The following is a 72,089-nucleotide window of genomic DNA, read 5'->3' on the forward strand; positions in this document are numbered from 1 at the left end:
CCCTGTGGGCACAACATCATTTGGGGCACTGTGGGAGCTTCCAAGGAAAGGAGAAGACATGCTTTTAACCCATTAGCAGCTTCCAAGAAAGTGGCACAGATAAGAAGGCCCTAAATTATAATGCCTGGAAATATAAATACAGTGAGTGTGTATGGCAGCTGAGGACAGTTTTATTTTGGTAATAGGATTACAGGGACATGTAAGAAAGGAACTATAGGGTCTCGGTCTGTTCATCCAGTACTTCAATGCCCAACAGGTGTAACTGTCACCAATTCAAAGAGGTAGGCTCATGCACGCCTCCTGTAAATAAAGTGTTCGTCAATCTTTGTGCAGCAAAGCAAATAAATATAGACCAGGACATTCTCTGGGTGAAAGGAGTTAGAGCTGCTATTGTGTCACAGGAAGAACTCAAATTAAATGTTCACAATCCCCCTATAGGGAAGCCATTGGATATGGAATTAAAGCATTGAAACACGGTGACTGTTGGCTTTGAAAGTTTGCAAAGTTCGCACACGCACCCTCCCTTGCTTTGCAGCCACCTTACTCCCCGACATTTAGGAATCCACATGCGACGTTGAGTGAATGCTCTTCTCAACACTAAAGCCATCCCAGAGTCATTCCATGACACATGTAAATGCTCTGTTCTTTTAGATATAGTCATACTCTTTTAGATTTTAGGGTTAAAATATGGAGTTTGTCTCTAGTTTAAGTGAAGCCTCAACTTCAAACGTGAAAAGAAATTCAACTTAGTAATCTAGTTTTACCAGATTCTCGCTCCATCTGTTTGGCATCTTGGACTGGTCCTTCGTCAGGGTTTACTTAAAAAGTGAAATTGAATTAAAAATCCATTGCAATGTCAACCACCCTTAGCCACTATTTGCTGATATGTTATTAATCTCAAGAAAAACTCTAATTTAATTCCATTATATAATTGATATAATTATAAATCTAATTCTAATGCAATTATATAATCCCACTTTTCAAGCAAAAGTATGACCTAATAAAATCTTTTCAAGTTTGATGTTCAACAAGTTCATGAAACACGAAAAGTGCCAAACTTTGTCCATTACTAAAAAGAACAGTTGTTTTTAAAAATTCATTGTATACTTTACAATTATAATTTTAAGTAAGTTGATTTTTAAAAATTTTTTCCAAATTAGAATGTTGAACTCTGAAGTATCAATAAGTGTACTTTAAGAGGAATAAGTAAATTACTGTGGGAAAGAAGCAGAGACTATGTTCAAGGGAAACTTAATTATCCAAATATTTATTTTTAAAGATTTTGTTGGTCTGAATAGCAACCATCTTTTAATTAGTGTTTTACAAATCTGTTGCTTTGTATAACATTCTACTTGCGGCATGTTTTAATGCACTCTTTGGTCATGTTTTTGCACAGTTATAAAATAACAAATGCAATGTTATTATTACTCGGCAAACACATAACATAACTGATCTTATAAAAACAACGTCAAGGATGGGAGAGATGCATGCCTGTGCTATGACTGAGGGTAGCAGCTCATTAACCTCCAGGAGCAAGCAGATTTATGCATCCTCAGGTGCATTTGCAAGGTTGGACTTCAGAGCTTCGCAATGGGCTCTATCCAGAAGGAGGCAGAAGAGTGGGGGTGACCTGGGAAAAGAGCTCTCCAGGTTGGCTTTGGGTAGGCGGAGGCGTGGCCACTGTTTGGTTTCCACCTTCTTCCTCTTTCCTGTACTATATCTAAACAAACCTGTTGGCAAACAGTAAACTGGGAATTTTGACCATAGGATACACAGTTCTAAGACCTTAAAAATATTTTTTTGCAAGGAAAATTATTCAAATTTGAAAAATCTTCTAGTAGGTTGTTGATGGACCATGGCCTGCAGAATCTTACTGTTTTAGATGATGCTCTTTGAACTCTGAGGAACAGAGACTCACTTGCCTTCAGGGAAGAGGGGTGGGTATCTGAAAGTATTCACCCAAATCCGATTGGGTCAGTGGTCATAGGCCCCAGTTACTCAGTTTTAGGTACCTGTCTTGCTCCCTTGATCTTGCCCATGTTCCCTCGCATGGTTTCTCTCTGACTGTCTCTCTCAAGGACATTCTTTCCCACCCAGCTTTTCCTCTCTTTTCGATGCCACTTCATAACTCCATCTTGCACATGGCTTTGGCTTGCTCAAGCCTGTGGAAATTTGACAGCTCCAGCAAAATTGCTTCTTGGCAACTCATTCCTTGTTTCTTACTCCAAATTTCCAAGAGAAAGCATCCAGTTGGTCCAGCTTATCTCTGTCTGCCAACCCTTGAGTAGGTGATGGCAAGCCTAGGAATTGGCTGTCCTTGGGGCAGCCTTGTCCAGCCTCTTTGTCGAGACTTTAAGGAGCAAAGGCCAGGGATGGACCACATTCCTTAGAAAGGATTGCCACAGGGCTGACAGCCACCGGTATCTCTAGCACACTTCATTTTTAATATACTCTCAGCTCTTTATTAAAATATTCACTTCTTCATTCAACATTTTTATTAAGCAACCTCAGTGAGTCAGATATAGGGGAAAGACAACAGTGTGAAGTGGAAGGGAGGCGCTTGGAAGCCCTCGTTCCCCAGGGACTCCCTTGATGGACAGCCTCGTCCCCCACAGACCTGCAGAGGTTCAGGCGGTGGCGCTCATCACCAGGAGCCCATTTTTGGTTTGACAACTCTATGAGATTTATTTATTCTGTCATTATGAAGGAAAGATGTCTTTTCGTGTATAATCTCAACATTTGCATAAAAACAGGGCTTGTGTCTTCACAGCACAAAATTCAACATTGGAGTCTGCAAGTGGTTCTGGAGGGCCTGTGGCATTTCATTTCTGAAATGACATAAATATAAACATCTCACTAGGATAGAAATAAAAGTGAGTATAGGTGTCGAGGTAGGGAGGCCAGGGCAGGTGGGTGTGAGGGCAGGAGAGGAGGGGACTCCGTGTGAAGAGTGATCTTCTCTTATTTAATAAATTCTGGGAGTCACAGATTGCAGTTTTGCCATGTTCATTTGTTTATTTGTTTACGCAATTTTTTCTATGTTTGTTTTAACTCTTTTTTTCCTTGGCAGATACTCAAGTTGTGAAATGCTTTAAAAATGTCTTTCACTATCTCAGTCAGGCAGTCAAGGCTAACATCAACGACCTAAGTCAAGGTTGATAGTCTGTACCCTTGATTTGATGTGATGACAATGCTACTTTCTCTATGTGATCTTTCCCCAAAAAAACCCATAACCCCAGACTAATCATAAGAAAGGCATCAAATACATCAGCATTGGGAAGATTCTAGAAAATATCTGACCAATACTCCTCACCACAGCCTAGGTCATCAAAAACAAGAACGTGTGAAAACCTGTCACAGCGACAAGAGCAAGGAGACATGACAACTAAATGTAATGTGGTACCCTGAATGGGATCCTAGAGCAGAGAAAGGACCCTACGTGAAAAATAAGGAAATATGAATAAAGTATGAACTTCAATTAATAATAATGTATCAATAGTGGTTCAATAATTGTAACAAATATATCATGCTAATGTAAGATGTTAATAACCATGGAAATTGGTTTCAGAATTTATGGGAACTCTCTGTATTATTTTCCCAGTTATTCTGTAAAATGTGAAGCTGTTCTAAAAAAAAAATAACATTTATTTAAAAAATCAATATTATTTAGAGGAAGATAAAAAAGTTCTTTCTGTTTGTTTTAATGAGAAGTGTTAATATGGTAGCTCTGATCTGTTATGCTTGCACTTCAAAGATCCTCTTATAAATTCTCTGGAGTTATGATACGTCGTAAACTCGTGTTGCTCACAGGTTTTAGAGATTAAAATAAGAGAGACACAGGCAGGGTGAGGGGGTTATATTACTTAGGGCTCTTGCCCCTCTATCAAGTACATGGCTTTAAAATAATCAAGCATTTAATGATACAGTCACGGAAGACTAGGCTCAAAATCATTCACGACTAGGCTCCATTTTAAAAAGCAATGCAGTTGCACTATAACAGATATTACAAACACATGAAAAGGAAAAAAGAAAAAACGCCCAGTTTCACCCAGATAACAAATCATCAGTTTTCTGTTTTCTTTTTTTTTCCATACTCCTTCCCATTTTCTGCAACCATAGTGTTGGTGAAGCTGGGCATTCTGACTTTTATACTAAAATTTTATCATAAACATCCCCCAGGTTACTGCACAGTCTTCAAATTTTCACTTTAAAAGCCTGCATGATAGTCCATCAAGTGGATATGCCACAATTCGGTTGAACAACTCCCTTGCTGACATCTCGGAGAACCATTTCCACGAGGGAAGACTCAAACTGCCCTCCAGGCTCCCTGGTGACCCGGTGGGAAGGTGAGATGACAACTGTAGTGTGTTTATTCTGTGGAAAAACATCCAGTGTCTGACCTCGTGACAACCTGCCCCTCCCTCGAGGGCCCCGGGAGGTGAGCAGAGCCCTGCTCCCAGTGCTTGGGTCACAGAGCAGACACCGGGCGGTCCCCGGCACTCTACAGGGCTCCACTTTTTGCTTTCTAGCTCTCACGATGCCTCACTCTAAAATCAAAGTCATCCAGCCTTGGGCATTTAAATATCTCTATTCTGCTCATAAAAAAGAAAACGAAAGTTGCTGCTCTTAATTTTGTGCATCAACTGTCTTAAAAATGAAATCTCTGCATGGATAGGAACTCAAAAGAGGGCATAAGAACAGGTGAGAGGCAATGTGAGCTAATAAATCAGAAGGCGGCAGTGTCTTGGAAGGCAGAGGCAATGGGTTATTTGTAAGATGTTATCAAGCTGAGATCATCACCCAAGCCTGTCAAGTCCAGAGAGATAAATTCGAGAGACAGCGACCTTCTTTTCACGGTGTGTGTTTGGGTGCGTGTGTGTGTGTGTGTGCGCGCGCTTAAATCACAAGGGATTAAGTGAGAATTGTTATTCTTGCTAACTTCACTTCAAAAGTACAAGCTCAAGTTTGGTCTTGCCGCAGGTAGAGAAAGAAGGGGAAGTAGATTTATCACTAATTTAAAAAATGTTCTGTGGCAAAGGGCACAGGGGAGTAAGGGACTGGATCCAAAACGTGTAGGAGTGCTCAGGACCAACGCATAAAAAGGATCGCTAAATTGGCAGAATTTACGTCAGAAGATGAAAAGCGTGAGCAATGTTCTTGTCAAAAAAGGACATTCTGGACTATCCCATACAAACAGCAATAGAAGGACACTGGAGTCCTGCCAACTCAGCCCCATGAGTAAACGTTGTGAGGTCAGTCCCATGCGGAAACATAGGCGGGTCCTTTCTTTGTGAATTGGAACCAATACATAGAGCCCATTGGTCGTCCCAAGAGAGAATGGAAAAGCCCAGAAACCCAAGATGAAGCAGATAATGTTACATCAGTCAGCTCTGATCCACCTCAGCGACCATGAGCCAAGATGTACATGGGGGCAAGTGTGATGTGGAAAGGCAGATCGCTACCTGTGGTCTGGCTGCATTGGGTCAGCCTTGTACTCGTGAGGGGACCTAACGATATATCGGGGCTTTTTATAGTAAAACATGATGATTATCTTTTTCATTGTTGTTATTAAGTTGGCCTAGTTTACTTTGTATTCCTTTGCATGTCAATAGACTTCAATCCATCACAGGAGAATTTAAAGTCATGAAAATTCCATGTGTCCATTTTCCCCCAGTGATTTTTTGTCTTCCTCATATTTTCCTATTTCCAGATTATTTTTCCCTTTTCAAAATTCTGGTAACATTTTTCTATGTTTAAATGAACAAAAATCAGACAACTTATAATTTATTTTGTGGAGTTCAGTTGGCCTTGTAGTGACAAAACTTTTCTTTCTTCATAGGAAATCAATCTGGGTGTTCAAGAACCTACTGATTCACAGTCAACCTCAAACTCTAGTCCATTGTAACAAAGCAGCCTCCGCATCAGGTTTAGCAATGCGGAGAAAGATGCATTTTTGTTTAACTTTCCAGAAACATCAGTTAGTGAGTTCCTCAGGTGCTGTATCTGTCCATCTTTGTATTACTCATAGGGCCTAGTTGAGATCTTTGTCCATAATAGGAGTTCAGTAGTGTTGAATAAGGTAGAAAAAGAAAAGGAGACAAAGGCAGATTGTGAATATAGGCTAAAGATAGAAATCCAACACGAGTTCCTGGAGGTAGGTTGTCATGACACTGACACTGTTCTCTCCATGCTGTGGGGGGCTGGCTGTGATTATGGGGGAGTCTGGTGTTCCGACCATGGGCCTGCCTCCCTGTCTCTGGCTGCCTGGACTGACAGCAGGGCCCGGGGGAGGGCAGGCAGGCAGAGCAGAGGTAAAGGTGTGATCTGCATCCATCAAGAACGCCTGGCCAGGAAGCCTTTGGAAGGTGGTGATGTGGCCAGGGGAGCATCCTTGCCTGGGGAAGCCAGGGCTGGATATTAGCCTTTTTGCAGGGCCTCTTTACACAGTATTCAACAACACAGCCGTACGTGAGAGACCTGCTGGGTCTTGTGGTAGAACGTGCAAGAAGCAAGGAGACATTGCTCCAGGCTATGGAGTGGAAGGTCAGGCAATGATGGCAGACAGCACCAGCTGCTCAGACCGGGGATGCTGCTCAGCTCACCCAGGTGCTCTGAGTCTCATTTAATGGATGCATCTACCCAAAAGGGAGATATCACAAGAAGATACTCCTGAGCCTCCTGGACCAGGACTCTGTGTTCTAAACCACCAAATGCCCCCAAGATCGGGACTGGAAGCAGGGGCCCAGAGCCTCACCCAATGTGGGCCAGGAAAGAGGGACGTCAGGGGCTGCAGATAAGACACGCGTTTTCCCTCCTTCCCTGAAGGGCTGGGGGCTTCTCCAGCAGCACTTCTTCAGGCCGAAAACCTACCAGCTCCCCCAAGAGCAAGCATCGTGGATCTCTCTGGAGTGGGCTCGCTCTGCAGCATGCAGTAGGAAGGCAGTGGGGTGGATGACTCTGCAAGGACAGCTGAAGGAGGGGTGGAGTCTAGCATGAAATGTCCTGCGCAGAGCCTGACACCCGCCGTCAGCCTTCCACGTGTGTCGATTTGTTTGGGAAGTGGGAGGGCTTTGGATGATCACTCATCTCGCAGCAACCCCTCCAAGGACTCCTCTGCGCTGTGATGGCAGTGCTGAGCAAGAACTCCACGCCTTGGTGATGTACGGCCTGCCCAGAGCCAGCCGTTCTAGCCCAGGGCTCCGTGTTCAGACCTTGTTCTAAGCCCTTGGCTATGTCTGAGTCATCTGGCACAGGGTCCTTGACAGATGCTTCTGTTAGCTGTGTAGAGTGACACACAGATTCACCACTGGCTGTTTGACAGGGGAGAAAAAATATGGCCTACAGAAACGGACACATTCTCACATCACATCCGGATCGACAGTGTTAACAGCCATACCGCTGATTTGGGACTTTCAGGAGATTCTGGGTTTTTGAACTTTGGCTGGAAGGAGAGAAGTTAGAGAAGAGAAGTTAGCACACTCTCGTCTCCCAGCCTCACTGTGCCTGTCACACCTCTTGTGTGCGGGCATTTGTAAGGCTCCATTTTGCCAGAGTATCAATATCCATCCATGTAAACTATATTTGGGACTTTTCAAATAATTGTGCCAAAGGATCTGCACTCTGTTAATCACAGAAGGCGTCTTATTTCTTTGCATGTGGAATCCTAAAGCCAAGTATTGAAGATGAAGAAGTCTGCATTTTAGGAAAAATAAAGCTGAAATTAAGATGACAACACTTTATGGTGTAAGTACGTCTTTGGAGTAAGCCCCACACATTGCTATTGGGTTTTCATTTCTTGACTTTCTCTCTCCTGTGTGCACCATGATGGCACAGAAGAGGCGCTTGGTTGACCCTGGCTTCCCTTGAAGGCAGAGCCTCGGGCTCTGGTTGGCAGGTGGGCCGTTTGTGTGGACGAGACCAGCGACCGGGCATTTACCTTAGCACGTGGGTGCTCTGGCTTATGTGGTCGAAGTTAATTTCCACGACAGTCCCAAAAGGCAATAGCAATCACAGGTAAACTTTCAATGGCACTATTCCAAGCAGTTCACAGATACTCACTCAATAGTCACCACCAACAGTATTTTTATTTCCTTGTTTTATAAAGGAAGAAGCTGAGGCTCAGAGAAGCTAGGAAAGCGCCCAAGGTTTTGCAGCCAGTAAGTGGCACAGTCAAGGCCAGATCCAGACAACCTGGTATAGGACACTCTGCTAGTACCCATGAAGCTCCACTGCCTCTTGAAGAGTGGGATAGTACGTTTATTTATTTTTTTTCCTGATGTGCTTAGGGTAATTTTTTTTTTCTTAGACTTTATTTTTTAGAGCAGTTTTGGGTTCACAGCAAAGTTGAGCACCTCCCCATTAGCAACATCCCCCATAGAGTGGTACCTTTCTTGCAATCCATGGACTTACGCTGACACGTCCTCATCACCCAGAGTCCACAGCTGACATTACGGTTCCCCCTTGGTGCTGTACATTCTGTGGTGGTGTACAAGTGTTTGAGAATGACATTTACCCACTGTTATAGCATCAAACAGAGCAGTTTCACTGCCCTAAAAATCCTCTGTGCTCCACCTGGTCATCCTTCTCTCCTCCCTAACCCCTGACAATCATCGATTCTTTTACTGTTGCCATAGTTTTGCCTTTTCCATAACAGCAGGTAGAATCAAACAGTAGCCTTTTCAGCTTGGCTCCATTCACTTAGATGTGCATTTAAGGTTCCTCTGTGTCTTCCCACGACTTGAAAGCTCCTTTCTTCTTCAGAACAGAATGATATTCCATTGTCTGTATGTACCACACTTTATTTATCCACTCACCTACTAAAGGACACCTTGGTTGCAGTCCTTTATCGGATATGTCTTTTGCAACTATTTTCTCCCAGTCCGTGGCTTGTCTGCTTTGGGTTTCTGCTCTGATGAGTTGTGATTCTCTGCAGCTGCCTGTTTGTCTCTCCAATTTGGAGGGCGGAGGTTGGCCCTGTGACCTCATTTTTATTACAGATCTAAGAAGAGTTGCTGGATTTTCAGCTCATTCAGCTTTTTACTTGTTACGACTGAGTAACATCTTCCAAGCACCTTGCAGGCCACATCGGAAACCGAAGTCAGTATGTTTATCTTACAGATGAGGAAACTGAGGCTCAATGTACCAGATAGATGTGCATTACCTGTCTGGCCACAGACTCTCCTAACAGCCACTCCAAGAGCCACTGCAGCTGTGGGGACTTGTTTTTTGTCATATGACCCTACTCATCCTTGGCCTTCTTTGTCTGGCCACAGATGATTAGACCACAGACGGATGGAAGGAAAGAGCACAGACAGGCTGGCCAGCACCCTGACTCACGGACTGGCACTGGTATTAAACACAAAATGACCTGATCAACCTGAGTGTTCCTTTTAGACAAACTGAAATGGGACAAAGGCAAGTTTAATCAGTAAGAAGTCAGAGGTGTAAACAGAGCAGACTTGGGGAATGGAGCAGAAGCGCATTAACCACAGACGGTAGGTCTGCAAGCCATAGGGGTCTCTTGAGCTGCCCCGAATCCAGCACATCTCCATATTCAGGCTCAACAAGACCCAGCACCATGTGGTTTCTGCCTTGGTTTTCCCCTGGGATTCACCCCCATCCAAATCTCTGCTAGAAATGTTCGTGACTTAAGCTAGCCTGGGTGGGTCTCTGCTCCACCTGGCCAAGCTGCAGATCAAAATCACAATGCACTTAGTAGTGGAGCTAGGCATCCATATTTATCTGACTCAAAAGTCCGCGGACTGTCACAAGTCTTCCATTTGGACTAAGGAGCGTTGTGTCTAGTCTGATATTTTGTGATTATTTTCCCAGATGAATCCGAAAATGTGCAGGGGCCAGAGCAGGTGGGACGTGCTCCCTACTTTCACATATGCTAAGTGGACACAGTGTATTATCTACAACACAAGTACCTTAAAATGGGAGAGACACCGAAGGTAAACAGAGTCTTCTGGAAGAGGTCAGGGGTCTTTCCTTGGCCCTGGGCTCAGACTGGAAGAGCTCTGCCCAAGGAGTTTGTGAAGGGTACTCCTAGTCTTGGAGAAGGTTAAGTATGGCAAAATGTCAAAATAACACAAGGGTGGTAAACTTTCAGCTTGGGCTCCTTCCTTAGTGCAATAAAAATAAAAACTGGCTTTGTTCTTTAACCTCCTAGAGACCCTAAAAATAACATATCAATTTTTCTGTTTAGAACAATATTGTGTATTCACTGTACTCTTGAATCGTTTATTTTCTTTCTTGCTTTATATTTTTTCTAGTTTTCTACCACTTTTATTTTTATTTCCCCTTTCTCTTTTTATCCTGGTATTTAATTTGATTTTTTGTTATCATTTTTCTTTTAGTTTCCTTTGGATTTTCATTGTTTTATATATCACCTCTAATTTACTATATTTTTCTTAATTTCTGAAAGCACAGGAAGGAAATATGGTTGGAGAGAGAACATCTATCAACATAGGCCTTGGTGTCTCCCATGAAGAGACCCATCCTGCAGGAACGACATTCTTTCCTCATGTCCCATGCTGGCCAACCCTTCACGAGCAGTTACAAAATGTAAAGGTATTCCCTGGGCAGGCTGCTTTTGAGGCAGGGGGATGGGGTCAAAAGAAATGCATCATTCCGAAAACTTCATCGGTATATTTTTTAATTTCGTTTTATGAAGCATCCACAGCGTACTGACTCTTCTAACATCACTCCTGAGAAGAAGGCATAATGGAATAAGACATACGGTTTACAGACAGGTTTCTGGAGTTTGGCATTCCATCCTTCTGCCCCCAACTTGTCTATTACTGGTCTGATTAGCAGCTTCCATAACACTTAGAGGAGAATGACTTGGACCACTTTGGTCCTCATAAGTGCGGGTTTTCTTACAAAATTAAACATATATTTACCATATGAGCCAGCAATCCACTTCTAATCCTAACTGTGTTCACAGAACATCCAAATGTGAGTGTTTATAGCAGCTTTGTTTGTGTTAAAAACTAGAAATAACCCAGATGTCCTTCAACTAGTGAATGAAAGTACAAACTGTGATACATCCATACAATGGGCTACTATTCAGCAATAGAAAGAACTACTGACATGTGAGACCACATGGATGAAGCTCATAGATGCATTATACTAAGTAAAAGAAGCTAGACTTGAAAAGCTACATCCTCTATGATTCCATTCATATGACATTTGGGAAAAGGCAAAACTATGGAGGCAAGAAAGGAGATCAGTGGTTGCAGGGGCTGGAGTGGGAGTGGAAGTTGACTATAAGGGGCACGGGAGAATTGTTTGCAGCGATGGAAATACTCGACAGCTTGATTGTGGTGATAGTTACCCTACTGTGTGCATTAGCCAAAACTCCCAGAACTGGACACTAAAAGTGATGAATTATTCTGTATGCAAATTATACCTTAATAAAAAACAATACTTTTTTCAAAATCCAGGTTTTTGAATCAGACTAAATGGCATCTGGACCCTAGCTTCTCCACACTTGAGCCATGTGACCATAGTTTACGTAACCTTTCTGTGTCTCATTTTCTTAACTTGTAAAACAGAGCTAATAGCTGCAGAGGACTGTTGGGAAAATTAAATAAAATGATGTATGTCATTGTTTATCACAATGCAAGGCCACACAAGTGCTCAATAAATGGTAGCTATTATTTTTATCCCCCCAATTAAAGAGTTGAGAGGTTGTTTAAGGCAGAGATTTCTAGATAGCACTGTGTGGGTTTCTCTTTCAAACAGGAAGTCGAAGTTTTATTAGAGAGAATGGTAAGAACACCAGAGCCCCATATAAAGAGGGCTTTTACTTCCTAAGCAAATTCTTATTCCTCCACAAGAACTCTTTTCAATTTTTCCCCTGAAATATTGAGGATGGGCTCCAAAAGTCATTTATTCATCTTTCTTGAGAGAGTAGTGGCCATCTTGGGTAAGTCCGAGTTTCTGGAAAATAAACTGAGAAATAAGTAGGTAAATAACCTTTCAGAACCTAGACCACAGTATTAGTTCCTGATATCATTCATTCATTCATTCATTCAACCAAAGGGCACCTATGGGCACCAATGCAGATGTCCCGTGTGCCAGAGGGTCAGCTGTTGCCCACGCAGGCAAGGAGCTACTGTCCACAGGGAGCTTCGGTTCCACGTTTAATGGGATTCACGGAGTGAGCTTCCCGTGTGTCCCTATCCACAGAGGTTTGTCCCCAGTTCCTTGGAAACAATCATGAAGACATCCCCCTCAGCCGCCCTTGCCCCCCGTTCAGTCCCACAGTGTGTTCCTCTTCAGTTGCACCCCTTAGGACTTAGATCTCCTCAGACTATGCCTTATCCTCCTTTTCTGTTAACCTTTTATTTTGAAATAATTATCAACTCACAGAAAATTGCAAAAATCATTCAGAGAGTCCTGTGCACCCTTCTCCCAGCTTCCTCCAATGGTAAAACCTCATGTAACTACAGTACAATAGCAAAACCAGGACACTGACGTTGTACGACAGTATCGTTAGCTAGACTCCAGGCCATATTCAGATTTAAACCCACACTGCTTGCCCATTGATGCAACTTTTCTTCAGCTCCCAACCTTCCAGTACCTTTCTAGGTAGGAAACAGTTTCTCCTCTTGTGGGAAGCTGAAGCTGAGGCCCTGAAGTCTCACTTGGAGCATTCCAGACTCCCCTGATCAGGAACATTCACTCAAACGCTGTTGTCACAAGCTCGCCATCTCAAAGCCGGTTCTGCTGTATCTCTGCCAAAGCTTCATGCTGGATTTATCTGAAACCACAAGGACAGTTATTCTCACCTTGCCTCCAATCCTGTCCCCACATGTCACTGTCTGAAATGCAAGATTTTTCCTCATCTCTGTTTTCCCACAGCTCAGTGTTACATCCTTTTCACTACCCACCCTTCCACTGCTTTCCTTTCTCCGAGATTTTTCAACTATATTCTCTGAAATCCGCATTTCGTGGTAAACTCTCTTACAGACACCACACACACACACACCCTAAACACACTTTTGCAAAATGATACTTTACCTTCTTATCTTAAGTAAGACTAGACTTCCTCACAAAGTCACCATCTCCCTAGGAAACCCTGCGTGGAAGACGGTCATTCTTCCTTGTTCTATGTCAGCAGAACCCGTTCAAATGACAGCGCCATCCACCAACTATGAGGCCACAAGATGGTATCAGTCTTCTCACAGCTCCTCAGTGACTCTTCCAAATTCTTGTTGCTCTGTCTTTGCATAAAGGCCCCCATGGCATCTGCCATTCTGCCTTCTACCTTCCTGATTACTGTTCCCTACCAGCCACTTGATATTTATCCTAGACCTTAGCACCTGACTCATAGCTTACAACCCTATCCCGTGTCCCTCTATCATATTGAATAACACTGATGTCTATCAATGCCCACGTGGATGACCTTTCCAATACTCTAGCTCCTCATGTCCTTGAGTTTCTGAATTCCAGTGGCCTTTACTTTCTCTACACTCTAGCCTCCTACACCAGTGGCCAGATCATAGACTTGTTATAAGCAAGAACCCTCCTGGGTGTGATACCTTGAACTCCAATGCCACTCTGACCCATCTCCTATTTTTGAAGTTTTTCACATCCACTGATGCCTCTGTTACCACCTACAAACATAGGTGCCAAATGAACCTGATGCCTCTGTTACCACCACACAAAAGGAGCCAAATGAACACTGGAACACCAGGCTTACGGCAAGGAAAGGGTTTTCATTTCTGGTGATACCAGCTAGGAGATGAGAGTGAGCCCTCAAATTTGTCTCCTTTCATCTTATCTCCCCAAAAGAGGGGAGGCGAGGGGTTTTAAAGGTTGGTGAGGAATGTAGCTGCTTACAGATGGGGCGGGGTGGGGGAAGGGGAGTCAGTGGCCTTGCTGGTTGAGCTTTCCCACCAGCCTGCGTTTGGCCTCCGGAGGCTGCTTACAGGGAGGAGGACGATAAGGGAATTTGCAGGTGGGCGACCTTGGCAGTGGATTCTGGAGCCAGGAAGCCAGGGAGTGAGTGGGGAAAGAGAGCTTTGGTTTCAACCCTACATATGCTGGGTTTGATGTAGGGGAAATGATATCAGGGCTGTCATCACCTTTAAATCTACTTTTGGTGCTCTCTGTCTCTTTCAGGTCCGCTGACTACTCCATTTTCTCCTGATAACCCCATTTTCTCTCCACTTTTCAGTTTCTTCCTAAACTCATTTGCTTTCTCACCCAGCCTGGGTACCCTGATTGACAACTTGAATTCTTTACTAGCAATCCAACTCCCAGGCACTCCCCTTCTTACCCTGTATATTCCTGTTAAAGTTCCAGCACCCCAAATCTGTGCTCCATTCTTCTACAGCTGGAGTGAGTAGCATTGTTAAAGAAAACATTCTGAACAAGGAGGTTGATGCCACTTCAGGTTCACGGCCTTCGGCTGGACTCTCAGTGTCATTCAGTAAATCCTTCTACTTGTCCAGTGAGCTGCCTCTCCCTCCCCTGTTCTCTGCAACTGAGCCAAACCCTCACTGTTCTTCAGAGTCTCCACACCCACACCGTACCTGCTCCACTTCCACTTTAAATTGGTAGCTACAAGTCTGAGATTGCTCTAGGAGCAGTGAGGAGGATGTTTCGGGAGCCAGCCTCCAAGATGATCTGGACGGTCCTGGCCTTCTGTTATGGCTTTGTTAAATTAACGTTTGTTAAGAGAGCACAGGGTGCCGGGTGATGAGCCAAGTTGCAAGAAGAGACCTCAGGAGAAATTGAAATAGAGCAGTTTGTTACTCACAGGTCCTGGAGGAAATACACGGCACATCTGGAGGGGCCACATGGGGAGGTCAAGGCAGAGCGCAGGCAGAGAGAGGCGGGACTTCCGGCACACGCCTTTATCAGGTGCCGTGGGTGGAGGGCTTGGAGTTTCCAGGCTAGGTGTCAGATTGGTCAATTTAAACCAAGAGAGTGGAGGAAGCCCCGTGGGGGTCTCATCTAAGGGGCGTATAAGGCATACAGGTGCTGAGAGGCAGGGGAGGCTGTTGATCACAAGGGCTGTGGGGGAAGTCATCTCAGGAACTTTTATTTGCTGTGACTCTGCAGGCTGCTATCTGGGCCATGCGCTTGCGTGAAGGGGCTGGCATCAGTTTAAGGTCCCTGCAGGCTGCTTGGCAAAACAAAGTGGATGCTGAGTCAGCAATATCGTGGAATAGCCTAGCTAAACTCTCAACACCTTCTGACATTCATGCCCTTGTAGAGTCTCCTCTCTCCAACAGACTTTGCATAATCATCAGAATACAGCGCAGGTGACAATGTGTGACTTCCCAAGATAGGTCATAAAAAGAACTGCAGCCTCTGTCGTGGCATCTTGGGTCACTTGCTCTGGTGGAAGCTAAGCTGCCAGGTCAAGAGGTGAGTCGAGCCACTCCGTAGGGAGGACCACCAAAGAGAAACCGAGCCTCCCGCTAACAATCCACACCGGCGTACAAGCCAGATGTGGGAGCCCCCTGGGAAGTGGATCCTCCAGCTGCCGTCAAGATTTCAGACACTGCGGTTCCACCCAGCATCTGGACTACAAGTTCATGAGACACCCTGTGACAGAACTGCACAGCTCAGCTCCTTCTGAATTCCTGACCTGCAGGAACTGGGAGAGAGAATAAATGTTTATTGCTGTTATAAGTCACAAAATTTTAGGCCAATTTGTTATGCAGCCATAGATAACCAATACAGATTTACAGGAACAGACTAAAGTCAAGGAGACTAGTTAGGAGGTCATAAAGTAGTCCAGGCAAATGCTAGCGGGGACCTGATTTATGACCGTGGGGCACAGATGGATGGAAGAGTAGGATCTGAGTGAGTCAGGAATAGAGATCTGCATCAAATTGAGTGGATGTGGGTGTTCTAGGAGCATATAATTATTCCCAGCTTTCTAGCTTTGGTGGCTAGATGCCAAAAACTAAAATAGAAAGTGCAGGAGGAAGAATATGATAGGAGAGGATGATGAACTCAGAATAATGACTTTGAATCTGAGGAGCATTGAGTTCCTATGTGGATATGCACCCGGAAGACCTCCACCATGCCATCTCAAGGGTCTTTTTTCAGTCCCTACCTTCCTGGAACGCTCTGCTGCGTTCAACACTACTGATGACTCCTTGTTTCTGCAAATTTTCTACTATCTTGGCTCAAGACGCTTCTGATTCCTCTCCGGCTCTCACATTTTCTCCTCAGTCTCCCTCATTGCTTCCTTTGCTCATCCAAACATTGGTGTTCCACAGGCTTCCACTTCAACCCACTGCTCAGCTTCCTCCAAATGCTCTGCAATGGGACCCCCAGAACCTAAGATTTATCTCTCCAGATTCAGCAGAATGAGGTTTTAAAAACATATAACCTGATATATTGTCTCTTTTTATGGCTCTATATTCAAATTTCTAATTGACATACCTATATTTTTCTTCACGTCTGCTCTAATTTTCTGTTAGTGTTTGTGATATTATGATTTATAGTAAGAAATATGTTTGGCTTTTGTCCCTGTCTGGCTCACAGCCCCCCGAAGCCTTATAATCTCCTAAGTCATGAGAACAACAGGGGCACCTTTCCAGTTATAAAAGGATTCTAATACCTGGCTTTTGTCTTCTGTTCTTGAAGTAGCTCCAGAGCAATAAAAATGAAGCGTGTGTTTTTTTGTTATTCATAACAAGTCTCCTTCAACCACACCTGAGATTATGTTAATGAAGCAATTTTTGAAAAGCCTCGAAGGATGGAGTTGATTGTCAGGGGAACCAACCACATGACTGGAGGGCTGGAACTTTCAGCCTCACCTCCCTACCTCCAGGGAGGGAAGAGGGACTAGAGATTGACTTGATCACCAACAGGCAATGATTTGTTAATCATGCTCACTGCTCACGTAGTGAAGCCTCCATAAAAATCCCTTGTCGACGAAAATAACCCATAACCAATCTATAAACGAAAATTTGGGAGAGTTCATTCTGAGCTAAAATCTGAGGACCATGGTCCAGGGCCTTTCTTACCAAAGGAAGAAAGGGCACCAAAGAAGTGGGGTGCACAGAGTGGTTGTATACCCCCAAAGAGGATGCTTTACATATGATTGAAATGTCCCTCCCGCAATAGTCACAAGATTGCCCTGTCGGCACAGCGCTTGATGGACACAGCAGGTAGTAGGTCTGCTATCTTGGCGGGCGTAGCAGGAGGCAAGTCTATTGTCTTGAGCTGGGTGGTCGCAGGTGAGCACAGCAATAAGTTCCTAGCCTAAGGAAAGATGCTTAATCCTTAAAGAAATGCCAAAGTTGGGAGGGCGAGGGAAGTTGCACCTTTATCTCAAGGGCAGATATACAATGCATGCTCAACGGCCTCGGTCAGGCCCTTTTGGAAAGACAAGGTCGGGCCAAATTAGGTTTACACCAAATGGCTTCCTCATATTCTCCAATATATCCTATTGCTTGCCATTTTTATTGGTCACCCTTCACTATGGCATTCGGAGAGCTTCCAGGTTAGTTGGTGAACATGTTGAGATGGGAGGTTCAGCAGCCCAGACAGGGCTTAGAAGCTCTGTGCCACCCCCCCACCACCACCACATACCTTGCCCTGTGCATCTCTTCCACCTAGCCGTTCCTGAGTTACATCTTTTTATAATAAACTGCTGATCTAGAATGTAAAATGTTTTTCTGAGTTCTGTGAACCCCTCTAGCAAATTAATCTAACCCAAGGAAGGAGTTGTGGCAACGTCCAATGGAGAGTTGACTAGTCAGAAGCACAGGAAACAACCTGGACTTGTGACTGGCATCTGAAGTGAGGGGCGGGGCGATGCAGTCTGGTGGGACTGAGCCCTTATCCTGTGGGATCTGATGATATCTCCAGGTAGATAGTGTCAGAATTGACTTAAATTGTAGGACACTCAGCTGGTGTCTGGAAAATCTAAGAATTGCTTGGTGTGGGAAGCCCCACATGATGAGGATTTTTAGGCTGCTTAATTTTAAAATGGTTTATGATGAGGATTTTTAGGCTGCTTAATTTTAAAATGGCTTATGATGAGGATTTTTAGACTGGTTAGTTTTAAAACTACAGATGAGATTCAGGCTCCAAGGAGTGGAATTTGTTTGCCCCTTTGTTGGGAAACATTTACATTTCTAAGGGAAACCTCTATCTGTGAAGATGCCTCCCTCTCTGTGCCAGGAAGAAGGGGAGATGGTCTTATCTCTGGAAGCTCTTAATCAATGCCAGAGGCAAGAACTTAAGTTGGTTGCTGTCTGGCAATCTCATGTAACTGATTTAGGGTGGTGGCTTCTGACCTTTACTTAATCCGATTTGATTCTTGTCTAAAAGTCATGGGATCACCCAATGACCAGACCCCACCTGCACTGATACCATTTTAACTTTTTTTCATGTTCTTTCCTTTGTCTTGTAAAGAGATGAATCATATACCTATGCCTTAAATTTGGCCCTAGCCCTCGACTCACTCGGGGCAGCAGCAGGAGCTCTGACTGCCCGTGGGTCCTGTCCCCACGCACCAGCTCTGCCTGCCCATGGGTCCTGTCCCCATGCCAGCGGGGGCAGCAGCAGTGGCTCTGCCTGCCCATGGGCTCTGTCCCCATGCCAGCAGGGGCAGCAGAAGCGGCGGCAGCAGAAGCGGCGGCAGCAGAAGCTCTGACTGCCCATGGGTCCTGTCCCCATGCTATTCTGTACTATTCTCTAAATAAAAGAGCACTACTGCCAGATCTTGAGAGTCTAAGAAATCTTTCTTTCGACTCCTCGGCTCACCGACCCCGCATCACCACACACATTTGGAATACAGGGTAGTGCTGTGAGCGTCGTGTGAGTGAAGAGAAAGAGAACAGGAGAGGCTTCCTTAACCATTGCTGATATGCCTTATATGAACTTTTGCAAATGTTCCTGTTGCCCTTCTGGACACAGAGTAGAACTGAACTTCTGTACCTCTTTATCTTCAAACTAAAGTACGGTTATTTTTCTTGCTTTGGCCACTGAAATATGGGGAAGAGATGTGTAACTTCCGCATGAAAGCGTTAAGAAAAATAGCACCATTTACCAAATTCTCTTTCTTTTGTTTTGGTTCTAGGTCCCTGAATGACTGTGGCACAGAGCTCTCTGCCAATGTGCATTAGGCATGAAAATGGGGGAGAAATGAATTTCCATTACGTAGAGCCACTGAATTTTGTTGTTGTTGTTATCATACCATTCCTTAGCCCATCCTATCTGGTACAACTGAATAAAATTCCAGGTAATGTAAGAGCATGTCTCCTCAAGTTCTGAGGCCCCGGGGTCAAGTGAGTAACATCTGAAAGTCACTGATCTCAAATACCTCCGCTAACTCAGCACTGCTGACGCGTGGACTCTCCCAGGTCTTACGCCCCAACCCCAGGAGGGGAAGCTGAAGACTTCCTCCTCCTGCTGTCACACTCACCGAAAGGGAGATCGTTAGTTGGCTTGAAATTATTTCTTTCAATTTCAATTTTAAAACTTAGACCAAACATTCGGGATACTTGAAACCTCTCTTGACTATCCTTTGGGCCAGCAAGAGGACATAAGATGTCCAGGACACCTTCGACGTGTGCGAGATTGTTTGAAGGGTATCCTGAAACATTTGGTTCCTTCGTGGTGGTAGAATCAAGGTATGAGAAAAGTTATAAGAAAATAATTTTAATGTATTTCTTCCATTATCTCTATATATTCATTAAATATCACTCTTTTATGACAAGTTGCTGTTATCAATTTCTTTATTAATCTAGGTAACTTTGGGCAATTTTGGCCCTGAAAAATTTGTAGAATGCTAGTAATTCATGTTGAAATGGGTTTTCCCAAGAGTTTCCATACAATGCTACATGTATATTCTTTTAAAGAAAAGCCCTGTGAGATCAATCTCAATTTGGCATCATTTCAACACTCCACCTTTTGACCTATTGCCATATAATGAAATTATGTATGTGGGCAAAAATGATAAGTATTGGAACACAAGTGAATAAAACCTTCCTCAATTACTCATGAGATCTTCAGAATGCCCATAACATTCCTCAAAAAGTTGCATTAGGTACATTTTTCTAGCAGTTTTAAGGGCCACATTAGATAGAAGTTTTCGGCATTCTGAAGAACATATAATACATGTCTTAGTCATCCCAGACTACCACAACAAAATACTACGGACTGGCACAACAGACTATAGCTTAAACAACGCACGTTTATTTCTCACTGTTCTGGAGGCTGGGAAGTTCAAGATCAAAGTGCTGGCATGGTCGGGGGCTGCTGAGAGCCCTCTGTCTGGCTTCTAGGCAGCAGCTCTTAGCTGTGTGCTCATGTGGCCTTTCCTCTGCGCCTATGAGAGGACAGAAAAAAATCTGTCTTCCTCTTTTTATAAGGACACTAATCCCCTCATGAAGGTCCTGCCCTTCTGGCCTCATCTAAACCTAATTACCTCCCAAAGGCCCCTCCTCCACATACCATCATATTGGGGCCCAGGTTCCTCAACATATGAATTTTAGGGGGCTGCAAACATTCAGCTCATAACAATATTATAAAGCACACTTTTGAGTAGTCATATTGTAAGTCAACAGAAGCATTGTTAAGTGAAAATTTAATGCGTAGATACTGATACTTGGTCTTGAGGAAAAAGACCTTTTCGTCTGAATTGTTAGCTAGTTTAAGATATCAGCCAGGTAATGGCCAGCTCTACACCACACCCATAAATGCGTAGGACGATGAAAAGGGGCCTGGACAAGAAGGCTTCCAGACACCAGGAGACTGGAGCCAATGAGCTGAGTATGAGGGTACAGGGTCAGGGCAATCTGACCAGGTACACATCTTGATCCCCAATGTCTTTTTTCGTAACGTAATTGGAGAAATGCTGTATTAAAAAGTTAGACACAATATGAAAGCTGCCATTAGACAGCTTGGTGGAACAATGGGTTTAAGTCCAAATACTGCATAAGCTTACCCTACTACTACTATACTCTACTATTGCTATACTCTACTATTACTATACTATACGATTGCTATTACTATACTCTACTATTGCTATACTATGCGATTACTATTACTATACTATACTATTAGTATAGTAATTACTATTACTATAAATGGATCTTTGGGGTCCTGGCTACCTATCATAGTACACTCGGAATTTGGCATGATATGCAAGGTTCCTTGCTGTAGATGGTAACTAAATCACTTGTTCAACAGGGTTAAACAGTGAACAAGATTCCAGTCCAGTGGTGACCCCAGGCAAGTGACTAGATAGTCCTGGGGCAACCACGAAGTGTTGAGAAGGGCAAACGCGGGGGGGTACGGACACAGTCAGGGGGCACCTGGCCCGGTGAGGGGTTTTAGGGGAGTCTTCTTGGGGTGGGCACCGTTCATCTGATTAGGTCTTGGATGTGTGAAGAAATGGGGGTAGAGATGGGGTGTTCAAGAAGAGGGTTGGACTATGTCAAGTGAAGGAGAGAAGATAAGGGAAGGCAAGTGGAGGAGAAAGTCCAGCGCGCCACGGGAGGAGCGCATGGGTGTGCGCGCCAGGAGGTGAAACTGCAGATGTCCAACTTGAATGGCACGTTCATGTTTGGTTTTGGGACACGCTTCGGGTACCGCCTGAGTCATCCAATAAACTTTCGGGTTCTTTTAAATTTCCACCCTTATCTCAAGAATGAGAATAGCTTCATTTTACTTGTATAACAATAAGATATTTGGCATTTAAAATGTGTCCAGTTTTTCCTAATATTAGTCACATTCATGTCTTGAGATTTTAGAGTGCTGTTCACTGATATTTTGCTTTGGTTTTGGTTAATTAACCTACTTTCATCAACATGTTGGCGCAATGGATCAACAACCAGCTATAATCCCTTCCTGTGTCTTAAATTCATGTGAACTGTTTGACATTTTACTGAGTATGATGGGTAGTTAGTACAAAACAGAGAAGGAAAAATTCGTTCATTCATTCAATAAATATTTATTGAGAGTCTACTATGTGCCAGGCCCTGTTCTAGCACCAGAGAAATTGTAGTGCACAAAAAAGATGAACATTTGGGGCCTACTTTCTAGAGAGACAAAAGACAAACAATCAAAAAAATGAATAAAATTTATATGTTATGGCTAACATTACCTTAACCAAGTGATCAATTTAGAATCTCCAGCCATGACACGTGGCTGACAGGTGGGCCCCACTGTGATGTAATGAGAAAGGGCACTTGACCTCAGAGCTATTCTCCCCCAAGTCCATCACGCCAGTCTAATCGTGAGAAAATGGCCAGACTCGAATTGAAGGATCTCCTGCAAAATATTCATTACTTTTCAAAACTGTCAATGTCCTGGAAAACAAGGAAAAATGGAGAAACTCAGACCAGAGGAGGCTAAGCAAGCATGACAAGAAAACAAAATGTGGGATCCTGGATGAGACTCTGGAACAGAAAAAGGATGTTAATGGAAAAATTGGGGAAATCCAAACGAAGTCTGGAGTTTAGTTAATAGTAACGTGCCAACGTTCGTTTATCAGCCTTGATAAACAGACCAGAGCCAGGCAAGATGATAATATCAATGGAAAATGAAACCGGGTAAGGAGCATCTGAGAATTCTCCATAAATCTAAAAATCATCACTAATAAAAAAAGCTTACTAAAGAATTCATATACAACATCTACAACATTAGGAAAAATCTGCTAAAAAGGAATAAACATAAAAATGTGCATGACCATCATGAGAAAATATAAAACATTATCAGACAGTATTAAAGGAGATCTAAATAAACAGAAATGCCATTTCACACAGAAACTCTCAGTGTTATAAGGATGTCAATGCTCCTTAAACTTATAAGTGAATTCAACGTAATCAAAATGCTGACAAAATTTTTCATGGACCTTAAGAAACTGATTGTGAAATGTGTATAAAACAGCAAAGGGACAAGAAGAGCCGATGCTGACGTCAAAGAACAGAGAGTTACACAAAGGTGTGTGGGCTTTTCACTGATGTTGACAAAGAGAATCAACGGAACATGATGAAGGCCCAGAAACAAACAAATATGTGTGTACATACATATAGAGACAGAGAGAGAGAGAGACAGAGAGGGAGATGGTTCATTTTATGTGTCAACTTGCCCTGGTTCTCAGGCCTTCAGACAGGCTGGGATGTCACCATTGACTACCCTGGTTCTTGGGCCTTCGGGCTTGGACTGGACCTACCCCACCAGCTTTCCTGGGCCTCCCACTTGCAGATGGCAGATGGAGGGATTTCTCAGTCTCCATAATCAGGTGAGCCAATTTCTTGCAACAAAGCTCTTTCTGTATATTTACATCCTATTGGTTCTATTTCTCTGGAGAACCCTGGATAATACGAAGAGAAAGGGAGAGAGGAGAGGAGGTTAGATCTGCTAATAAATAAATGACCTTGTAAATAAGGGAAAGGGGTATGAAGTGCAGGGAGGCACTGAGGCTGAGATTTTAGATAGCAAGGCCAGGGAAGGCCTCATGAAGGTCACTTTGGAGTAGAGCCTGCAGGGAGGCAAGAAGGGAGCCACACGGGGATCTGGAGGAAAAGCATTCAGGCGAGAACAGGAAGAACAAGAAGGTCCTGTGGCAGGAGCATGTCCCCCTGAATCAGAGAGGTGACGGGGGAACAGTCACATGGGGTCCCGTGGATCATATCTCTGTAAGGTGGGAACACTGGAAGGCTTTGAACAGACGAGTGACATAAATTAATTCTGGCTGTCATTTTCAGAATAGACTAGAGGAAGGAGCGGAAGCAGAGTTGGTCTGAGAAAGCGGGGCTGACGAGGGCAGGTAAGTTCCAACTTCACCGCAAACACAGAGCTGACTGAATTGTCGACAGAGCAGAGACGGGAAAGAGGCAGACCAGATGTGAGCCCAAGGACTCTGGCCTGAGCAATGGAAGACCGGAGTTGCTATTAATGAAGAGAAGGAAGAATACTAGAGAAGGAGGTGTAGTGGGAATATCAGAAGCTCAATTTTGGAAGGGTTAAGCTGAGAATGACTATAAAACATCCCTGTGGAAAAGTCAATAGGTAGTTAGATGAACGAATTTGTATTTTGCTGAAGATTCTTGTCTATAGATATAAATTTCAGCGTCAACTCAGAAAATCAATAGCATTTAAAGCCATGAAATTAGATCGGATCATTTAGGGGGATCACAAATATTAACATGCAAATGGATCACCTTGGGATCTAGGTAAAGGCAGATTCTGATTCAGCCTGTCTGGGGTAGGGGCATTTCCAACTCTGGCAGGTGAAGCTGACGCTGAGTAGGAAGGTTCTCAGCATGCAGTAGGAAGGACATACGGGGTGAGTGCAGACAGTGAAGAAAAGAGAGACAGGGTCTGAATCCTGAGGTTCTCCAACATTTAGAGGTGGGGGAATCAGCAAAGGAGACTGGGGAGAAACAGCGAGAGGCAAGTGAGAAGCCAGGAGTGTGTTATCCTGGGGAGAAGAGGAAGTCCTCATCTCTGCAAGAGCTTATGATGGATCACATAGGATGGGCACTGAGATCTGATCACCGGAATTAGCGCGCAGAAGGCGTGGCTGACTTGGCGAGAGCAGCTGCTGTGCAGTGGCAGGGGATGCTCCTGATTGGAATGAGTTCAAGAGAGGGTGGGAGAAGAGAAACTGGAGACAGCCAATAAGGGCAGCTCTTTCAAGGAGCTTCATGCTAAAGGGAATGAGAGAAATGGGCTATAACTGAAGGAGAAAAGAAGGTCAGAATAAGATCTTTAAAGGTGGGAGAAAAAAGAAACATCTGTATGCCAGTGGGAATGACTAGCAGAAAGGGAAAAATCATTGATGCAGAGAGAGGGGAGAGTGCTGGAGCAACGTGCTCGGGTGGGCAAGGGGGGCTGGGTTAAAGCTCTTGAGTGGAGGGTTGGTTTAGCCAAGGGCACAGCAGTCTACCTGCAGTGACAGGAGAGAAACAGAGAATGCGTAGGCTTCTAGACAGGCAGGTGAGAAGAGGCGGGGAGGATGGGAGCAAGGTCCTCTGATTGCATCTTTTTTCTTGTTTTTATTGAAACAGAAGCATGATTATTAGCTACGAGTGAGAGTGGGGGAGGTTTGAGGCTAGAGAAGAAAGTATGAACCAGTCGCTGCAGAGAGTGAGGTGACAAGTGGATAGAGAAGTGCTGCGCAGTGTAAGTGCCCACTTGAGATTAACTGTCAGGAATTTAAAGTGAGGCCAATCAACACAGTTGCTGCTCTTCTCCAGCCACATTCAGCCCTGTAGGTCAAAGCACAGAGTGAGCACAGAGCTGCATAAGCAGGACTGTGGTTGAGCCGCAATAAATCAATTTTTAAAACGCTTTAGAGTCTCATATGAGTCACAACCACACTAGACACTGGCATCACCATACTGCTAATAATGACAATTGTAGACCTCTTTCCATATGCCAAACACTATCCCATTTCACCTTCACAAAAAGCATGACAGGGAGTGAACACTATTATTATCACCATGATATAGGGGAAGAAAAGAAATGGAGGCCAAGCTGGGTAAATAATGCCCAAGCTCGTACATCTACTGACCAAAGTAACAGAGGGTTGGACCCAAGCTCTTGATGAGTTCGGAGTTTGGTGGGGAGACACCTCAGAAATGGGGTGAGAGTCCTAAGTCAGGCTGCCTTAAGGGCCTGTGCAGGCAGCTCAGGGGCACAGAGGAGAGCTGCTTTTATTCAAAAAACTTTAAAGAAAATTTAAACAAAAATAGATAAACCCCCGAATTTTTTCTTTTTTTTTAAAGATCTGCACCTGAGCTAACAATTGTTGTCAATCTTTTTTTTTTGTTTTTTTTCTGCTTTATCTCCCCTAATCCCCCTGGCACATAGTTGTATATCTTAGTTGCACGTCCTTCTAGTTGTGTCATGTGGGAGGCTGCCTCAGCGTGGCCTGATGAGCAGTGCCATGACCTCGCCTAGGGTCCGAACCAGCGAAACTCTGGGCCACCACAGCGGAGCGCACAGTCTTAACCACTTGGCCACTGGGCTGGCCCCCAAATCCCCAAATTTTTATTTGTGTGTGTGTGAGGAAGATTGTCCCTGAGCTAACATCCATGCCAATCTTCCGCTATTTTGTATGTGGGATGCCACCTCAGCATGGCTTGATGAGCTGTGCATAGGTCCACCCCCAGGGTCTGAACCCCCGAACCCCAGGCCACTGAAGTGGAGCACACGAACTTAACCGCTACTCCACCCCGCCAGCCCCCTAAACCCCAAAATTTTAACGGAAGTGCACATTCCCATATGTGTGAATATATTGACCATCTGTGCTCTAGTCAAATGGCTCTTAGCCAAATATGACAGAAATGATGCCTCCCTGACTTAGGAGCCGCCCCAAATGACCATGATTCTTGTTCAGCAACTTCATGCATCTGTGGCGCCGGCCATCCATGTGGGCTTCTCATGAATTCCCTCCTCTAAGATATTCTGGGAAACAGCAAATTCCAGGACTCTGAGTGTGTGCCTTTATCTTGATAAGGTTCCCTTAACTTTGATACAGAGCCTATAATGAGTAAAGTAAGTGAAAAGGAGGTTTCTCACCAGTTTATTGTCAGTATCCCTAATGGAAAGGGCCAGAAGGCCTTTTCTTCATGCTTTCTTCTTATCTTATGGTTTGAAGTGGCTCTTACGGGAAGGAAATCTGGAAACTGATTCTGCGATGCCTCCTTTGGAAGAATGGCCAAAAACTTCTAGCACAAAAGACTAGACAGGAATCCCTATGTTCTATGTAGGCCTACTGTGTGCCAGGATGGGCTACTCAGTTGACAAACATGTTCTCATTCAGTCTGCATGCCGGTCCTGTGAAGTAGCTGGTCTGACCTTGAGTGAATTACCCTGGGGCCCTCGGGCAGAGAGGCAGAGACGGGATTCTAACCGGCCTCCCAAGGAATAAAGCGTCAGCTAGTTAACAAAAAAGACCTCTGCCTCTCTTACTTAGCTCCTTTTTTCCGGCAGGGGGATGGGGGGTGGGGGGTGTCTAGCAGACTTTCCTTTCAAATCTCCTTCTCCTTCCAAAGTTTTAGAAAAGACCCAACTTTTTCAACACAATTGAAAAATATGCTGAAGGTTAGAAAATTTGCTTTATTCTTTTTTTTTCCTAAATCAGAAAATGAACCCTTATTTAGCAGGTGAGTTTTCTCCTAGGCACTTTGTGGATTATACACCAGGCCAAGAGTGATAATAACGGATTCTTCCTGCACCTGGCAGTCCACTCGACTCGGAGGCCATGGCACATCCCCAGGCTTTGCAGGCAGTGTGGAGCTGCCCGACGAGGCCCCCACTCTTGAAAGACACAGGCTACCCACCCAGGGAGCAGGAAAATGAATAAATACCCTGTAGGGTAATTGGGGGCTGTTCCCGCCACATGCTGAGGGGCACCCTAAATGGAGTTCCCTAGCCCTCTCTCGTGCACTGCTGACACTAGGTGTTCTGTGTTTTATGAAGCAAGTTTCCGTGACAGATCAAGCTTCTTCAGAAGAACAGGAGTGTAAGAACACTTGAGCTAGGACATCACATCCAGGGCACCATGCAGGTGTGAAAATGATGCTTCCCTTGGGAAAGGAGAAGACGGCCATGATGCCGTAAAGAAGGTAAGGTATATGCTGAGTCCCAAAGGAACCCCCAGGAGTCCCTCCCTTTCATCTGAGGCTGCTTTTCTGGAGCAGGTCTTTCAGGGTCCTCAGGTGCACACATTCCTGGGAATCTGGGACCACTCGCTGGTCAGGGAGTGTCTGCAGCCCCTACTGGCAATGACCAAGTTCTCCACAAGTCCTTGTGCGCCTCTGAGTCAAGCCTTAGGGCGCTGTCCAGGTGCCAAGAACATCGAGTCTCCACAGTAGGGAAAGGACACCCATTAACATAACAAGATTAACTCGGAGGACAGGTGAGGTAACCCGTGACTTTGTGCCAGGCTGATGCTCGTGTACTAAAATGCTCTGCCTTGCAACAACTCCGGTGCCCCTTAAACTGGCTGGAGCTGCTTGCTCACTTAAATATTTTCAGCCTTAAACAGGAAGTCCTCAGTGGCTCAACTCAGAAAGAACGCTAAAATTTGCTTAGAGGAAAAGGTTGTTGGTTCCCAAACCATTCTTCAAGGGCTCAAAGAGCTAAAGTCACACAGCATTCATAAAGCCCTTTGGGAAGTCACAAGAGAGGAGAATAAATAAATGAGTGAGCCAAAGTGGATTTTTCCCTTGCTGGTGTGTTTGAGTGTAATTGGAAAAACCGGAGCCAGCTCTCCAGACCCTGAAAAACCAAAGATTGAGCCACCTGAGCCATGGCTCTGAACTTTGCACAGTGGCCGGCTTGCCCTGTAGTTGGAGCATCCTCCCCTCCTGGGTGATTCCATATCTGCCCAGCTGACCTCCATCAGAGCCTTTCAAAGACGAAGGCTCTCTCCTTGGTGTACCTGCTCCTGCATTCCTGGAAGCTCCCTTGGTCTGATCCTCCCTGGCAAACCCAAGGGACCAAGGGAGCTTCCCAGCTCATGTCGTTTCCACGATAGGACAGCTTCCTCCCAAAGCTATACCAAGGACTTGGCACACTGTTTAGGATTCCAGCTTTTTCATCTCGAGGAGAGCAGCAGCTTGTAAGTGGTGCCTTGCATCAGAGGCAGGTGATGAGTGGGGTGAGGGTCCTAGAGGTGGGTAAAAGCCTTGAAAAATGAACAAGTAATTCCTTTAAGGAAATTGGGGCAAAGGTCCTAAAAGACAACATCTTAAGAAACTGGATTCAGCAGCTGTAATTTAGCCAAGGGTATTCCAAGTAATTCCAAGCTCACGCGGCAGCTTGGTTTCCTCTTGCAGAGTTTCCCTTGAGAAGACGTTCCCTTCATGAATTGCAGGTGCTCGTCTTTCTAAACCTATAAGGTGGAAAAAATAGCATCCCAACCAGAGGACGTTGAGATAATGCTCTCTGCCCTGACCCCTGTATAAGAAATGTCCACCCAACCCCTCCATCCTTGTGGATGCTTCTTCATTCTAGAAGCATTCTTTGACGTCAAGGAACAGAAATCCACTGAAACTCGTTCTCCTCAAAGGCACGGAGGAGGAGAGGGAGGGTGGCGTAGGACGCAGACCTCCCGCCAAGCACAGCAAGCTCACGTGCGGACTGGAGCTGGGACGCCAGGCTTCTCAGGCAGGAGGCCGCTGCTCAATGTTCTCCCTGCCCCGCTGCGTCTCGTGGTCTGCTTCTCCTGCACGTCCCTCCCATCCTCCTCCCTCCAGCTGCCTCCTGGGCTTCCTGTGAGGCAGAAGGATGCTTGTGGGGATTTTGTAAGCGAGCTTGAGAGCTGCGTCACTTGGGCTGCCTTCCGCCTCTGCCACGTCCCAGCTGTGCGACCTTAGGAAAGTGATCACATCCAAGTCTTGGTGTCCTCATTTTACAATCAAGAAAGTGACAGGTATTACCCACCTGAGAGAGGTACCCACCTGAGAGAGAGAGGTGGCTGGCACACACAGCATAAGTGTCAGCTGCCTCGATTATTGCTGTCGCTGCTGTGTCCACCCCTTCCCTCTAGTTCCAGCTTGCCGTGCCTTTGGCTTTCCACACACAATTGCATCCCACGTCCTCTGTGACCTTGCTTTCTGGTTTCCATAGAGACCATCTTGGTCTGGTTGTGTTCAGTATTCCCTATCAAGCTGACACTGGCGTCGCCCTGGTTCCATCAGCTGTGGCGGGGGTGATGGCTATAGAGATGTGGTCACCTAAGCCCTCGGCTTCAGGAGAGTCTGTTGGTAAGGGATGATCCTAAGGAAATGTACTGTGGATGAGAGACATCCTAAAGCATACCTACTACATTCTTCCATGAACTTTCAACAAAACTAAACTTTTTCAACATTCCATTTTGCTATTAGGAGTCCAATGTGTTCTGAATGCTGTCAGTAACACTTTCATTGTGAGGGTCTCATGTATCTTTTTCATATCTTATTTCCATAAATCTCTGAATTGTGTCAGAGGTTGATGTTGGGCCCAAAGCATCTGTTAGCCCTAAGGATGCATTCTCTTCTCGGTTAAAATCCAGGTAGTTCAAGACAGTGAGCCTGTTTCTGCTGGATGCTTACGTGCTGTCGTGTGATTGGTGTCAGACTCATCCCACAGCATTGTTTCTGTTGTTTTAATGCTAAGAAAAAAATCAATATCTTTTATTAGTATACTTTCTAAGTTCAAGATCCTCCATCTCCTCACTGGTTTCTAATAAGTGATTGGTAGTTGGCTGCTCCCACATTTTCTGCTCATTGATCATCAAGGATGCTCTAACTGAGTATCTAGCTCAGAGCTCAGCCACAGAGTTTCCCTCCAGTCTTCATGGGATTTCAGTGGGCTGTCCAGACACACTGTGACTGCAGCTACTCACACTGCTCTCTGCCACCCAGCTTTCTCTTGACTTTCCGACCTCAGCTAACAAACACCTTAACCTGGGACCACGACAACATAGAATGTTTGGGTCGGTTCCCATTAGATTCACAAGCACAAAGATGGTTAAAAGAGCAGATACCCTTCAGTAGGTAGTTGATTTGGTGTGATGCCTAGGCATGTTTTTTCAATATTTCAATACTCAGGGAATTTTAAAATTATTTTTAAATTTTATAATTTTAAAATTAAGATAATTTGCATACAGTAAAATTCACCCTTTTTAGCGTACAGATCTCAGATTTTGACAAAAGCATGCAGTCACGTAACTGCTATCATAATCAAGATATAGAACAATTCCTTCACTCCCCAAATGTCCCCCATGCTTTATAGCAGGCATCTCATTTTAGAATGCCCCCTGGGTCATTGTGAGGGGCAGCCATGCTTGGGGATCACCAAACCTTTTACAATGGAAGAGCTACAGACCGGTCCAGGGTCACTCTGCCTGACAGCCAGGGCTAGGATCTGGGTCACCTTCCCAGTTTTATCTTGTGCCAACTCACAATGCTCACTCTAAAGTATCTTCTTTGTCCACGGTGGTTCCCCTAAGTAAAAACAAAGCTATTAAATAAACAATAAGACAAAATAACCACAAACAAACAAATAAACCCCAAGTTAAAACAGAACGAAATAAAACAACCACAATACACAATCCAGAGAATGCTTAAATCAGCCTGAATATACTCAGAGGCAATAGCAACACAGCAAGGATTGACTGCACCTGCTTCCCAGCACAAAATGCTGCTCTTTTCTTTTCTTCTTTCTCTTTTTCTCTTTTTGCTATCTATATGTCCTACCCAGGGCTAAAATACAGCCATGATGAATCACCCCTAAGCAATACCCCACGACTTAACCAGCCTCTTTCCTCTTTGACTTTCCCTCTGATGTAGACAATGGAAGGGGCAGGCTCAGAGAAAGCACTTGCTATAAATATCTCAGGGTTCCGGGCAGATAGACCTGATCCAATTATGGCCTTATGATTAGCCTACAAATAAAGTGGCTTTGCCCATTTTAGATGAGCTTCCCAAAGATAGAAGCCATTTTGCTTTGAGAAGCAAACAGCCCCACCCAGGCGGGTGGGCCAAGCAAGGCCAAGGAATTGCGAAACCCTGTATGTTTTTAAAGAGAGAGCGCTGGAGCTCCATGGGGGTGTGTCCACTTATGACAGCACAGTGCATGGGAAAGACCCATGCTGGGGGTAAGGAGCGTCTGCTGCGTGGCTTTGCACGTGCCAGAAGCCAAAGTCAAGAATCGCTGAAATGTTAGGCATGAACTCAAAAGATAGAATGGTGAGCATCAGTCATTCCTTCTAATAGTGTGAACCCCTCATGACATCTAAAGCAATTTTCCACCTAGAGATATTTTCTTTTCGTCTCATCCCATGGCTCTGTGCAGGAAGTGATGCTCCGTGAGGGCCTCTCAGTCCTGTGGGTCTTTAGGAATTTCACAGATCCTCAGTCCTGAATCTTAAGCTCTTTCCTTCCTATTCTTTCTCCGGTCTATTAGGCTACCAGCATGTTGCTGATGGGTATAGTGCTCTTAGAAAGCCTCGGTTAGGGTCCTTTTTGTAACCTTGAACACAGAGCAGTATTCAATGAAAAATTAACTTCCCAACCAGTCGCCTGGCTCTCTCTCAGTTGTATGGCGTGGGGTTAAGTGCCCAGATGCTGGCCCCAAACCACCAGGGTTTGAATCCTGACTGCACTATTTTCCTACTAGGTTAGTAGGCAAGTTACTTAAACTTTTTTGGGTCTCAGTTTCCTCTTCTGGATATTGGATGCGACCGCATTCCCTACCTCAAAGGGATGTTGTATGAAAAGGAAAGAGCCTAGCACAGAACGGGCACTATTATCTCAGGGAAACTTGGGTTATTCTGGCCTGTCCTGACTTCCTTAGGAAATGCCGTATCTGCAATATCTCTTGCTGGGGAACAGGCCACTGAGAACCAGTAGTTACAAAGAATTTATGACTGATATTAAATATTTAACTTGAAAAAAGTCTTTGCAATGTTCCACCAAGCTATTTTAGAATATATAGAAATGAGCAAGTTGCCCAGAATTTTAAAGAAAGTCAATGGCTAAAGAAATGTTCCTCTGAATGCCCATATGTTTTTGCCATTGTTCAACCTGCGAGGCCACCTCACCATTCTCAACATTCCTAACAAACCACAGGTGGATTTTAGAGTGTCTGAATTTAAAAACAGACCGTTTTATTCATTGTCCTTGCTGCCATTAACTGTGCCACACAAGACAAATGTGTTTTCCACATGTGCTGATGAGGCACGTGTATGTGAGTGCTAGTGTTTGTGCTATTTTTAATTTCCCTGTGGTTTCTCAGTTTTCTATAAGTTGTATTTCAGGAATACAGAAAAAGCTACCTGTGTGGAATGAAAAGCAGAATTTCCTTATGTTCGGGCTCTGCTCCTTCTTCAGAACTTGTTTGAGAAGAAGAGAACCAATTATGCTATCAAACGCTGACATTTCTTGATGACAATGTTTCTGGAAGCATAGTGTAAGATGACTAGCTGGATGAGCTCTGTCTTCCCTTCTTTACCTGAGATTTCTTGCCGGTATCTCACATACCGACAGCATAAGCAGATGCATGGAAAGATGCGTAAGTGTCCTACAATGGGAGGGCCCCGGCGCTGGAGTTAAGGGAGGGGGTTTGAATATCCCACTGCCGCCTGCTATCTGCATGACCTTGACTAAGAGACTCAGCCACTGTGAGCCTGTTCCACCATCTGTCAAATAAGTATTGGCACACGGTAAGTGCTTGAAAAATTGCAGTGTTGACCATCATGAAACTCCAACTCAGTCCACCAGCGTCCAGCGCCATTGCGCAGGGACCAAGGCTTTTAACTGAGTGAGAAAACAAGCGGTGTGTAGCGAAGGCCTGCCCGAACACAACGGCCTGGCTAAAAGTAAACAAACCCCAAGCCAGACCTTCCACAAAGAGCTCAGAGAAGGGTGATTTGCAGCAGAGATTGCAACATACGAACAGACAGTAGCAAACACAGCATAGTAAAAGTTAATATCCGAATGTCTATTCATAATTCCCATCTAGAATAATATCTTTCAGGAAGAGAAGTAACAATTTATTCACTAGACTGAGATGTCTTTTGAAAAACTCATCACTGCCTCTTCAAAGATCAGTCGCTCGGCTTTGTCCATTTTCACTTGACTTGTTCTCGGCATGTGACCAGACTACAAGCTGGCTGGAGCTAGTTTTCAAGGAGCTAGTCAAACTTCCTACATCAACATGGAAAAGTTAATTAATCATAACAGCTGTTCAGAACATTGTGTATGCGCCAAATGAGAGGACTTATTTTCCTAGTACCTTGCCAAACACCTATGTTTTCATAGTAACCTGGTGGCTGGTACACTTGTCTGACTATCTATATTCCCAACGCAAATATTATCTGAATTCCTTTAACCTGGCTGAGAAACAAAGAAGAAACAGGAATTTTAGGACAAAGAAATGAATTGGTATCGTTATTTAGATGCACAGGCATTTCGGCTGATAGAAGGGTACAAATCAATATATCTTCAGATGAAAAAACAGGTCTACAGCTATTACTGATGAATCCCGAGTAGGTATCCAAAAATTCAATTCTATATGCCTTGTTTCATCAATTTTATCTAAAGAAAAGCATACCAATCATGCTATGGAAGAATAAGAAAGTTACTTGGAGGAGAAATCTTATCTGTGAGCCACCACAGAATCTTCCTAGCATGTTACTGGGCTTCACAAAGAACGGTAAATGCCAAATCTGACACATGTGGGTCATCTAACTTTCGATACGGATATTTAATAAGTGAAATGAGAGATGCACAGTCATTATGACTCCACAGATGCTTGGTTGGAGGAAGTTACAGAGGTAGAGGTCCAGCAGAGCAAGCCGATGGGGGAAGATGAACACAGACAGAGTGTTCCCTGCTCCTAAGGGAGCCCAACCCATGTGCTAGGACACGAGGTCATCACAGAAATGGCAAACGATGGGAAAGGGAGTACACCTGATGGAGACAGTGAAAACCGGCACAATCCCACCGCTTCACAAGGTAGCAGAATCTTTAAAAAGTTTGTTCCCTTTACTCAGTAATCCCATACTTAGGTAAATTTATAATAAGAATGGCTCAGTACAAAAATCCACACACAAAAATATTTTTAAACATTGTTCTATAGCAAAGACAAATTGGAAGCAAATAGAATTTCTAACAATATGAGATTAGTTAAATTATGTCACATCCTGAAAAGGAATAGTACACAGCCTTGAAAAATTATGCTTCAGGGAAATATTTATTGACTTGGGGGAAATAGTTATGAAATATGTTTAAGTAAATAATGTCAGATATAGGAGAGCATATACTGTATAATATCAATTTTGTAACATCCATATATAAATATGGATATGGTAGAAAAATATGATTCCCCCTCCACACCCTTGAGGGGTGGGCCCTGAGGAGAACAGATGTTTGACTAAACCGGATGAAGGTGATGATGACGAGCCATTAAGGGGATCCCATTTCCCTTGTCTGATTCCGTGAACCCTGTAAACCAGGAACATAAATGTCAGAAAGACTATATATATGTTTTTACAGATACTAAATGAATATATCAGTAAGTGTCACATTCTTAGTTCCCAAAGTAAATACATGAATTAAGTTCATAAAATGTTTGCACAAATGAGGCCATAAAAGAATAGCCCGATGTACTTCTGACCTCATCACCTCACCAAAATTAATTTTGTACCGTAACAACAATGTTACCTGAAAAATGAACAAGTTCTTTAAATCCAGGACATCTGTTAGGGACACAAATAAAAAGGCAACCAGGCTGAAGGAAACGCCAGGAGCGTGGGCAACTCTTGGCAGAGACCTTTCACTTCTGTCTACAAAACTCAAGTGCCCGCTGATCTCTGGGGCCATAAAAAATGGACTGTGCGTCATGAGACCAATCACAGCAAACACTGTGGACTGCCATCCTGTGGAATCGTGGAAGGCCACCTGTTCCTTGTGCAAAGGACACACACGCGGGCTGGGATCCGAAACCAAGAAGAGGAAGGGACTAAATAAGGACGCTGACCCAGACAGCGTTGAGTCAGCCAGTGCGGTCTTCGACATCACGGTCCTTTGATTGCTCAAGCTCCGGGGCCACTTGCTCAAAGTGAGACACCACAGACAAATAGGAGGAAGCTGGGAAGACAACACGGGTTAATGACTACTGCCCTTGGCCTTCCGAGTCACCAATAGTCTGCCAAGAACTGTCAGGGAGCGGGAATATTTCTACACTATTGACAGAGGTGTGGTGAAAACCTCAAGCTCTCAAGAAAGAAAGACTAGGGTCCCTGTGCAGCTCAGTCAGTCGTGAGTTGTTTGAGTTTGTGCAAATCACTTATCCTCTCTGAATGTGTTTCCTGACGCATCAAAGAGTGAGAATGATATCTACATGGCAAGGCGTTTGTGAGGACTGGAAGAAACAATATATGCAAAATTCCCAGAGTAGGGCCAGGCCCTCAGCCAATGCTTAATAAAGGCCAGGTCCTTTCAACTTGCTCCCTTCTCCTGGTACAGTTCTGGTTGCTAATTGCTTTTAAATAGTGAGAAGGTAGAGGAGGAGAAGCACAAAGATCATGATTCTAGTGAGTTCAGACATTATAAAAGCCTCCCAATGAAATGACAGGTTATTACAGACACTGGAGGTTTGCTAGTTGTGTCGAGGCGCCAGTTAATAAAGTGAGTGTGTGAGTGTGCACACGTACACTCCTTTTTACAGGAATTATGCTGTTGGCAAGATTGTTTAACTGCCAAAGTTTGTATGCATGTGTGTTGTGTTGACTTTTGAGTTCATTTTTATTTTGTTCATAGAATTAGGGAAATAAAACCTGGAGACAAAACTCATAGGCGTTTATCTAGAGATCAAGAAAAACTTGAGACCTGTCTTCAGCAGAACTGTATAGGAAACACCTGAGGAGATGGCTTAATTTTAGTTAATTTGCAGGGAGCAAATGGCCTACGGGAGACTGAAGGTGTGAGTCTGCGGTATGGTCCAGTACCTGAAGCCAGCCCCAGGGTCTAATGGTTAGAGCTGGTGCTCTCACCACCGAGGGCTGCGTTGTGTCCTGGTCAGGGAACCACACCGCCGGTCCCTTGGGAGTCATACTGTGGCGGCTGCGTGTTGCTGTGATGCTGAAAGCTCTGCCATGGGTAGCAAGGCCACCATGGGATCAGGGGAGCTTCCAGACTGAGACAGACTAAGAAGGACCTGGCCACCGACTTCTTTTTTTTGTTTTGTACAGTGTAAATAAATCCATATTCTTTATTTTTTTCCTCTTTTTATTTTTAAATTTTATTTATTGTTTTTATTTTTTTACTGCAGTAACAGTGGTTTATAACATAATGAAAATTTCAGATGGATATCATTATATTTTGATTTCTGTGTAGATTATATCACGGTCACCACCCTAAGACTAATTACCAAGGATCACCACACACATGTGCCTAGTCACCCCATTTGCCCTCCTACCTCCCCCTTCCCCTCTGGTAACCACTAATCTAATCTCTGTATCTATGTGTTTGTTCGCTGTTGTTGTTATCTTTTATTTATAAGTGAGACCACATGGTATTTGACTTTCTCCCTCTGACTTATTTCACTTAGCATAACACCCTCAAGGTCTATACATGTCACAAATGGCAAGATTTCATCTTTTTATGGCTGAGTAGTATTCCATTGTGTATATATACACCACATCTTCTTTATCCATTCATGCCTAGGTTGTTTCCAAGTCTTGGCTGTTGTGAATAATGCTGCAATGAACATAGGGGTGCTTGTATCTTTATGCATTCGTGTTTTAAAGTTCTTTGGGTAAATACCCAGCAGTAGAATAGCTGGATCATATGGTAGTTCTAGTCTTAATTTTTTGATGAATCTTCATACTGTTTTAAGTAATGGGTGCACCAGTGTGCACTCCCACCAGCACTGTACGAGGGTTCCCTTCTGTCCACATCCTCCCCAGCACTTGTTCCTTCCTATCTTAATTATAGCCATTCTGACGGGAGTGACGTGATATCTCCTTGTGGTTTTGAGTTGCATTTCCTTAATAATTAGTGATGTTGAACATCTCTTTATGTGCCTGTTTGCCCACCAACTTCTGAAATCCCAATGAGTGGAACCTTGACTGACAGAGCACACAGGGTTCCCTCTGCAGCGCAGAGGGGCGCTAGGAGTCAGAATCTACTGGAAGGCACTAGCAACAACCTATGTCTGGACATCTATACAAAAAATTCATTCATTTAACAAATATTCATGGGAAATTATCACGTACCAGAATTGTGCCATGTCCATGTGCCAGGACTGTGCTGGGGACATGGATTTTTCCCAAGCCACTATGGTCTCCAAAAGACTAAAGCCATTTTCTCACAGCTTTCCTGATATTTCCAATTAAGCGTCACCATTTGGGGTTAGTCTGACACTTCACACCAAACCAGAAGTTCCAAAGTATGATGCTTCGCAGCATGTAACGATAAGGAACTGGAACAACTGAAAGTTTAGTTACTTGTGTGAGCGGTGAGGACAATGGACCATGCAACAACACAACAGTCACTGGCCCTAGAAAAGCCACTGAAAGTACACTCATCCAGTGTGAGGCGTGTGTACTCTCAAATTGCTGCAGAATTTGTTCCCGCGTTGCTCATCCCTGATCAAACGCTCATGCGATGCACAGCTGCTCCTTTGTACCAGGGGGAGATTTCCAAGCAAAGTAAGATGTTTCTACACAAAACTTGTCAGTTTTGTGAAAGAAACTACTTTAAAATTGTCAAAAATTCTCATAATTACACCTATTTTTCTGCAGCTAGAACTTGTCAGCGTAATAGCCAGGTAAATCACTGTGATCAACACTTCCATGGAGAGAAATGTCCCTGGCCTGTTTTTCCAGCTCCTTGGATAATGACAGACTTGCCTGCTAGTCCTCCAGCTTGGGGAACATATGTCACCCCCTCTCTCTTTTTTAAAGCATTATGTTGTAGAAAGAGTTTAGTTAAAGGAAAACAACTCTATGATTTGATAAGGTGGCAAATAAGAGTTATATAATATTCATAGAAGCAATTCTTCCAATTCTTGTTTTTCTTTTAGAAATTTTTTGACAGAAAAATAAGCAAAGAGAAGAAAAAATTTTAAAAATTTACTCACAATCACTTCACCTAGAGATATGGTTAACATTTTAGTGTCTATCCTCTGATCTTATGCACAGACAAATAGGCACCTCTAACCAAAATGGGGTCAGACTCCACATGATGTTATATGCCCCATGTCCCCATGTCTTCAATGTTCTTCTATATCATCATTGTTAATGGCAGCATAGTACTCCACTATACTATCACTTGTTTAACCAATAGAAGCATATATTTATGGATTCAGGATAAATAATGCTTTTAGAGCTTCAGCTTTTAAACCATCTTTGCCCCTAGGTTGTCCTGGAGATTGTATTCTCAGCTAGTGTCTGAATGTGCCTCTGCTCCCACAAACTCATAGTCAGTCCCCAGGAATAGACTTCTGGTGGGTAATTGAGTCAGGAGTTACTGGAGCTCAGGGAACTGTGGAAGTCTCCTGCTGTCATTCAGAAAAGGGAAACTGCATGAGCTAGAACATGACTTTCTCCTGACCTGGCAGAGTGAGAGTCAGACTGCAAGAAACTTAAAAGAGCATATTTTCATTCATTCAGCTAATATTGATACAGCCCCGCTACATGCCTCAGGCATCATGCACAAGCTAGGGATACAGTAGAGAACTCGACTCTAAGTTTCATTTAGTTTCTTTCTCTTGGAGCTTACATGCTGATGGACTGACAATGTTGAAAAGTCAGGAAAACCAAAAACAGCCTCAAATCCTTTTTGTTGTTGTTGTTGCAAGTAAACCTATGCCAAGAGTAAAAGTCATATATTACAAATACACCTGAATTTGAAACTATCACAAAAGATGTAAGATTCTTTTGTAAACTCAAAAGATTCCATTTTCTAATGGGGATCATATGTTCTCTGTCTACTATCCATTCCCTGATAGATAACAGCATACAAAGGAGACATAGTCTAACCTTCAGTGGAGAATAGACAGGACGCCTTAATTTGGTTGTTTTAATTCATAGAAAACAAATCTCCTGGAGCTTTGGAGGCATTTGGAGGCATTTGCCCAAGGAGTGAATGACATCATTAGAGACATGAACTGTCCCCAGTTACACAAGCGGGAGAGGATGTGCAGGAAGTCACACAGCATGTTGACCAAACTGCAAGCCATTTAGAAGACGGTGGGAACCTGAATATCCATTAATATGGGAACAATTGAGTAAATTATGATACACTCATTAGAGGGACTATCCAGTTATTCGGACGAAGGTTTTTATTTACTGACTTGGGAAGACATTCATCATATACAATTAAGTGAAAAAATAAAGCGGCAGAGTAAAGTACATAGGATAATAATGCTATTTTTGCTTTAAAAATAAGAAAGAGAAAAACCATATATCTGCCCACGTGTTTGAGTATGCTCATATGAGCATGAAAATAGGCGTGGAAGACTACCTACCTAACAATATTATTATTTTGGATAAATGACATGGGGCTAAGAAGAGGAGGCAACCCTTACATATACTGTATCTTTTCACAGTGAGCAGGTATTGGCCTGGCAATTTTTTTAAGTAGGAAAAATAAGGGAAAAAGCTGTAAGAGGGCCAGGGCTGAAAACACGTCCTTGAAACCACTTTCCTGTTGTATCGATCAGCATTTATTCACGGAGTACTTACCGTTTGAAAGGATGGGAACACGATATTAGACTCACCACCTGCCAAAGAGCTGGTAATCTAATTGGTATAATAAGACATGAAAAGATAAGTATTTTCATGCTGAGAAGAGGGTTGGCTACTTTATATTTGTTTTTTGAAATCAGCGGACTGGAAGTGGCGTGTCGAGCAGGGCTCAGATGTAGCAATCACCTCCAACTCCGAGGCTCACTTGCTATATGAGCTTGGACAAGCTCCTTAACATCTGCAGCACAACCTCTCAGGCCCCTCACCTCTGGCGTTTAGAAAGAAAACAGCTGGCTGCAAAGCGATGGGCATCACATCAACTGGCAGGACAAGAATGCCCCGCCCCCCACCACCACTGCAGAAATGGGGATTGGGGACTGCACCTCCAGGACTGATCTTTGAAGTTGAGCCCTTTGTTCCACAGCCATAAGGAGATCAAATCGTTCCCAACAGCCAGCACAGAATTCTTGGCTCAACACAGGCCCTGATATTCAACGGTCAAAATGCAAAACCAGGCAGCTTTCGCTCACCGCGCTCAATTACAAACCATTTGTGTCCAGTCTCTAGTGAGCCTTGGGAAGCACCAGAACAAAAGTCATTATCCAGAAATTCCAATTCTAAGCTTCTCTTGGCCTGGGCTTAAAGCTAAAGGCAATTCTACATCGGTGACACGCCAGTGCCATCGGACTGCCGGTATCTCCCGGGTGGTGGTGGAGAAAAGTGGGGAGGAAGAGCCAGAATAGCCAAAGGACTGCGCATCCATTCAAAAATGGATGGGCGGACGGGGGAGAACGCGCGGATGAGCACTTGCAACAATCTGTGCTACTGACGCCACGTCAGCAGACAGTAAGCCCTGGCTCTCACCCAGGGGGTTCCCCATCCAGCTGCTGCATGCGTGTTGCAGGTCCAAAGGGCACACACAGCTGGAGCCTGGTCACACAGCTCCCCATCCATCTGCAGTGGCTTACATGTCACAGGCCTCCCATTTTAGAAAAAATGTTAGGGAGAAAGAAAATGGCACTCAGTCCTTCGATTTCACGTGGTATATTCAACAGGATTGCACTTTTTAAAAAGCAAAAAGAGTGAATGGTGATACTTGGGCTGTTTTATGGGCCTGTGTGGTGCGACTTTGCCTTCACCCTCAGCCTTGCATTGTCACGGTGCTAGATGCTATACAAGGAAAAGAACAAAGACATGGTCCTTTAAGAATTGACAAAAACTCCTGTCTCCATGGGAGCAAGCAATGGGGAATAAGCTGGAGGAAACAAGGGCTGAGTAAGTGCATTTTAGGGGTGGAGGTGGGGGCTCCACGTTCTGCGTTCTGCAGGGGAAGACCTAAGCAAGCTCCACTCAAAATCTCCTTAAATTTATTTAGCAGGGGGAGGGAGGGGTGGGGAGCGATCACTTAGTGCATTGAGCAAGGGGGGAAATACCGGAGTGCCGTGGAACTGTAGAGGACGCAGAGGTAGAAGGTGAGTGGGCAGCCGGCATTGCCCCTGCACACTGCCACCATCACGCTATCTGCTTGTCTGCTAGAGTGCCATTATTTAACCATCAAGCATTCATGCTCTAACGCAGGCAAACCTAAAATGCATCTGATTCCGTACACCGAGCATCTGTTCAGTAGGCAGATGCCCTTGCACAAGAAAGAATTTTAAAGAATCGAAACTTGAGGAAACGAGGATCTAATCAGGCCGCTGATGCTCTCTTCAGCCAGTTGGTACCTTATGTTTACACAGTGCCCAGAGGAGGAAGTGTATCCTGGTGGAAAGTCACTCACCCAGGAGTCTAGAGACCAGCACTCTAGTTCCCAGTTTTGACTCAGAAACTCCAGCCCTTGGGGTGAGTCTCTCAACCTATTTGGCCCTTAGATTCCCCACTGGGATAAAAAAGTTGGAATAAGTCACCTGTAAATTCCCTTTTCACTCTAGAATTCTGTGTTTCACCAGAGATCATGGGATGAGGACTAATGTTTGACTAGGCTGGCTCCACTGACTCGGCACATAGTTGTTAAGCATCTTCTAGCCAGCCCTCCTGCCTTGAAAGAATCCAGGTGGTTGGTAAAGTGCTTTCCCTTCTTGGAAGCGCACAATGGGCCGGGAGAATCGAAATCATTTTATATAAACATGTTGTGACTGTGCTTGTACTTAATCTACGCACCATGAGACCTCCCGGGGGGTAGCCCAGCGCATGGGTGCCTTTAGAAGGACAAAGACCTCTTCTTTGCAACTGACTCATTATTGACATGAACTGTGCCAAGACACTTTATTTCTTAGTCTTAATGTCTTTTCTGTGAATTGGTGACAATGCAGCCCACCTGGAAGGGTTACGGTGGAGAAGGAACCGTGCTTCCCACAGAGCAGTGGAGCAGACCAACCCAGTGGGAGTACGTGAAGCTTTGGGCTCAGACAGGCCAGGTTCAAGGGCTGGTTTCTTAGGTATGTTACTGTTTGAAAGTTACTTAGTTTCTCCAAGCCTCAGCTTCTTCCTGCATGAGATGAGAATAATAACATTTACCACACACAATTACTGTATGTGAAGAGGTTAGCATGGTTCATGGCCCTTGGTAAGGGCGATTACTGTACATTATCCACAAATTCAGAATTGGCCTAATCTGGACACAGTGGCTGGAGTTCACTTTTGTGTTACAAAGGGTACTAAGTACCAAGGTAGTGTAACATAAGAAAAAGTTCTAATCTTCCTAGAAGATGATCTATTGTTACATAGCTACGACGAACTCCGTGTGTCGGATTATCATAAACAACAGTTGCAATGAAAATGAAGGTCAACATTGCTTTGATTTTCCAATTATTCTCTTTACGATAAGGATTTCTAGCTAATCTTTTATTTGTGAAGTTATTTCAGTATTTGAAATAAACATAAAACTATCGCATTTGCTTGACATGATTGGGACCTGGTAGAATTAAAAATACACTTACTTTGAGACATAAGCTAGGTTCTTCAGTTATGAGCAACAATGGTTCAAATTAACTGAAGGATGTTGGTGAGCACAGCATGTCAAATTGACAAAGTCTGGAGAAGCAGGTTTAGAGAGGGAACAGGACAGGGACTCGTGGCGGTGGCAGTTTCTTCCCTCCTTGCTTCAGAACCGAAGGGAGAAAGTCCAGCTGACCAGGCTTAGATCTTAGGAGGCCTTCCTTCAGGTCCTTCCCACAGGAAGAATCTGGCCAAAGGCTTCTGCTGAAACCTCTTTGCCTTCATTGAAGAAGAACATCTTATTGGCATCTTCGCACATACCAAGACTATCCAGAAAGGGGAGATGCAAACCCTCCCAAGGAAATAGGGCTGCCGAGAGGAAGGGGAGATAGCGGCTGGGTGACTCCTTTCAACAAAAGTCCGCTACCGGGTCCAACAGACCTGTTTCCACCTCTGACCCTGCTACTTGCTGTGCAAACTGCTCCACTCCCCCAAGTTCTTTGCAAGATTGGGATAATAGTAAACCAAACTCTACAGGGTTGCTTTGAAATAACATCAGGTAACACTTCTAAAGTGCCCAGCACGGTGTCTGTCACATGGTGAGCACATGTATTAACTTTCCAGTAAATCACCACAGCCTTTCTTGTTTCAGTTGTGCCTATGCTAGGCTTTTCTATCTTAGTTCCATGTGTATTTACTTATTCTCTGTTTCTCACATCCATGCATATTAGTATTCTATTATTAATGTCTGTGCTTCCAGAAGAAAGAGATCATGCCCCACTTCAAACAGTGCCATTTGCTTTTGAATGACGACTGACAATGATACTAATAACAGGGGGCATTGCCTAGTGATTAGTTTTAAATACTGTTTTGAGATTTTTTTTACGTCTACATAACACTATGGTATTTATAGACACAGCCAGTATTCATAGCTATGCTTGAGCAATAGGCTTCCATTTTCTTTCTCCTGGTCATGCTGAGGGACCTTGATGACACATTGGCCACATTGTCCATACAAAGCTTTTGATGACAGGATAGTTGTCACAGCCTTACCTTCCTAAATAGTTTGCTGATTCCCTTGCTCCATTTTTAAACATCAGCAGATTGGCATTGGAAACATCTGCTAATTACTTGGTTTGACTCATGGCTGGCGTGGGACTTCCATTAGCAGCAACCCATCAGACATGAGCAGTGTGAGGTTAATGCTACCCAATGCATGGCCAATTTGTAGTAATGACCAGCCTTGTCTATTTTTCTGTTTCCCCAGAGGTATCATTATTCATCATGTGTTGGAAACATAACTGCCAGAAGTTTGGCTTAAACCTGGGGAGACTGCACCTACCATCATTCTGGGGGAAGTCATGTTGTCTTCCTGTTAAGAGCGCGTCAGCGCTCAAATTGCTTGGCCTGTCCAATGGCATGTTTAGAGGCCTTCCACATGTCTCTTAGGGTCTCCTCCCAACCCCGTTCCAGTGCAGAAGCAGTTTTGAAAGAGAGATGAAAACTGTCCTTTCTTGCTTCCTGCTCCCAGATTTTGAGAAGTCCCCTCAAATGGCCTTTTTAAACTCTTTTTACCATCACCATGGGACTGCTACAGCTTCATTAAGATGTGTTAGTTAAGCATCCTGATTGATAGATATGCTGTAGAGTGAGTTAAATCACACCCAATAAACTCATTAAGAGTTTTGTTTGTTTTTGTAATGCTTGGCTAAAGTTAGAGAGGCGGTGGCTCAGACCTTGGTAGTGGCCATGTTTGCTATTCCTCCTTCAACACTTTAGGTCAGAATTAGTGGACATTTTCACCACACTGTCATCTACCAAAGCAGGGGCAGGATGATGCTCTCTCCCTCCAGGCTCCTGGTCGGCTACAGCAGCTGGCTCAGCCATGGGGTCTTCCAGACATGAGTACAGGGATACAGATGCTGACTGCTAATGCCCCACAGGAAAGCTGCAGCATTGGAGGGCTTCACATATCAGGTTCGTGCTACATACATAAGTACCCAGTAAACGAAGAGAGAGGAACCCTCATTCAGCAATAGTCAGCCCTGCTGGGGAGACCAGCCAGGACTCTGGGACTGGGTCTTGTTGCCCTCATCAGCTCCACCCTGGGGAGCTGCCCGGGCCACCCTGGCCATTGCTGGTTCTCTTGACTATGCCAGGTCCCTCCTGCCTCAGCACGATGACACCTCCTGCTCCCTCTACACCTTTCTCCCACTAAACCCTCCCCTTCCTTGAGAATTTAGCTGAAAGGACACCTTTGGGGAGACGAAATTTCAGGGCGCCATTAACACTTCTCACTCCACCTGGGTCTTCTCCTTCCGGGCACTCCTTACGGTTGCAGTGCAATAACTAATCACAGAAAGTGTTTAACGAATGTGTGGTCTGCCCAAAGGCCAGCCCCCCGAGGGTCTTATTGATGTTTGCATTTCATTTGCTTTTTGTACATAGTAGGTGCGCAATACATATTTTTTTACAATGAATGAATGAATTCTGAATTGAAAACTCAACATTCTTAAATATGACAACCCTTCTGTTGGTTTTTTAGATAAACCAGAGCCAGGTCTATTATGGAATATAATCCCAAAGGTGCCAGGGGGAAGGAGAGAGGAGAGGAGGAGGAGGGGACGGGCCAGTCACATCAACTTGCTCTCCATTCTGTTTCACCCAGGCTGGTTTAGGCTCATGAAATTAGCTGCCAAAATGAGCCTACAGAAACTTTTCCCTTCCTACAAATTCCTCCAACCGTAGACAGAGCAAGAATTCCTTTCAAACCCCACTTCCCTTTTTACCATTTGCCTGTAATACTGACCCACCCTCCACAATGCTAACAGTTTTGTTGTGATGCTGCCTTTAGAACAGAGTGTCAGGTTCAGAATGGGAGCCCGTGGCTTTGTATGACCAGCACCACTGCATCTTGTTATCAGGTGTCAAGTTCCCTGTGGTTATTTTCCCTGTAGTCTTCTCCTGGAAATAAGAAATAACTGTGACTTTCCTTTTACAGATGGAGGAAATGACACAGGCAAATCTGGAACCCTGACCACTGTCACACAGAGCCTAGGTGGCAGCAAGCCTGGGTCACCTTTAGAGAGACCATGGAGGGAAGTCCCAGGACTCCGGGCAGTTTCCAAGGCCAGCAACTGATCACAGATTTCTTCCCATTGGCTGGAAGTATAATAAACACACGTTACAGCCTGACTGACTCCAGAGAGAATCCTCTAACGGTTCAGGGGAAAGAGGAGAAAATGCAGCTCTTTGCCCTTTTCCCTCCCTCTTAGCATGAGTCGAATGCTAACCTGAAAGCAGCTTTGAAGGTGGACTGGACATGCTTTCTCTTAGACAAGGCGGCACAGTGACAGCAGGACATGGACGAAGAGGGGGGAGGGCAGCGCATGTGTGGTGGCCGTTATCCCTCCATCTGAAATGTCGCTGAGGACGCCGGCCTAAACAGCAAAAGCCACACGCAGTCATCGTTTTAACAGCACATGGGTTTCTATTCACTTAACTTTCAATCAACACTCACTGAAAACTGGCATTATGCTAAGTTCTGTGGATACAACAGAGGACAAACCAGAGCTCCTGGTCCTTCAGACTTTTCATTTCAGGGCAGGGGGCAGGTTGGGGATGGAGGGAGAGATAACAGACAAGTAAATAAACAAACAAGATAATTTCAAGAACTCATAAGAGTTATGATAATGATAAACCAGGGTAATGTGATAGAGAGTGACCGGAGGCAGGGTTAGTTTAGGTCAGTGTTGGCCAACACAGTAACCATGAGTCACATGTGGCTCTCATGACTAGTTGAGCTTACCTGCAAGAGATGTGCTGGATTTCGAAGACTTAGCGTGAGAAAAAGAATGTCCAACCTCTCCTTGATATTTCTATACTAATTGTATGTTGAAATGATAGTATTTTGGATATATTATATTAAATAAAAATATTATTATAATGAATTTGACCTCTTTTTTTTGTTTTTTGATGTAGCTACTAGAAAATTTATCACGACATGGGTGGCTCACATTTGTCTCCCCTGAGAGGCAGCAGCACCATGTTAGACAGTGTGGGCAGGGAAGGCTGCCTGAGGAGGTGATAACCCACTGGGAGGGGCCTGGCAATGTGAAGGTCTCCAGCAGAGTGGTACAGGCAAGGGGGACAGCCATACAGAAAGCCTGAGGTCGGAATCAGCGTGGTGAGCTAGGAAACAGAGACAGGTGGCAGCGTGCTGGACAGAAAGTGGGAAAGCGAGCGGTGGGAGTGAGCCGGGCCCTGAGACCAAGGCTTGCTCACGCAGGGCCTTGGAACCAGGGTAAGAAGTTAGGATTTTATATAAATACAAATTTTCTATAAATTATTGGAGTAGATCTGTGTCTGTGCAATTTTCCAGGAACTGCTTTAAAATATCAATGCTCAGTATGAAACCCTGGCTTAAAAAACACGTCAAGAATCCCACTTGGCTCAGAATATCTCCATGGTGATGGAGGTTGACGCTGGGATCTGTGGTCACTCGCTTGTTAATAAACTCGTCCATGTTCACATAGTGGTTATAGTGCTTAATGTAGGTGCTATCTTTTCTAAAGAGGAAGAACAAAGGTGGACAGAGAACGGACCCAGATGAGTCAAAAGAACATCTCAGTCTCGTCTTCCTCTGCTTGCTCACCCCAACCTCGACCTCTGAGCGTGTGTGTGACGGCAGGCACCCCAGGTCCACGCAGGATGGACGGAGTGTGGGTTGGGAGACAAATACTGAAGTTTTCCTTCTTTACACACATCTGTGTCTGCTATATATATTTTTTTCTACTGGGCTACTCCCAGGAAGAGGAAAATAAAGTGAATATGTTCTCTGTGCTCCACCTCGGAAGTGGTTATGAAGAAAAATGCAGTGAACTATTTACTGAGCAAATATTTCTGATGTATTTTAGAGTTTATATAGTGAATTTATTGCCGTAAAAGCAAAATGTTGAGTTTCATCAGTGAAGTGGAAACATTTTTGTTTCCAAATGTCAAAGGGAAACTCACATCCACAATTACCAGGCAACCCTCTCACACACAATGGAAGGCAAAGCGGAACCTCTCCCAACGAGGGGCGTGCGGTCACTCAGTGAAAAAGGAATGAGCCCAAGGGTGCAGCTCCTCCAGGGACGCTGTCAGGATTGGCCCGTGGTCGGCACCCGCTAAAGCCGGTTGGTCTCCAGGTCCTTGATCATCAGAAGCAGGGCAGGGCTGCTGCTGCTCTGGGTGATGAGAAACCAGGTGAGGGGCCAGGCGGAGTCCTTTGATTTAAGAGCTCTTCATCTCGGACATTAGGGATGCATAGGGTCACAGTGCTTTTTCCCAGTCTAATGATTACTAAGATTCTACCTTCCTGAGAAGGTTGTAGACCTGGCACCTGGATTTAACCCTGTGGATGGTCCAGCAAGTGACAGCTTCTGCATGGTGATGGGTTACAAGGATCCTAAGAGCATACCGACTTCTCTCTCTCAAAATGAAAGGCTCTAAACAAAACAGAAAAGATCTGTGATAGCATCAGCCAGGGCTGGGCACTGAGTAGGTACTCTGTAAATAGGTGTGGAACGTTAGAATGTCCAGATGTCAATTAGGATTGGGGGGAACTTTATCGTGAGATTAGGGAATATCACAGCAAGAAATGCCCAAATCTTGTGTTGGCCTGATCAACCTCTCTTCCCCTGGTTCCTGGGGGAGCCATGCATTCAAGGAACAAGGACAAGTGAGAAGTAAAACACATATTTAATATTAGTTGCAAGAGATTCCAGAATCCTAGAAATGGCCTCTCTGGCAGGCTGACCCGGGCCCTTGTAGGCTCAAGCCCGCCCCAGGCCCAGCTGCACCTCTAAGTCCAGTCTTTGCACAGGCTAAGCACAGAGCCTGGAAAGGTGAGTTCTCCTGAGCCCTGAAAGCTCGTCCTGCAACAAGAGAGAAAGCAAGATGGCTGGGCCTGCACTTCTGATGCTGTGGCTCCACCAGGCAATCGGCAGGGCCGCATCCATGTCCTTGACTCAACAAACAGATCTGCAGCTCCTTGCTCCTGGGACCCAAGGGCTCTCAAGACAGCAGTGACCTTGAGGGGGAAACTAAAAGGGGAATCAAGGATAGGGGGTCACAATCTGTGGCAATTATGAGAACTTCAAGAACAAAGGTGAACGCAATTTTGAAAATGTGGGTGCATGTAGTAATCACCATTACTAAACACAAAGTCTGCAAAGTAAGGTTTATGAAACCTGTTTAAAATTCAATCAAATTGAGGTTCATGGTAATTAAGCTGCTAGCCAGAGACAGGTGGTAACATAACAGAGGAGCAGATATTTGAGCCCAGGCCTGCGCTCCTCCTTCTCTCCACACTGCCCGTAGACACATTTCTGTGAATTGAAGGAATAGCAGAGCCCTTTCACCAGCGTCAGTACTGTGAAAGTACTAGTGCGACTTCCCAAGTAAGAAACCGTCTATTACATTATGTGTTTTCCATTATTGCTATGGATATAAATTGCATTAATTAAACTTATGAAAACATAAATAATTCATAGAAGATGCAGTAAGGAGCAAGCATATAGAATTCCTCCAGTCCGACAGCAAGAAAAAGAACTATGTTCAGCTTTCAGTACCATTTCTCGGCATGCCAGCTCTGAGCTTTACCTGTAGACCTCTTCGCCTCACACTCAGTATGAATGTATAAAATTTCATTTGTTAACTTTTTTCTCAAACCAGCTCATCTTTTAAGATGTCTGAGGGGAAGGCAGTTCCAGGTTTATTCAAATCAATGGTTCAATAACATCATCAAAGAACCAGGTTCCTTGGGTATTGGCTTTGTCCACAGACTAACTCCTCTTATCATAGCAAAATGGTGGCCTGGAAACTCCAAGTGTCACATGGAGACACGTTTTATCAGTAGAAGAGAGCGTCTCTTCCTGTGTTTCCCTTTTTTAAGGAAAGGAGACATTTCCCAGAGGCCCCGAGAGGATCTCCTTCACATCTCATTGGATGGAAAGGGACTCCATGGACTCTGCCCAGAGCGGATTCCTCCTCTGGGCAGGGGAGGGGGACCACAGCCAGGAGGAGGGAGAAGAAGAGAACAGAAGCAGGATTCAGTGAGGAAGGACACAGCAGAGACAGACAGGGTGGTGGATGGGTGACCAGTCGTGTGTGCTGCACCTCCCACCTGGGCTGTCACTGTAGACTCTAAACTGTGTCCTAGGCCCTAGGGTCTCTCCATGACAATCCGTTCCATAGACCCTTTCCAGATCAACGTTTATAACCCAAACCACAGCACTGGTGGTTTTCTGCTGTCACAGAACTCAACGCCAACTTCTCAGTCTGGCCTCCAAGGCTCTTACAGTTCATTCTAAACTTCCCTCCTCCTGGGCCATGCAAGACTCCTTCTGTTCAGGGTGCCTTCTCCTTATCTCCCCTGCGCCTCATCTCAGGTGTTCTCTCTATCCCGTCACCAAACCGATACTTATAAAAACGAAGATCTGAACGAAGTTTTACTTAAAACAATTTCTTGTAAGATGAAGTTAAATTCCACAGCATGGCATACACAGCCGTTCACCAATGAGTCACTCCACGTCTTTCCAGCACTGTCTCTGCTAAGCCCCGGCACCGTCCTCACCCCCACACAGACGCTCCAACCACAGGGAAGCCTCTCGCCCTCCCCGGCACACTGCGCTCCTTTATGTCTTCACGCCGTCATGTCATACGTTGTGCTCACCGCCCGGAACATATTCCTCATATTTTTCCATCTGGTAAAATTCCACTCATCATTCAAAGTCCAGATCAAAGTTCATTTCCTTCGTAAACGCTTTCCCAATTCCCCAGGCAGAACTCATTTCTTCCTCCCTAGTTGCTTCCAAAGAGTTTTATTACATTAATTAATACATCGTATAGTGACAATTTGTTTCCATCCGTGTCTTCCACCAAGAAGCTTTTCCAGAACAGACTGTTATTATTATTATATTAATCTTTGTGCCCTCGGCCCCCGATACAGAGTGTGTTCTCAATAAAAGTTGGAGGGTGATCTATCTAGAACACCAATTCTGTCTAAATTCTACTCATTCTTCAGTGCCCATCTCAAACGCCATCTCTTCTAGGACTTGGTTGTTACTCCTCTACCATTGAGAAGCTTCCTCATTCAAATCTCTGTAACTTTGGTTTGTGCAATCAAGGCCCTCAGTCATATCCTGTCCTGTCTTATGGTGGCCCCATCCTGCTCCCTCTGTCCCTCTGTGAGCTCCTCCTCTGAGGCCTGCGTCTGACTATTCTGTGGCTCTTCTCCACCGAGCCCAGGGTACAGGCACTGCTCATACTGGTGCCAATTCACAGGATGGCTTGTGCGTCCATGCATAGATCCAGCCAGGGCAGAACAGTTGTTTCTCTTTCATTTCAGGTCTTAGGGTCAATATTATTTGGGGATTGTAAGTTTTAATGTGTAGGAAATTAGAAAAACTGGTTAAGCAAATATGTTTGAGAAGCCAAATGTTTCCAAATGTCTGAGGTGCAGGCAGAATCTTGGATGTATTTTGTGGTGAGCTCCAGAAGTTTTGTGAAAATATTCGTGTTTTAACATTTTCATTTAGACAATAGTTTTTTTAAATATACAAACATTCTTGGTCTTTGTGCTTGTGTTTTATACCAAGTCTTATCACAAGACTCCTTGCTCTCGATGGCACCGTGCTGTGACCTTGTTGGTGTCAAGAAGCTTCAGGGATCTCCAAGTTTAAAGTTAGTTGGGGGCTACCAATGGATGCTTATTTATTTCAGTGGAGTTAAAAGACTTTATCGCCTTTAAAAACCATCATTAGACCTAAATGCCTCAAGACTAGTTTCATTTTACTAATATGTGGCAATTTTGTAACCACCGGTGAGTGTGTCTATCTTACATCAAACAACCAATTGGTTGGTTCAGTGAAAAAAAAATCAACCAACTAGTCAAGCTTGAAAACACTCAAACCTAGCGCTTCCCAGAAACCAATGTTTCCTAAGCTTCTATTATTCACATACCAGATGCCCAACGTGTACCACATCCGTCCACCGCCTACATTGTCGTAAACTTAATAATTCTTGGAATAAAACAATCATAAATTAAATACCAACATCACTTGTCATAACTAGGAGGTAATTAAAAAAAAACAATAAAAAACACAATGTGATTGTAATTCTGGCTGGAATGTAAGAAAACCTCTGGGCCTAGGCCTACTTTTTTTTAATTTAAAAACAGAGATTGACAAAAGTTAAAGAGTTGAAAAAGATGCTAGCATTAAGAAGAAGGACTGAAAAGAATTTTAAAAGGACGTAGCTTTCTGTCTACGTAATTCATTTAACGTTAATCCTTGTCACGTGTCCCTCTGAAAATCTCCTTCATACCGTGAGGGACACCACCTTGCATTTGGGAAATAAACCACAACCAAAACAATCAACTGGTGGGTTAAAATTAAAGTTTTTAAATCAGGGTTCCGATCTACAATCAGGTGTTTTGCTTCGTGACTATGTGTTTTTCTAGAGAGCCTACTTCACCGTTTTTGAAGGATTTATAAAGTTTGACTAAGTAGGTAATATTCAGAAGCTAAAATATAACTCGCTTTTATGAGAAACAAGTCACACTTAAGACTTTTGAACAAAGAGCAATGAAACAACGTAGGTGGATCTAGAAGCTTTCCCTATTTCAATGTACGCCTTACGAGCATTTCTCTTATCATTGGGCACTTAATTGCTCACCCAGCAGAATGCCTACTTCTAAAAGATAAGCATAAAAAATTAAAGCATGTTTTTTTATCTCCTTTATTTCCTCCAGAACCTAAAAAAAAATTAAAGACTCTGACTTGAAGATTTCTCTTGGGAGTGTATTTTCATGCATCAGCCTTCATTTTAACCATTCGGAGATTTTTTCAAGTTCAAAAATTCACCTCCAAAGAAATTTCTTTGTTTAGAGGATATTCAGAGCCACAGCAATCCAACTATGGAATTGTGGGAGCAGAGACATCCCCAGAGATTTCACTCAGCATCCAGAGGGCTGGAGGAAGGCAATGCCAGGTACTCAGATCCGTGTGGTCAAGGCCTCACCACTGTGGAGGTTGGGGTGACAAAGCATGGTTTACCTGGGGGAGGCAGATAGTAAGGGTGGGTCTCGACCACTGGTAACCTAAGCCACAGAGTGACCCAGGCAATCAGGATTTCAGCTCCTAATAAGTGAATTAAGAACAGTAGAGGTTCTTTCTTCCTTCAACCAAAGTGCAGTGTCCTCTTAATGGGCAACTTTGGACCAATTTATTCCCTGGGCTAAGGGGTAGTAGATGACTCTTAAGTGCCCAAACCATTTTGGTACTTAGTACTCAGTTAAGGATTCATTAGGATGGCTGAGCCTTAGAGGGACCAGAAATTGAAAAGAACGCATATCCATCTAAGTGGGTCGAGTTCTTAGGGAGCACGCAGCTGTAGGCAATGGGAGAAGACCAGCTGGTGTCCCAAAGGTTGGAGATTGGCAAGAGGGTATAGGGGATCAGAATTGGCCACCCCTAAATATGTCTCTTTGGCTTGATTATTTTTAAGGACAAGAGACTCTGAAAGAAACTTTGACCTTACCCCTAACCGCCTAAAAGAATTCAAGATAGGGGCCAGCCCTGTGGCTGAGCAGTTAGGTTTGCATGCTCCGCTTCAGTGGCCCAGGGTTTCAGATTCGCCAGTTCAGATTCTGGGCACGCCCTTTGTCTTTAACTGAAGATGGTATTTAAGGTGGTGGCTTTGGCCATTCTGATGAGTTTCTCAGTTTTCCCGGGTTTCTCCCATGTATACATGTTATTAAATTTTGTTTGATTTTTCTCCTGTTATTCTGTCTCACGTCAATCTAATTCTTAGACCAGCCAGAAAGACCTAGAGGGTAAAGGAATTGTCTTCTTCCCCTACAAGGGAAAGTCATAGGCAACTGGTAGACATCAGCAGGGTCAGCAAAATTTGAGTGTCATAGTAGGTGGGTGGAGCAAAGCAATGGGAAGTCTAAGCTCCCACAAGCAGGTGGGCAGATGGGCAGGTCAGAGACGACTAGGGGCAGAGAACAAAGCCAAAGTCATGGGGCTGAGTTTCTGGGGCAGAAATTGAGTACACTGGGCATAAGTGATCTGTGTATGGCCAGGAGTAAGAGTAAGGAAGAGCTTAGGGTTGGGAAGGAGTGTGTACTGGGTATCCAAGAACAGTCTTAGCATAGGAAAAGAAGACAGGGACCTCCTAAAGAGATGCAAGAAGAGATCTTAGTCATTGAAAAGAAAAAGAAAAAAAGGAACAAATCCATTTATTAGAACTAGAGAGGGCTAGCAGTTAGAAGTGTTCAGTAAGTGGAAGGAGGTGGAAGCACGAAGCCTTTCCCGAAGTGACCTGAATTCCTAAGGTTTCTTCTTTTCTCTTCGTGTATTTGATCTCCCTCTTGTGTTGGAGGCTTTCCTCAAACATCTGATGATCCTTGACCACCCATGAACATTTAAGAAGAAGGCTCCAAAAAGCTCTGTGTGCAAGCAGAGCTTGTCAACCAGTGAGACGTTGTAGAATACTTGGAATGGGCGTAGTCTATACTTTGGGTGAGACCTCCAAACATCAGGACGTGGAAATCTCTTCTCAAATGACATTCCTTTTCTTCAAAGAAGAGTCCTCTGTCTTCCGCCTGAGAAGTAAATATCTGGAAGATGAATACAGAGCAGAAAAGGAAAGGGGTTCCGACCCTTCAAAAAGCAGACTCTTTCAATCCCTCTGTGATCAGCCCGTGTCACCCACTTTCTTGATGCCTCCATGTCTGACGTCTCCCCCATTCAATTATGCCTGAGAGTAAACCTCACATCTCCTGCCCTTGGCAAGAGGGTAGGTTGATCACAGGCAGCTTTGGTACAGAAAGAGACCTAAGGGTCCAGTCCCTCAATAGCATGACTTACAACCAATTCTTTTCCTGTAAATTCCCACCCTCTGCAGAATCTGATGTCTCTAATTCTGGGCTTCTTAGGAAGTCTGTGACAGGAATAGGCTGACTTTTCCTTAGTACTCTACTTAGAAGGTCCGGTAAGTTACAACTTCCTTCTCCCTTTCGAGTCAGTTACTACATCTCCACCCTCTTTCCATCTCATAAAATGTTGATATCTTTCATCACTTGAGTTTTCTTCTATTTTGTCTTTGAAGCTTTGTAGTTTTTTCTTTACTAGCATATTATTACGCTGCTGAAAAGGATTCAAGTAGTCATTTTTAGTGAAAACTCCCTCTAGGCAACTATTGACAATGTGAAAAATAGGGTGAAGGTTTGGCACTTAGAATTTCAAAGAGACTCATGCACCCCTATCTTCACTGCAGTGCTACTCACAATAGCCAAGACGTGGTAGCAACCCAAGTGCCCTTCTGTGGATGAATGGATAAAGAAGATGTGATATATATATACAATGGAATATTACTCAGCCATAAAAAGGACAAAATCATCCCATTTGCAGCAACGTGGATAGAACTTGAGAGCATGATGTTAAGCGAAACAAGCCAGACAGAGAAAGATGAATAGTGCATGATTTCACTCATATGTGGAAGATAACAAATACATGAATAAAGAGAATAGATTAGTGGTTACCTGAGGAGAAGGGGATTGGCGGGTGGGCAAAAGGGCTTAAGGGGCACGTATGTACAGTGACAGACAGGAATTAATCTACTGGGGGTGAGCATGATGAAGTCTATTCAGAAATTGATAAACAATAATGTATACCCTGAAATCACACAATTTTATAAACCATATGATCTCAGTAAAATTACTGGAAAAAAAAGAATTTCAAGGATAGTCTTCATATTTACTATAAAACTAAATGAGTAGACATGTAGCTAAAGTTACTGTAACAGGTCCTGATGGACTGATTTACTCATACCTGTCTATATCTCTTTGTTTATCTACACGTTGCTCACTTGTAAATAATTGTCACACGAGGCATACAAGTATACAAAGATGAATAGACAGTCTTTGAAGAATTATTATTTAGTAAATGATACAGACTTAGAAAGCATTTTAATTAAAAGTTCATACGCAATTATGAGGACAATGAAAATTACGTAAAGTGTTGTAGAAATGTGGAAAAGTCAGGAATTACTTCAGATGAGGGAGAGTCTCGTGAGGAGGTGGGTGCTGAGTTGGGCCTTGAAGAATAGGTGAGATTTCCACGGGCAGCCATGAGGAACATTTGAGTAGCTTTTTCAGGCATTTTCCTGAAATAAAGTGCTCAAAATAAGACATGTGTTACAGAAGATTCTCTTTAATTTTGACATATTCTGTGTTGATGAGCATAAATAAATATTATAAGTTAAATCCCTAAATTTGTAGGTATAGGCACAATAAAATATTTTCAACAGCCTTAATTAACATTAATAATAATTATTACATATTTACTCAGTGCCCATTGTATATTGAAATCTGTTAACAGATATTGGACAAATTACAACAATAGCATAAAACTTGTCTACCTTGGTGAAGCTAGCAAGTTTCAAGACACAGAAACAGTAACTTAAAAAATACTCAGTATTTCTTAGGAAATATGTTGATAATGTTCCATATTCTTTTAACTTGATTTATCTCTTTTATAACTAACATGTAGTCTGAATCTTCTTCTAGATCGCTTTTTGGGTAAGGATGAATTTTTTTTAAGCTTCTATTTTAGCGTCATCAGTCACCAATGCTTCCTCATGTAACAACAGAGAAATATTTTATATTCTCCTTTTTTATTCCATTTATAGTTATAATTTTTAAACTTTCCCTTTCCTCTCAACTGTTCCATTTCATATCTTGCATTGCTTTTCCAGTTTCAGGTCAATATGCCTTTGCTATTTCTTGGTAATCTTCACTTTCTTTATTAGTTTCAAAAACAAGACGCCCTTTATACTAGCCTCAAGCTCTTCTTTCAGTTAAAGTACAAAATTAGGTTGGAATTTTTCCAGAACTTTTTCAAAGGAAAATGCTAATGATAGGAGTGGGATACACTCTGTATATCATCATTAAAATGATTAAAACTGTGATCAAGCACCTGTTTGTGCTAGGTGGTTTACAGAGAGATGGAAATTATTGCTACTCCCTAGGGAATCTAACAGTGAAGAGGATGAATCAGGAAAGGACATAAATTGTGAGCAAAAGAATACATAAAGAAATGCGATAGGACAGTTAGTAGAGAAGATAAACTAGGCGCTAACAAAGAGCCAGTGTTGCAGGATCACTTGCTGCAGAAACCACATGCGCAAAAGGGCAGCATCCTTGTGAGATGGACAGGGTCTTCTCTTCTTTTGACTCCGCTTCAGCTACAACGTCTCCTTCTTTACCTTCTGCCTTCTCTTTTCTTCTCCTTTCTTGCATACTTCTCTTTTACCTCCCCCCATCTCTTCCCCACTCGATGAAAGAACAGTTTCCCAGCCTTCTTTGGCCCTGAAAAGAGCATTTCTTCTTCTCTCACATTGGCCCTTTCCCAAAGACAAGGCACGAAGAGCCTTCTCCATCCTAAATGGCCACTCTGGGTCAGTTCCTCTGTCAGCTGCTGGGATCTTTGCCTTCGAAGAGCACCACCAATTCCTCATGGAAAGCATGCAAGATTGGCCCACAGTGTAGTGGGAAGAAAACTGGGAGTCAGGAACTGTGAGCTGTAGGTTCAGCTCTGTCATTACCTACTTGTCTCGTCTTAGACCAAGCTGGCCCTGAACAGTCTCATGTGTAAAATGTGAAGGTTTGTGGCAGGCTAAATAATGGCCCCCCAAACATGTCTACCGCCTAACCCCTGAAACCTGTGCGTGTTAGCGTGTATGGCAAATGAGACTTTGCAGGAGTGATTGGGTTAGAGATCTTGAGACGGAGAGATTATCCTGCCTTATCTGGGTCAGTCTGAGGTAATCAGAGCTGCCCTCACAAAAGGGACCCAGAGGAGTCGGTCAGAGGAGAAGGCAAGGTAATGATGGAAGCGGGGATTGAGCGATGGGAGCTGATGATGGAGGAAGTAGCCACAAGCTCGCGAACACAGGTGTCCACTAGAAGCTGAGAAGAGCAAGGAAATGGATCCTCTCACATCCTCCAGAAGGAAGCAGCCTACTGCCAGCTTGACTTGGACCCAGCAAAACTGATTTTGGACTTTTGACCTACAGAAATGTAAGAGAGTAAATCTGTGCTGTTTTGAGCCACTGCATTTGTGGTAATTTGTCACAACAGCAGTAAGAAACTGAGACAAGGTTGTACCAGGTGACTTCTATGGCTGCTTCTGACACTAATTGCTACTTCCTAGCTGTCGCCCATTGCTGTATGGCCCAGACTTTGCAAACGTGTGTGCCTTAACAGACCTCATTACAAGGAACAGAGTTTGACAGTTTATCAGGTGTCGCTTGTTTGAAAGAGCGAGTGCGTTTGAAGAAAGGCAATTGAAGAAGAGTCTCTGCAGTTTTGTGTAAGGTTTTGTTCCAGAAAGAATTAGTAGTCAGAGAAGAGCACTGATCTTCCCCCATAATCTAACCCCAAACTGCCATTCCAACTGTCTCTCCCACTGTAGCCCCTGGAGCCATCAGTCTCCTCCTCGCCTCCAAACAGGTCCTTCTGTGTCCCAGTTCCCGTGTCAGTGCCCAACGTGAAATGCTGTCACCCCAAATCTTCTCGAAGCTCCTCCAAACCCTTGAACACCCAGGTCACTTTTCATCTTTTCTTCCTCTATTTTCCCCACGCCCATTATTTCTCCTGCTTCTATTCAGACTCTTAAATCCCTCTCCCGTTTGGGGCTCACACCGCTGTCTCCTTTAGACTGAGGGAACTCTGAGGGCCAGGTCTGCAGCTTATTCATTTCCAGGATCCCTGAGTCCTGGGACCAGTGCTGACACATGGTGGACGTTCCACGCTTCCTGGATTAAAGTCACAGGAGATCAGAATCAAGGAACCAATTAGCATTTCTTCTCGTAAAAGTTCATCACAGTGCAAAATTCTTCCGTAGGAAAAGTTGTGAAGGAACGTACATTTATAAGTGCTCCTTTCTCCTTATTTTCCATGGTGTTTTACTTTAGGGTAGAAACATCCCAGGAGTGCTCCTCCTCTGACATACCACGGGCAAGTAGGAAAAAATTAAACAAATCTTACTTGCACAATTTTTTCCAGTAAAAAGATCAAAAGTTAACTCAGGAGCCAGGGAAAGAGTAAAGAGGTTTGTTAAAACATCGTATGTTGCAATTTACAGGAAGAACATAATCCCTCTAATTTACCTTCACCCCGTCATTCTTTCTATTCTTTGAAATTCAGGATTAGGTGCATTTTAAGAACTTAAAAACGATTTTAAAGTGTCAGGAGTAATCACCGATAACACTTCTTTACCCCCTTGTTCCAAACCAAATCCTAATTAAGTAAAGCTCTTCAGTGCCTGAACAGTAAAGGCAATTTATTCCGCCTGCTTAATATTAAACCATGTCCCAGTGTGGACTTGATGATGGAGAATCAAGAGGTAAAATTAGTTCACTCCAGAAATACCTTCTGTGGTAGGATGCCTGTCACTTGACTCAGTTCCTTAATCATAGTTGGTGCTTATGCCAAACCTTTCATTTGGGTAACTACAGGAGCTTAACTCTTAAATCCTCAGTCCCTCAAAAAAGGAGATAAGTAGGTAGTACCAAAGTGCCTTTTATTGTTATTTTTCAGACAGGTAAATAGAGCCAAAGATCACATTCTCATGGCATGTCTGTGAAAGAACCACAAGGAGAAGGAAGCTCATGGGCACCCAACCCAACATGTTTACCTGGGAACCCCTGACTCATCGGAACAAAGGTCTATGAATTAGCACGTATTGGGTTCAATTGGCAGTGATCCTGGAGGAGATTCTATATCAGCTGTTTAAATTTAGCAGTACCATAAATAATTTTATCTTTATAAACAGCAAATGGATGCTGGTTCTTTAAAGAAGAGAAATCTGCTAATTCCTCTGACTGTAAAAGAACATCCATGATATGCTACTATCTACAAGAAAATAAACAAACCTCTTAGACTAAACTCAGGTCACCCACACAGGCTGCTGTCTTTCATTATTGACCCTCAGGACATAGCGGATATTCTATAGTGTTTCCGAGTCCATTCTCATCCTTCAGACACAGATCAGGGCAGCATAACCTCAAGGTTAAGATTTGGGACAAATGTTCACACTGCTGCTCCAATTAAAGGAATTACAATAACACTACGGTCTGAATATTTTTGGAAAAGGCCTACGGGAAGAGGTTCTTGTCCCAAAAAAGAACTAGTATCTAAAGCAGGACAGGATAAAGGGTGCCTAGTTCAGAAAATCTGGCCAATTCAGTGCATTCTGTGTAAAAGAAATCATATGCATTGTCTTCCAACAAAAAAAGATGTAGTTGCTGGTGGTGAATATAAATTTTTAATAAAGATACTCAGCTTCTGGATTAATTATTCTATGTTCTTTAATTCCTTAAAAGATAAATTTAAAGCAAGTGTTTCATCCGTATATTTTGAAGACAGAAAGGCCCAGAGCAGGGACAGGAAACTTCCAGGCTAGAAATGGTTCTTGGCAGAATTTCATCTGGCCATCAACTGATTTTCTAAAATTAAGTGTTCCTTGCTTCTATCCCTAACTATTTGGATGAATCAAATTTGGGAGAAAACAAGCATGTCATCTCAGACTTCATAAACCCGGTTGTAGTCGGACATGTAATTGACAACAGGAAGTACATCTCTTAGACTTTCATGAGAAGCACAAGCTGAAGTCAGGCCAGTGTAAGTTCATATTTTGGTCATGTCAGTTGGCCCATTTACCCAAGGGTAAGAAACTTAAACTCTCTGAGTCTCAGTTTCCTCATCCAAAAAATGGAAATAATGGCACTTCTTTGTAGAGCAAAATAAGATGAAATATGTCATCAAGTCCACAACCCGTAGATACTCCAAAAGAGGCAGCTGTTATTAGGAGCCATGGAAAAGCAGCGTTATTCACATAATGGAGATATACAGTGTCCTTTAGAACATTTTAAATCCATGAGCATGCATTCTATAACACCGCCTCATATATCCCCTGCAGAGGCAGTCAGACCTCATATCTAGTAGGCACTAAATAAATGTTTGTTAATTTGACTTAAATATATATATTCTTCAAAATAAACAAGCTATACCAGCTTTCCTGCACAGCTTCCACTGCCTAGGCTTTATTTATTAATTATTTCATTGTTGTCTTTTGAAGTAGTTTGCCACTAAATGGAAGACTGCTGAAGAATAGGAGTCTCAAAAAAAAAACAAAAAGCAAAACAAAACAAAAAACCACTCTGACCTTAGACAAACAAAGGAGCCTCAACAGAATATAAAGAAGAACCAAGCTGCGAGGCTGCCGTGGGAAGGTTGGCGATGGCTGTAGGAGACACTGTGCTGAGAAGTGTCAGGGGTGGGAGGAGGGCAGAGGAATGCTGCATCTGCAATGGGGAATGGCAGATGAGGTAGTCTTTCCAACTCAGCCCTAGAGAAGGAATAATGGTTTAGCAGCAGAGCCAGGACTGGAACGAAGGTCAGCAGATTTGCACAGCGTCAGCTGAGACAACAGGTCACCATCCACAGTGTGCTGAGCTCTCTACTGTGCTGCCTCCAGCCGGGAGCTTCAGCAGGCTCCTTTGTCCCTCCCGGTCTATTTCCTCCCCTGTAAACTGACGTTTGGACCAGAGGAGTCCCAGGTCCTTTCTGGTATTAACAGTCTAGGCACAAACTCTTCTGTGAAGTCTGTTTGGGTCCTGGGATTATAAGACCTTACATTTTTGAAGGTGCTTTAGAACTTACCCATAGCTTCTGCAGCCTTCATTCTGCATGACCCTCACGGTTCCTTGCTAAGGCCTTCTCTTCCCCCATTTTTACAGACAAGGTAACTAAATCTCTGAGAGATGAAGTTGGCAAAGATGTGTTAGTGATGGAATTGTGCCATGCCCAGGCCTTACAAGAAGCTTTCTGAGGAGTTGAGGGTTGAAAGTACAAGCACATAATATAGCAGAAAAAAGTGCAAGTCAGTCAGGTAGAAGGGAGGAGAGAAAATACAGCACCGGTTGAGACCAAAGGCCAAAGGCCAAAAGCACTTGTGCAAATGGCTAAGGACAGGTGAAGGCTTTTTCAAAAACAAAGAAGAGAGGTGCCCAGCACTGGGGCAGATGGCATAAAAATAACAGATGAGAAGGACAGGACGACTTCTCTCCCATTTTGCTTCTGTCTTTGAAAGAGATTACGTGTCATCAAAGTGGAAAGCATGGAACAAACAGAGCAAGTCTTTGAGATCAAAATCGTGGAGGAAATAACAAATGCATTTTTAAAGGTGCCCTGTTTCTCCAGGGTCAAGTTCCCAGGCTCAGCTGAACGACCTCCACCTTCTGAAAGGGTCCACATTTTCAGCAAAAGGCCAATTTCAGTAATTTTTGCATTTGCAGAAATAAAAGTTGTTGGAAACCTGGAGATGGATGAATGTCCCAAATTTATTTTTTTTAATTAAACAAAGTTTTCAGAAATTACTGATGAATGAGTTTGACATCAATCTTTAGCAAAGCTCTACAAAGGTAGGTTGGTTAAACAGATGACATGTAGAACTTAGAGAAGGAAGTGCCAACCAAAGGGAGCTCCCATGAGTTGACCAAGAGTAAGTCATGACCAACAAGCCTCACGCCGTCGTTCAATGAAGTTATTAGAGTATCAGCTTAGAAATGCTATAATCGTGGTATATATTCAGTTTTAACGGTATTTGGCAACTTTTCCCTTAATATCTTCATAGAACCAGCTATAGTACAGTTAGTAGATTCACAATAAATTGAATAATTCCAAGAAAATTGATAAATATCGATTAATTAAATTTGCAGGTGACTTGAAACAGAGAAGAATAGCCAATATGTCAAAGGGCAGATTGAGATTTAAAAAGATCTTGAAATGCTGAAGCAATAGGCTTAGATGTTAATAAGGATCAATGAAAAGATAGACTTAGCTTCTAGAAAACAACCTAGAGGGACCTGCTGGTTGCTTTGAGAAATTTGAAAAATGTCTCATGTGGTGAGAACCTCATGACCTTCAGTCCTGAATTCTTCGATTATCTGAAGCCTAATTGCACACATGTGCCCAGAAGCATCCTAGTGCTGACAGCTACAGGCTCCATCTCCTAGGCAGGACTGCCGGTCAGACACTGCCCTCCCCAAAGACAGCACAAGGAGGCAGCCCTCAGAAAATTCCCACCATGTGGTTTCGATGGTGAGATGGAAGGAGGAACGCAGACAAAGACAGTAGAATGGGTCTTTGTCCGATGACAAGTGTTTCATGATGGTCTGTGGCCTTTGTTAGAAAAGATGTCACATTCTTAGCAGAGAAAGAGGAAGACTTTTTTGAATGAATGAATAAACAAATAACTAAGGACAGAGAACAGGTTTCTGGCCTTTCCCCCTTCCCTGAGAAGTGTAAGTAATAGCCAGAGCCAGTAAAAGAAGACCTTAAATCTTCCAGAACCCTTGACTTTATTCAGAAGATTGGCCCCTCGTTTCTAAACTCCCCCTGTGCTGTCCTGTGGCACTCTGGCCCTCAGGATCTTGACCTAATTGTCTTTGTTTTTATTTCTGCTGGTTCTTTTTTTTTGAGAAATTCAACACAAATAAGAATTCCTAAACTCAGTACTCAGTGTCCTCCTGAAAATCTTTGCTGTTGGTACACATTCTTTGTTGACACGTGTGGGGGAGGAAAGGGCAGCCAGTGACGTGTGGATGCTGGATGCGGGAGGCCCAGGACAGCTGGGGGAAGGAGGCCGGGGTCCCAGCTCTGCAATACGCACAGCAGAAGACAAGCACGAGTGAGCCTGGAGGTGCCCAAGGGGAAAGTAAGAGTAAGAGGTGAGAAACACTTGGAACTCATTATCCTCCATTTGTAAAAAACAAATAATATATTTTATTTCAACACATGGTAGAAACTGTGGGGGTTTTTTTCCCAATAGAGAAATTTAACCAAAAGATCCTTAACATTTAAGTTTCAGCATTTCAAACCCTTATTTATATAGAGGAGGCTTCATCTCCATGTAGGATGAGAAACAGCTCATTTCCAAGATTCTTCTCTGTATGGCTGTTTCAGTGGTCATGGGGCTGCCAACGTGGACCCTAAGGACTGAGCAACAGCAAACTTCCAATTCTGGGTAAACAGCCACAGAAATACCCACACATGTACATACACTCATAGTCTGCTTGTAACTACCTAGGCATTTGATTTACTTTTAAATATCTTATAACAGTCTAATTTCATGATCCCAAATATTCAAATTTCAGGATATAATTAACAATGTTGCTCAATGCACATAGCCATAATAAATAAATATGCAGTAAAAAAAAAAAAAAAAGGAGCTATAGGAAAGGCTGGAATCATGTTTGTTTTGGAGAAAAGACCAATTTATTCCAACTCAACAGAGATTTCTCCAGCGCCTGTGTTCAAGGTGCTTCCAGCCTCCACAAAATATCCAAAGAAGAGAAGGACAGAGTCGGCGTCCCGAGGAAACACAGGTCCACTAAGGCAGGGAGAGCTGTGATGTCCACCACTGCTGACCCCAGGTGCGCCTACGGAGTGACTCCAGGCGCTTGACACACAGTATTCCATTTCTTTCTCATGGCAGCCCTGCAAAATTATTATCCCCATTTTCAAGATGAGGAGACTGAGGCTCAGCAAGGGACGTGATGGCTCGGAGTCACACAATCCATGCGGCAGAATCCTGCTCGAGCTCCCACCCGCCTGCCTTCGAAGTCTGTGCTTTCCCGTTCATGCCACGCACACCCCCAATAACGATGATAGTGACTAAAATACGGAAGTGCGATAAAAGTAGGAACAAGACCTAGAAAGAGCAGGAAGGAAAGAAGCCCTGGCTGGTTGGCTGTTTGGGACCGGGAAAGCCCTTGTGAAGAAGGAGGCATTTGAAACAGCTGAAAAGTAGACTCAGCAAGGAGAGGAGGTGAGCGGGACAGAAACCTTGGAACCACAGCCTGAAGTGCGCCAAGGCCGCCAATTACCTTCTTCCCTCTAACTTTAGCGGTAAAAATGAGTATCATTCTGCAAGCTGATGAGGTGTTATCCCAAGAGAGTTTGTGAAGCCTTTTCATCTCCGCTGAGAACCACATAAAGAAAACGAACTAGAATTGCAAGGAAGATTTTAAGCTCCTATCACATGCCTTATAATTTCCAAATGGTTTGGGCACTGACACAGTAACCAAAAACGAGAGGAATCTCAGTAACTGGAGAATTTAATTCAGCTTTTTCTTTTTAAGGCCAAGCCATCTGTGAGAAGATCAGAATAAAAACCCTACCAGGACTCAGTCCTTGAATATTTTGTAACAAAGTCTTGCAAGCGGAGACAAAAAAAATACTGGCCTACAATTTTTTTCTTATTTTACTCCATGCTATGCAACCAGGAAATAAAATATACTTCATGCTTTTTAGTTATGAATCATTACACAAAGACACTACTCCAAACAAACAATAAAACAAAACAGGTGCAATTCATAGCAATTGAGGTTGTTTTTCAAGATTTCTCAAGATTATGTGCATTCTCCTGAACACATACACAAGTAGATTCCCAACCCTTTCCTTGGTCTTCAGGGCTAAATAAAATTTAAGTTAAAAGCCCCCACATCTGCTCCCTGTGTTTTTTTATGATCAGCACAACACCAATGTCATTAGTTATTTTAAAATGGAGCCCACAGGATTGCAAAGAAGCTGGTCTAGATTGAGGCGTAGGGCTCCCAGTGATGGCGGGAAGGGAGTATGGGCTTTGGCAGACAGAAAGAGAGAGGGCTTAGACCAGTTAGTACCAGGGAATGTGTACTTGCCTAATTATACTGAGACTCACAAGAACAGAGATTTGGGAAGAGACGCTAGATAACAAGACATGAGGTTAAGTTGAAGCGGGGTTCCCGTGGGCTCCTGACGCCGTCGCTCATTGGGATAGGTTTATAGTGTTATTGCTATGGTCTGAATGTTTGTGTCCCCCCAGATTTGTACTGAATCCTAATGCCCAAGGTATGGAATCAGGAGATGGGGCCTTGGGGAGGTGGTTAGGTCTTGAGGATGGAGCCCTCACGAATGAGAATAGTGCCCTTATAAAAGAGACCAACGCTGAGCTCCTTATCCCCACCACTACGTGAGGACAGAGGGAGAAGCCGTCCATTTGTGACCTGGAAGAGGGCTTTCACCAGAGCTCGACCACGCTGGCACCCTGATCTCGGCCTTCCAGCCTCCAGAATTGTAAGAAATAAATTTCTGTTGTTTATAAACTACCCTGTCTGTGGTATTTTGATCTGGCAGCCCGAATGGACTAAGACAGTTATGGAACATTTTAATTAAGATCCCTATCTCAAAAGTCCGAAGTTAAAGTACAATAAATGTTTGTGTCCACTGGAAAAGATGTCATAATTAGTCAGCTGTTTAGGTTAACTCTTTAGCGGAGTACAGGACAAAGGAATAAACTGTGCTCAGAGTCCTCCTTGCCTCCCACTCTCAGATGGACAAGAAGTGGGCCAGTCAGTCAGTCACCTACTGGTCTCTCCTGAGAGGAGAGACAATCAGTCAAGCGACCTCAACCAGCAACAGCAGTGGCCCAGAATTTCCTGAAGCTCACTGGTACTCCCTGATGGATGCAAACATCCCCTCCACCTCTGGGACCACGGGGAGCTACTCAGGTCTACTCAGCTATCTTCCCCACGCCCTCAACCCATGTTCTCAACCGGGCCTGGGAGAGAAGCTGCAAGGCAGCAGTTACTCCTTCTCCACACATCGCAGCCACCCATGGAGAGAGGGCTTTGCTCTCCCCCTAAGCAGGAAGTACTGGAAAGAGAGGCTCTGCTTCCTCTCTGCAAACCCCTTACCTGCTCTCACCACAGGAAGAGAGGCTGATCTCACTGCTCGGGGCACAACATTTGGTGGGACGGATCTTCTCATGGAAAGTTTATTAACCACTAAGCGTGTCCCCTGGCTCCTTTACTTTCTGAGATCAGCAGGACCTCATGCATAAAAGGACAGCTGGGAATGGTCTCCCTGCAGGCAGAGAGGAGGGCCGTTCTCTCCCTCATTTCTAGCTCCACTCCCGTGCCTGCGCGGGGTGAGGTTGCGCATGCCCTTTGGTGTTTTAATTCACACTGGATGGAGTAGAAAGCCCCACTTTGGCCACAGGCCCATGTTAGTAGCCAACACAGTTTACCAGGAGCCTTGAATCACAGGGATGGTAGCATGCTTTTCCAGATTAATAAAGAGGAAGCTGGATTTCTACTTGACTAGACGTCTGCTGTGTGTGCCCCACTCGCCAGATCCCCAGAGGGAAGCAGAGTCAATGGTCTCCTGGACCCCAAGGAGACAAGTAGCCAAGGGCTCTGAGCCTGGGTGTTGTGCAGCTGGGTCTCAAGTTACGAGGAGAAGAACCAACAACAGTGTTCTAGGTGGGATGAGAGTCTCAAATACTCCCTTGTCAATGGTAGCCTTGTGACCTTTCCACTTCTAGCAGCCTCTGAGGCGGTCCCCATGTTATGAAGAGCAAACCAAGTCTTACACAGAATGCCCTTCCGGCTCAGAGCTCGTTCGCATCATCGCTCCTGTGAGGACTTACTGCCTCCCCACGGACGCCATTTTTGTCTTTGAAGCGATGATAGACCAGATGCACAAGGAGGAGGAGAATGCATGGAATGTCTTCCATCAGCACACTACAAATGAATGACAATGTACATTCCCAGGGAGCTTTACTATCGTTCACTCATTCACTCAATATGACTGAGTACTCTAGCCAGTTAATTTTCTGGCTACCAGTTAATTTGGCTACCATTGTCAAAATTTTTTTTTAATTTTTCTAATAAAAGACCTATCCCCCATTCTCTCTGGCAATGTGCTATACCCTCATTCTTCACCACACCCACTCACACACACACACACCCCCCAAAACACAGTATGCAGACTTTGCTTGCAGTTCAAAGCACCAGACAATTTGAGGGGCTTTAGGGGTACAAACTGATTATAGTTGAAAACTGTAACAAGTGCATTTTTAATTGATCAGATTTGCACAGGACATCATCATGTTTAGAAACTAAGCAGTTCCTTCCACCCATCTTTCATCACTGCCTTTTAGCCCTCGGGCTCCTTTTAAGGGTACAACCTATCTGTTTGGTCCATCTTTCAAGCTTGGGTACCCCTCTGGTCCCTGTAAGAGTGAGAAAGTTTCCTATTTGGACCCAGGTATCTGGTCTACCTCCTTGACATCTCAACCAGGGTGGCCTTGGTTTTTCCTACCTTAAGAAATCTAGTTTCTCTCGTTCACTCTGCTTGCACACAGTATGTACTCAATTTAAATGTGTGGTCTGTAGACTATCCTTTGAAAATTTATTGAGATTTGCTTTATGGATAACATTATAAATTTTCATAAATGCTACACATGTGCCTTAAAAGAATTTCTATTCTCTAGTTGTTGGGTACAGTGTTATATACATGCTCATTAGATCAGGTTTGTAAATTTTGTTATTCAAATATTACATATATTTATAGATTCATAATCTGTTTAACAAATCAGTAATTAGCAGTATAAAAGTCTTCCACTGAGATGATGAATTTGTGGATTTCTTCTTTTAGCTCCATCAATTCTTGCTTCTATATTTTGAGGCTCTGTAATTGGAGTATAAAAGTTTAAAATTATAATTTCCTCCTGGCAATTTAATTTGGTAGGCAAATAGAAGCCAAGGAAGTTGATTGAGCCCTGAAGAACCACTCACCCCTCTATAGTCTGATTTAATAAGGACATTCTTTCATTTGCATTTCCATTCATTTGGTTTTCATTTGTTTTATTGAAATAGTAGCACATCCTGGGATGGGAATATTTCCTCTCCAGGTCATGTTTTAAGATCTGACCCTTCTCGACCTCAAGGAGAGAGAACCAAGTGGTTATGGTTGCTAATAATTTAGACTCTGACTTTGAAAGCTGTCAAGTTTGACTGTAAAATAAAAGATGCCAGGTCTCGCTGTGGTGGGATGATAAGAGGTTGTAGGAAATGGGAGGACAAATCAGTTTTAGTTTTGTTTGTTTGGATTTGGGCCCAAAAGGAGATCAGTACATGCTAATTCAATCAGGAGCCTGTCACCTCAGAGCTCCAGATACCCAGGGTATCCCAATCCTGGGGAGCTATCAAGCCAAGAGTTAAAAATGCAACAGGGGCTCAAGGAAAAGTTCAAGGAAATGATGGATTCAAAAGAACAAGTGTCAGGTTCTACAATGGCTATTAATGACGATAATTAGGACCTCAGCCACCTGGAAAGTAGATTGCACATGTAGCCAGATTTGACTTTTCAGAGGGATAACTCTGGCAACAGCCTGAAAGACAGAGTGGGAGAGACCCCAGAGGTGGGACTAGCAGGTTGTCAAAACATCTGTCTGTCCGGAGGTGGCGGGAGACTAAATTCAGAGAGTGACCATTAGAACGAACCATTTTAAGGCAAAATTTCTAGGGTCTGGCAATGAAAAAATCAGACTAGGAAGTGAGAGAAAGGGAAGCATGAAGACGCTTCTGAGATTTCTAACTGAGGAGACCAGGTCAGTAGGCATTATTAACCAGCCCAGCACGTGTCAAGGTTTCCCTTTACTTCTTTTTCTTCTCCTTGTCCGTATACACCATGTCCCCCTAGGCTCTGGCAAGTTTCAGAGATATTGGACCTAATAGAATCTTGCTGGGAAGAAGGGAACAAATCACTTGCCTTCTCAGATACTTATAATTCCTAGTCCGTGAATAAATTGCTTGCAGTAGTTGAGAAGGAGATGCAAGAAAAGGTGTCTTGGGACTGAACGTAGTAATTCACTACCAACTGACGACCCCATTGTTTAGCTCCATCACCCATTAGCTCAGCAGTCTTCACAACATCTCTCACAGGTCTCCACTTCCCCAAGTGGAAGATAATGCAGACTGGCTCATCCAAACCCATTGCGCCCATGCATCGCCATTCCTCCAGCCTTGTAGCAGATCTTACATCATCCCAGGGGCCGAAAGGCCAAAGACCCTATGTCATTTCTCAGATTCCCTTAAAGCTCAAGTTCCTGCCAAGGCCTAGCTCCCACCAAGCAGACCTAACCACCAAAGATTCAGAAGGCGGAGAGGAGCCTCTCAGCATCCAGGCCATCCTGCCACCTCTGCTATTTCCAGCAGCCTCACTGCAGTGACAGCACTTGGCTTCTTGTGTTTTCTGTAGCAGTTTTTGCAGAGGATATGGGTTGAATTGAGTCCTGGAAAAACACTGAAATCCTAATCCCCAGGACCTCTGAACGTGACCTTATTTGGAAGTAGGGTCTTTGCAGATAATCAAGTTAAGGTGAGGTCATTAGGCTGGGGCCAATACAATATAAATTAGTGTCCTTATAAGAAGGAAAATTGGGGCGCAGAGACAGACGTGCATGGGGGGAAGACCATGAGAACATGAAAGTGGAGATCAGCGTCATCCTCTACAAGCCCAGGACAGTCAAAGATGGCCCGCAAATCACCAGAAGTCAGGAGAGAGGCCTGGGATGGATTCTCCCTCACAGCCTTCAGAAGGAACCAACCCTGTTGACACCTTGCTCTCGGACTTCCAGCCTCCAGAATTGCAAGACAATAAATTTCTGTTGTTTAAGCTACCCAGTTTGTGGCACTTTATTACACCAGCCCTGGGAAAATAGTACAGTGTTGAGAGGCCAGGAATGGGGAGAGGGTGACATCCTCTCTGATGACGCAATTACAAGCAGAATGGAGTGTTCCTAGAGCCTCCAGTTATAGGTTCAGTGTTTGTATTTGCTAGCTTCCTTCTTATCTTAAAGGCAGCGGCTGGGGCCAGCCCGGTGGCGCAATGGTTAAGTTCGCACGTTCTGCTTCTTGGCAGCTCAGGGGGTTTGGATCCTGGGTGTGGATACAGCTTTGCTTGGCAAAAGCCATGCTGTGGTAGGTGTCCCACATATAAAGTAGAGGAATATGGGCATGGATGTTAGCTCAGGGCCAGTCTTCCTCAGCAAAAAATGAGGAGGATTGGCAGTAGTTAGCTCAGGGATAATCTTCCTCAAAAAAAAAAAGAAAAGGCAGCGGCTCCCTAGGTAGGCCATTCCGTGACAGTTCCTGAAAATTTGGCTTAGAACCTGCTCCTGCCCTTCCCATTCCCTAAATTAAGTCTCTTTCTCTTAAACAAGGTCCAGCGGATTCTGTTATCTACAACATGTGTCGTATGTCCTGAGTAAAGGACACAGTGATATTCCAAAACACATCAATGATTCCAGCCCATAAAAAACAAACAAAAGTTCCAATTTTTTCTTTGAGTAATATAGTATGTGGACCCGTAACAAGAATGAATAAACCAAAACAGAGTGAAATTAGGTAGTGCGTCTAATTAAAATTAGGTCACAAATCTCCAAAAAAAAGTCTGTTCTCTTTAGATATTTCTGTATTTGCAGGCTTATACCAGTGGTAAGCTGGTTGTTTTTGCCTAACTAGGTGAAATGAGAAGAAGTAGACAGACAGAGGGTGGGTGGGTAGATAAGGATAGAATTTGTCAATATGGACATAAACACTTTAAGTGTTGTTGGTCAAATAGAATATTTGGCAGTCATGGTTTTGGAAAGCTCCGTTCACGATTTTATAACATAAAACTTCGGAGAGAAATCAGTCACACAAACACAGGCCCAAGTTCCACACAATTTGTAGTCAACTCTTTGTAAACCACGTGAATGATGTGCAAGGCTAAAACTCACAGCAATATTGTTAATAATCACCATAGTTCAGAGCTGGTTTAAAAAAGCCACAATGCTTACTGAGTATAGGCCTTCTCTACTCCAAAAGGATAAACAGAGTCTCAGAGAGGTGAAGAAACTTCCTCAAAGTCAAGTGAAGAGTGGCTTGATTAGCTGAAAAACAAACAACTAACCCTTATGTAAGAAATCATCCTTTTCCTCAGTGTCCCCAGAAAACATGTTTAAAGAGCCAGTTGTGT

The sequence above is a fragment of the Equus caballus genome, chromosome 10, assembly GCF_041296265.1.
Source record: "Equus caballus isolate H_3958 breed thoroughbred chromosome 10, TB-T2T, whole genome shotgun sequence".
NCBI lineage: Eukaryota > Metazoa > Chordata > Mammalia > Perissodactyla > Equidae > Equus > Equus caballus.